Source organism: Meriones unguiculatus, chromosome 11 (assembly GCF_030254825.1).
Source record: "Meriones unguiculatus strain TT.TT164.6M chromosome 11, Bangor_MerUng_6.1, whole genome shotgun sequence".
Lineage (NCBI taxonomy): Eukaryota > Metazoa > Chordata > Mammalia > Rodentia > Muridae > Meriones > Meriones unguiculatus.
In genome coordinates, this window is record NC_083359.1 from 10,178,931 (window position 1) to 10,230,404 (window position 51,474).

The 51,474-nt window shown below is 47.7% G+C and overlaps 1 protein-coding gene and 1 long non-coding RNA gene across 2 annotated transcripts in view; both read left to right on the forward strand.

Moving 5' to 3' along the window:
- The window catches only part of LOC132646284 (uncharacterized), a 7,424-nt gene extending 5,338 nt beyond the window's left edge, over positions 1 to 2,086 (forward strand). Inside the window, exons 2-3 of the long non-coding RNA XR_009584406.1 lie at positions 741 to 849; positions 1,957 to 2,086. This is a non-coding gene — a long non-coding RNA (uncharacterized LOC132646284). The remainder of the gene's footprint in view (positions 1 to 740; positions 850 to 1,956) is intronic.
- A 12,948-nt stretch (positions 2,087 to 15,034) lies between these two features.
- Positions 15,035 to 39,302, forward strand: Usp22 (ubiquitin specific peptidase 22). The gene is made up of 13 exons (XM_021626339.2): positions 15,035 to 15,374; positions 21,047 to 21,179; positions 22,093 to 22,206; positions 25,886 to 25,987; positions 26,795 to 26,964; positions 29,798 to 29,945; positions 30,588 to 30,693; positions 31,764 to 31,922; positions 32,773 to 32,899; positions 33,937 to 34,028; positions 35,395 to 35,457; positions 35,924 to 36,073; positions 36,771 to 39,302. The coding sequence occupies exons 1-13, from the start codon at positions 15,204 to 15,206 to the stop codon at positions 36,811 to 36,813; spliced, it is 1,578 nt and encodes a 525-aa protein (XP_021482014.1). The 5' UTR covers positions 15,035 to 15,203; the 3' UTR covers positions 36,814 to 39,302.
- Positions 39,303 to 51,474: the final 12,172 nt, after the last annotated feature.

Consider the following 51,474-nt stretch of genomic DNA (forward strand, 5'->3'; position numbering starts at 1 on the left):
TGTTTAACTCTGACTCTCAGGGGGTTGGAGAGATGACTCAGAGGTTAAGAACACTGGCTGCTCTTCCAAAGGTCCTGAGTTCAATTCCATCTAGAGTGGGATCGGGTGCCCTCTTCTGTTCTGGTGTGCAGGCACAAATGCAGGCAGAATAAATAAATAAATAAATCTATATAAAAAAATCTGACCCTCAGACTCTCAAAGCCCAAACCCCAATTTTCCTTTCTAACAAACACTTCCTTTCATACCCTTTTCACCCACTCCGAGATGCCGTCTCGCGGCACATTAGGCTGTAACCACGCCCACAACTACTCTTTTGGCTTCTTACGGAAATGACCCCTGGATTCCCTACACCCGAGGCACTGTGACCTCGTAGCCGTGGGAGGGATGTCGTATGCACCCCACTAACTTCCTAGACTTGCACGCTAGCCTGTCTCCCTACACTTAGCCCCAGAAGGCGTTCTTGATGCACACGCGCTAAGTGCCCACTCACCCCGAGCCTCTCCACGTCATCCGAGCCTCCCTGGGCCTTCTGCTCCCTCCTCCCCTATTTAAAGTCTCCATCTTCCCCTTCACACGTGGAACTGAAGGGATGATTCTCCTCAGGGGCTATCCTTCCGCTTCACGCGATGGCTAACAGGGACTTTAATTCCGTCTGGTGACACGCCCCCTTTTCTGTGTCTGCCGAGTCCCAAATACAAGAAGTATAGTCATCAAGCCAGGATCCCTACACTTTCTTTCAGGGATTCAGAAGACGCACTGTGGCTTTTGGCCCAACCTGACATCTCTGTATCATCCTCCCCAGCTGCCGCAGATGTAAGAAACCCCGTGTCTGATCTTCAGCACAGACAGGTTAGTGGGTTCTTACCCCTAATCTGGTTAAAGCCAAGCCACGCTCCTTCGAGGTGCCTGATTTGGAATCTATCAAACCACTGACATGGGAAGTGGCTGGGGAGGGATCCCCCAAGTCCGTTAGAAAGGCCACGGCTGTAACAGGCTGATGGGGCTACGCCTGGAACGCCCTTGCCCCGGAGGTCCGCGGAAGCCTGGCCCTGCGGATGCGCAGCCTGGGTGCACACACCTTGTAAGCCTACCCTCTTCGGATTTTAAACAATAGCTTCAAGCACCACGCCTGGGACCACCCGGGCCCATCCCCCACTTCGCTAGGCATGGCCTTCAATGTCCACAGGAGACCTTGAGAGTGAGAAAAGCAAAGAGATAAACAGCGAACGAGGGATGCTCCTGCAGCACCTGTCACCCCGTCATCTCTGGAGGTCCTAGAGCGCCATCTAGTGACCGCCCGGTGCGGCCTCGGGGAGCGGAGCCACCCGCATCCGAGGACAGTTTTCTGTGCCTTAGTCGTCCAGGAATGCCCAAAGCCCCATGATAGCTTAATAGATAAAAAGGGAGTTTTAGAGCCTTAGAGAGAACAACCAACCAACTGTAGAGGATAATCACAGAACCTTGCGTACTTTAACAGAGAAACACTAGGCCAGTGGGTGAAGGTGCTTGCCGCCGAACCTGATAACCTGAGCTTGATCCCTGGGACCCACTTGTTGGCAGGGGAGAACCAATTCCCACGTCCTCTTGTGGTGATGGCATGCATACCTACATGCGCTCAAACACACAATAATAATAATAGTAAAAGCCTTTCTTAAAGGTGCTCCCATGAAGCCAAGTCTAACCTGCAAAGTGAGGAAACACTGCAAGTGAGAACCTCCTCTCCCCCCTTGCCAGGGAAGGCCAACCTCCATCCCAGGACCCCACGTTCAGCTCAAACGTAGTTCAGCAATACAGCCCTTGCCTTGCATGTATGAGGCTCTAGATTTGATCCACAGAAATGGAAGACAGAGAGGAGGAGGAGGAGGAGAAAGATGAGCCATAAGTTAATTGGTGTCTAAACTGGATGATGCCCTCTTACTTAATAATTGATCGTATCTTTTTTTTCTACTTTCACAGTGCTAAGGATGGAGTTGGAGTTAACTGCTGAGCCATCTCTCCAGCCCCAAGTATACACTTCATCATGAAAAGATGTTCTCTGCATCGATTGGAAAGGACAACTGTTGCGAACGTTGCTCAAGGGAGTGAGGTATGAAACTTTTTGTTTTGTTTTTTAAAAGGGTTTTTTTTTTTACAATTATTATTGTTGTTGTGTATTTGGGCACTTGTGAGTGTGCATGTCAACACACACACACACACACACACACACGTGCGCGCGCACGTGGAAGTCAGAGGACTTAGGTATTGGTTTATCTCCTGCCACCAAGTGTATGTCCATACCTAAAAACTCACTGGTTTGTTTCAGATTTTCAAATGTAGCAGAATGTGTGTTCAAGCTTACTTAGTTATCGTTATGTGTATGTGTGTGCATGTGTACACACGCAAGCTGTGGCATGCCAGTAGAGGTCAGTGGGCAACTTTGTGGAGTCAGTACTCTCTTTTTCACCTTTAAAATGGTTTCAGGACCCACCTCAAGTGGGCAGGTGGCTTTACCCACTGGCAGATTTGTTTTTGGTGTTTTGAGGAATCTTCCTATTGCTTTCTAGAGTGGCTGCACCAATCTGCCATCCTAACAGCGAGCAAGGGTTTCTCGTTCTCCAAAACCTTGACAGCATCTGTTGTCCAGTTGCTTTGCTGGTCTTAGCCATCATTCTCACACAGGGAGATGAAATCTCAAAATTGTTTTCATTTGCATTTCCCTGACAGCTAACATGATGAACACTTTTTGACTTTTTTTCTTGGTCATTTTTATTTCTTCTGTTGAGAGTTCTATGTTTAGATCCTTAGTCCATTTTTAAATTGGATTTTTATTTTCTTGACCCTTTTTAGTTGTTTTGTTTCTTCGTTTTTTAGTTCTTTGCACAGTCTGGATATTAATCATCTGTCAGGTCAGATGTATAGCTGGCAAAGTCTCTCTCTCTCTCTCTCTCTCTCTCTCTCTCTCTCTCTCATTCTGTGGACTTCTTCACCCATTTCTCCATCCATACAGAAACTTTTTAGTTTTATAAAGTCCTGTTTGCCAGTTGTTGGCCTTAACTCCTGGGCAAGCATAGTCCTATTTATTCATAAGCCCTTTTATACACCTAAATTTTGTAGGGTTCTGCTCATGTGTTTTTTTTTTTTTCCTAGCAATTTTAGCATCTCAGGTTTCAATTTGATGCATTTGGTTTTTTTGTTTTGTTTTGTTTTGTTTTTTTATAAAAACGGCTCCAATTTCATTCTTCTGCATGTGAACATCTGGTTTTCTAGCACTGTTTGTTGAATAAAGATGTTGTCATTTCTCCAGTATGTGGGTTTTTTTGTTTGTTGTTTTTGTTTTTTTTGTCTCTGTCAAATGTCAGATGGCTGTAGTTCCAAGTACTAGCGTCTGCTTCTTCTACTTTGTTTTGTGGGTCTATACAGTCTGGTTTTATGCCAGGAGCATATCCTGTTTATTACTATAGCTCTACAATATATATTGAAGTCTCGAATGGGAATTCCTTCATTCTCATTCTTTTTGCTCAGTATTGCTTTGGTTATCTGCAGTCTTTTCTGGTTCCATATGAATTTTAGGATTTCTGCTCTCCCCGGCCCCCCCCCCCCCCCGGCCAAGTTCTGTGAAGAATGCTGTGGGTACTTTGATTTGGATTGCACTGAATGTATAAAATCCTTTTGGTAGGATGGTCATTTTCACAATATTAATTCTACAAATCCATGAACCTGGGCTGCTTTTTTATTTTCTGGTATCTTTCTCAGTCTCTTGCTTCAGATATTTGAAGTTTTCTCTGTAAGACCTTTCGCCTCCTGGATTAGGTTTATTCCCAGATATTTTATCGTCTTTGATGTTACTGTAAATAGATATGTGTCCACGATCTCTTTCTCAGTGTGTTTGTTGTGGGTGTATAAAAAAAGCTGCTGATTTTTGTAAGTTGACTTTATTCCCTGCCACTTTAATTGTTGATTATTTCCAAAAGTTTTCTGGTGGGGTGTTTGGGCTCTCTTATACATATAGGGATACTTTGGCATCTTCTTCTCCTATTGTATCCATTTAATTTCCCTCTCATGTGGTATTGCTTCAGGTATACAAATACTCTATTGAAAAGGAGTAGGGATAGTGGACAGCCCTGTCTCATTCCTAATTTTAATACGATTAAGTTTTTCTCCATTAAAACTAATGTTGGGTATGAACTTGTTTTTTTGTTTGTTTTTTATTTTTGTTTTGTTTTGGTTTTTCCAAGATAAGTTTTCTCTGTGTGACAGCCTTGACTGTCCTGGACTCACTTTGTGGACCAGGCTGGGCACAAACTCACGGAGATCTGCCTGCCTCTGCCTCCCTGAGTGCTGGGATTAAAGGCGTGCACCGCCATGCCCGGCTTGAACTTATTATATGCAGCCTTTATTATGCTGAGGTATGCTCCCTTCAGCCCTACTCTCTCTCTTGCATTTTAACATGAAAGCATGTTGGATTTTTATGCAAGGCTCTTTTTTTGCATCTATTGAGATGATCATGTAATTTTTGTTTGCCTATATCAATTTTATTTGTTATTTGCTGTTGATCTCATCTTGGTTTAACTTTGGTAATTTGGATGAATCACGAAATTCATCTATTTCTTTTAGATTTTCCAGGTAAACGAGTATAGGTTTTTAAAGCATTTCGTTATACTATTCTGTATTTCTTTGGTGTCTGTTTTAATGTTCATATTGTAATGTCCCTGTTCATTTCTGATTCTGTTAGTTTGGGTCATCTCTTTCTTTCTTTCTTCCTCTTGGTTAGTTGGGCAAGGGTCTGTTTTATCTTCTCATAGAACCAGCTCTTAGATCTGTTGATTCTTTGTATTGGTTTTTTGTTTTGTTTCTATTTCATTCATTTCTGCTTTGACTTTTATTCTTTCTTGCTGTCTAGTGATTTGAGTTTGATTTGTTCTGGTTTTTCAAATTTTTCAAGTTGCATTATTAAGTCATTTATTTGTGCTCTTTCTGTTTGTTTTCTAGGCACTTAGGGCTATAAAGTTCCCTCTTGGGGCTGCCTTTAATGTGTCACGAAGGTTTGTTGTGTCGTGTCTTTATTTTAATTTAGTTCCAGAAATATTTTGATTTCTTCTTTGAACCTTCCATCATTCAGTAATGAAGTGTTTAATCTCCTTGAGTTTTTACACTTACTAGAGTTTTGTTTGATGTCTCTTTTGTTTTGTTGCGTAATGGTTGGATAGGATATATGGGCCTGTTCAAATTTCTCTGTATTTGTTGAAGTTTGCTTTGTGTGTATTTTAGAGAGGCTTCTATCTGTTACTTTGGTGTTAAGGTGTAATATTCTGTAGACATCAGTTAGGTCCATTTTATGTAGGGTACCACTTAATTCTGAGGTTTCTGTTTATTTTTTGTTCGTTTGAGCTATTGGAAAAACTGGGTATTGAAATCGCCTATTATTTGGTTTGTGTTAATCCGTGTCTTTAATTCTACTAGTATGCTTTTTAATAAAGTGGGGTGTGCCAGAATTTCATGCATGTATGTTTAGTAATGTAACATTTCTTGATTAATTTATCCCTTAATTAGTTTGAAATGCCCTTGTCTCTTTTTAGTTTTACTTTAAAGTCTACTTTGTCGGGTAATAGGATGACAACACCTGCTTGCTTCCTGATCCCATTTGCCAGGGATAATTTTTTATCCTTTCTCTTTTAGGTAGTGCCTATCTTTAAAACTAATATGGGTTTTCTGTAGACAACAGATAGATGGATTTTGTTTCTTAATCAATTCAGCAAGGCTATGTCTTTTGATTGGAGAGTTGGGGCCATTAATATTTAAAGCTATTGTTGAAAAGTGTGTGTCAATTGCAGCCTTTTTTTCTGGCTTGTGTTTTTAGTAATTTTTTTTATTTCATTAATTATAGCTTCATTTGTTTTCTTTCTTGTTGTTCTAAAGAAAAAAAAATTCTAACCATTCAATGCTGGGGTGAAAGGCTACTAGCGCAGAGAATGCACCCAGCTGACCTTCCTACTCAGCTCATGGTCCAGATGGAAAAAGCAAAAAGCACAAGGGCTGAAGCTTGCTAGCTCAGCTGACAGCCCAGGAGGAAAAAGCCAAAAGATCCTTCTTTTCACTGTCTTAAACTGTCTTCAATTCCCTTCTCTCAATGTACCAATTGGTTTTTTGAGACAGGATTTCTCTGTATAGCCTTGGCTTTTCTGGAACTCGCTCTGTAGACCAGGCTGGTCTCAAACTTATAGACATTTTCCTGCTCATGCTTCCCAGGTGCTTCCATGATAGGCGGGTACCACCTCTGCCTGGCTCTACTTTTATGTTTTCCCCCTCAGTTTTCTAATTGGAATACGAAATTTTTCTTTCTTCGTTTCAGCTTGTCCTCTTCAGCTTCTGCCTCCTTACTGAATTCAATATTTCCTGAATTGTCCTCATCATTTCATTCAGCCATGTATTTGCATTTTCTTGAATGGCACTTGAGTACTTATGGTATCTTTTTAGAATTTAATGGAGTGTTTGTCCGTGTTTTCATTAAATCCCTTCAATTCCTTGATAAAGTTGATGGTTTTTCTTTTAAATTCTGTATCCTGGGGTTCATCTGGGTAGTTGGTGTCAGACACCACTTCCGTAGGACTAGTGAATTTGAGAGATGCTGTCCTGGTCATTCAGATTGCTTCTGTTTTTGTGACTTGACTTTCTTGGGCCATTTATATGATGTGACAGTCTGGCTGTCCTTAGACTGGGCCAGCGCAGGAGGCAGGCAACCTGGGATAAGCTCTGTAGAGCTAGTGGATGAACTGTTGAACTGGACCAAGCAAAGATGTGAAAGGGGGAGGTGCAGCCCATAATAATCCCAGCTCAAATACACGGAACCGGGGTCCGAGCATTACCGCTACAACAGCGTTTAGAGAAGCTGCGTGTTTCCTGTCGATCTCCCTTTCCCAGGATCGTGTGGGGAGGAGTGAGGCCGTGTTCCTGGCTACAGCAGCAGGCTCAGTGTTCTGCAGTGTGGAGCGTGGTTAAGTGTGCTGTGCGGGGTGGGATGGTTAAGGAGAGGCTGCAGACATTATCTGGTGGTTGGTTTGGGCCCCAGCAAGCCCTGCGCTCTGCTTCAACTTGCATTCCTGCAGAGTGTCTGTGAGGGGAAGCTCCTCCAAGATGCATTCCCCTGTGCTCATAGGTGCAGCTTGGTTCAGGGGGCAAAGCTTCTCAGAGGCTCCCACTCGCTTCCCTGCTGGGAAGGGGTGGGGCGCGGACTTCCCAGGTCGGGAGGTTGCAGGAGGAGGAAGCAAGCCAAGCTCAGATTTTATTCTTATTATTAGCCCTAAAACTCCAATTTAAAGAACGTAATGTCATTTAATATATGACCGTTTGCTTTTAGGCTGGCAATGTTTGGAAGCACTCCACACACAGAAAATATCTGAACCAGTCTTTTTATGAAGAGCAAACACTAATACTTAACTCCTTTTGCTATATGTATCGTCATCTATGCTATAAAGTAGGAAACGTTTATTTTATTCAATCTATCTTATTTACTACGTTTTATTCCTTCAGGAATAAACCCCCGTTATAAATTTTAAAAAGTGTTGGGCTGTGTAATGTTTATTATTATTTGCTCTAACATTACCACAGTGGTATTATTTAACCCGCTATCACAAATAATAAGACACAGACAATTGTTAGATTTATAATTGCCTTATTTACTTTGGGCCGGGCAAATATTTTCTTTACGCTGTCTCAATATCCTTATCATCCATCTCCCAGACTCCATCCAATGCCATCCTCAAGCCTCCTCATCTGGACTACCTTTCATCCATAATCCCATGGTACTTGCTCTTACTCTTCATCTGGGCCTTTTCACACCATTATTGGAGTCCTTTCTTTGGGCCCATGGGGTTTCTTCTCCATGCTAACCCATCATGGTGTCCTCCTTCCTCCTCTCTTCCAGGTTGTCTGTTTCCCATGATTCCCTGCCCTCAAATGCCCTGGAACCTTAGCCACACCTACCCCATTCTGCCCTGCCCAGGTATAGGCCTTTAAATCAACCAATCAGGTATGTCTTAGGCAGGTTCACAAAACTAGGATGGGTGATCTTGAGGGCCAGCATTAGCACAACTCCCAACAGACCCCCTATCTTTAAACTATATTTTTAGCCAATAATAAAGAAGAGACCTGGAATCTGTAACCTATTCTCCTGGGCAGTCAGGATTTTTCTATTGTCTTTGTTTACCCTGCACCAATATACTATTTGAGTTAGCTCAGGGGCAGATACCCAAGAAGATTCCTGGAGTAATGGCCTCATTTGGCTATGTGTTTATCTGTGCTTAATGATCTCCAGGGCATAAAGAAGACTTCCAACTAGTGGCCAGATAAAGTTAATTTTAGGATTTTTCTAAAATTACTCAGACTTAATTTTTCCCAGGAAAAGACCTAAGTTGAATCGTAATGCAGAAAGTCCCCAAGAATGCAATGCACAGAGACGAAAACCTAAAAGTTACAGATAGAAGGACAGCGATTGTAGCAATCCACTCAGCGTTGCTGGAACTGTGTCAAGCAGCTGTGCTGGCTTCAGGACTCTCACGGTTTCAAGTGGATATGGTTGTGCCACTTTCCCTCAGAGATCTCACTTGGCTCAATAAGTTCATTCACAGGTCTTGTCTCTTGCAGGAAAAAGTTTATCATGTTATTATCATGTATAGCACAAATAGGAAGCACAGCTATCTTGACTGTTTATTTATTTATTTTTTTAGCTTTATTTGCGCAGCTTCTAATCTGCTTTTGTTGTTGTTTGTTTGTTTTTTGAGACAAGATTTCTCTGTGTAGCCCTGGTTGTCCTAGACTCACTTTGTAGACCAAGCTGGCCTCAAACTCACAGAGATCTGCCTGCCTCTGCCTCCTGAGTGCTGGGATTAAAGAAAAGGTGTGTGACACCACTGCCCAGCCTAATCTATCTTATCCAGAAGCGCTCTATACTAAAAAAACAACAACAACAACAAAAAAAAAACAACTGTGTGTGTGTGTGTGTGTGTGTGTGTGTGTGTGTATGTATGTATGTGGTGCAGGCACTTACCGCCAGGCCACAGGAGAACACATATGTCCCGCTTTAACACTCTGTCTTGTCCCTTTGAGACAGGGTCTCTCACTGAGCCTAGAGGTAGGCAAATAGCCAGCAAGCTCTGGTGACCCCCTTGTCTCTGCCTGCTATAGCACTGGGGTCACAGGCATGTACCCCATACCCATACCCAGGTAATGGAGATGAACTCATGCCCTCATATAAGAACTCTTGTCTGCAGAGCCACCTCCCCAGCTCTCATCGTTCTTTTTAACGGCGTCACAGTATTCCCTGGGATGGCTTTTTCGTATGTAATTCAGCCATTCTCTCTCATTAATGGGCATTAAGTTGGATCCATTCCTCCCCCCCTCCCCCGTTAGGAAAGCTGCTGCAGTAAATGATGCCATTCAGGCCCCTACTGGAGTCTTCTCAGGCATCTCTCTCTCTCCATTCTACGATCTGTGAGCAGACAGTTCCAGTCCTGGAGCTCTGGAGAGGTTTTTGGTTTGTTTTCAGCTTGAGACAGGGTCTTGCTGTGTAGCTAGGACTGGCCTGGAGCTGTTGAGTTTGTCCAGCTTTAGCTTCCCCAGCGCTGGGAGTAGAAACCAATTATGGGGCTTTTTCAATTAAAAAGTGTTTTGTTATTGTTGTTGCTGCTGCTGTTGTGTGTTCATATGTTGTGTGTTCGTATGCATTCATAATATATGTGTGTGGAAAGAGAAGTGGTCCGGGCCCTGGTACCCATACGGAGGTCAGAGGTCAACTCTGTAAAGTCAGCTCTCTCCTGTGAGTTCTGGGGATCAAACACAGCGCCAGGCTTGCAAAGTGTCATTGTCAAGGTATCTATTACTTCAATGAAACACCATGACAGAAAGCAAGTTGGGGAGGAAAGGGTTTATTTGACTTACACTTCCACATCGCTGTTCATCATTGGAGGACGTCAGGACAGGAACTCAGACAGGGCAGGAACCTGGAGGCAGAAGCTGATGTAGAGGCCATGGAGTGGGGCCGCTTGCTAGCTTGCTTCTCATGGCTTGCTCAGCCTGTTTTACTATAGATCCCAGGACCACCGGCCTGGAGGGGCACCCACACTGGGCTGGGCCCTCCCCTTACCAATCAGTAAGAATGTGACTTACAGCCAGGTGTGGTGGCCCATGCCTTTAATCCCAGCACTTGGGAGTCAAGAGACAGTCAGGTCTATGAGTTTGAGGCCAGCCTGGTCGACAGAGGAAGTTCCAGGACATCCAGGGCTACACAGAGAAACCCTGTCTCAAGAACCAAACCAAACCCAACAAACAAAACAACCCCAAAACAAAACAAAATTACTTACAGCAGGATCTGTTTTGTTGTGTTGTGTTGTGTTGTGTTTCTGAGACAGGGTTTCCCTTTGTAGCCTTTGCTTTCCTGGACTCTGTAGATAAGGCTGGCCTCGAACTCATAGAGATCCACCTGCCTCTATCTCCCCTCCCTGGGATTATAGGTGTGCACCATCGCACCCAGCTTTTACAGGGGGATCTTACGGATGCATTTTCTCAACTGAGGTTCACTCCTTTCAGAGAACTCTAGTTTCTGTCAAGTTGACATAAGACTAGCCAGCACTGCTGAGCTCCCAGAAGTCATTATTTAAATCATTACTATAAATGCAAGAAGAGCTCACAGAAACTCTTCTGCAATTACATGACTGTAGTGGTTAAAAAGCAGCTACTGGTGCATTCTTCAGTGTTCAAAACTAGGGTTTGAATGGTATGTAAGCATGCTTGAATAAAACCATTTTTATAAACAAAAGAATCTGTACACCCCTCGGACACAATAGCTTTTCTTCCTAGGTGCTCTGTCAGGAGAATATAATAGCCTCGCTTTCAGTTCCAATGAGTTAGTTTAAGCATGTAGCAAAAGTTAGAGCACAAATAGGAAGCAACAGGTGGATCACAGCAGCAGACAGTAGAACATTATCAAAGCAGGTGCTTGTAGCATCTGGCCAAAACAGCTGGAGTGGCCAGACTGAGGAAGCAAAGCCGCCATCGTCAAACCAGAGTTTCTGCTATTCAGCGGAAATCCGCTGGGAGAAGAGTAGGCATGCTGCTGTTCCTAGTTGAGGGTAGATCAGGTTTTGGTTTATTCATTCCCTCTGCAGACATTTTTATCCCTTGGGAAAAATAGTGCTGTCTATTTGAGGTAGCTCCTCTTTTAGCTGTTCTCAAGGTTTTGTTTTGTTTGCTTGTTTTTGTTTTGAGATAAGGTCTCACTGTGTAACCCTGGCTAGCCTGGAACTCTCTATGTAGACCAGGCTGGCCTCAAACTCACAGAGCTCCACCTGCCTCTGCCACCTGAGCACTGCAATTAAAGTATACGTTTCCTCAACCCGAGGACACAGTGTTTTCAATAGTCTTAGCTGTTTTCTCTTTTTCCCTCTTTCTGTTTACACGGCCAGGGAGCCAGGTGACCAGCACCGGGTTTAGAGGAACCTTGACATAAATGTGCTTAAGTCTGAGTCCACCTGCAGCAAGCTTAAACGATTTATGACAATTTACCAATATAATGCTGTTATGGAGTTTGAAAATACAGAGACAGCATAAACTTAATTTAAATTATGATTAGCCAAATTTTTACTAGCCATGGGAGCAAGCCAGTAAGCAGCACCCCTCCTTGGCCTCTGTATCAGCTCCTGCCTCTTGGTTCTTGCCCTGTTTGAGTTCCTGCCCTTGCTTTTTTTTTTTTTGAGAAAGGGTTTCTATGAGTGTAGCCCTGGTTGCTTGGAACTCGACCTGTAGAGCAGGCTGGCCTCAAACAGAAATCCGCCTACTTCTGCTTCTGCTTCCCAAGTGCTGGGATCAAAGGCGTGTGCCACTATGCCCAGCCTCCCTCACTGCTTTTTATGATGAACTGTTATACAGGACAATGAGTCAAATAAACCCTTTCCTCCCCAGTTGCTGTTGGCTGTGAAGTTTCAACCCAGCGATAGTAACCCTAATTAAGACGCCAAGTTATAAATCAGCAGGTGATTTTGGTTACTCAGATATTGTTCTTGTAGACCCTGAAGAGCAGGAGATAAAACACATCAACTTTTCATTGGGAGTGAAAAAACTAGGGTCTGGAATGTGGCTCGGGTGTTGAGGATATTTACATGGCATGCATGGAGCTCCCTGGCTTTGAGTCCTGGACCATCAGACACTGGGCATGGGTCGTGTTTACCAGTAATACCAGGGTGGATATGAAGGTTGGCTCATCCTCAGCTGACACAGTGAGTCTGAGGTCAACCTAGGCAACATGAGACCCTGCCTAAGATGCACCCTCCCCATAAACACATACACACACACACACACACACACACACACACACACACACACACACGTGCGCGCAAGCAGCGGAATGCAGGCACACAATAAACATATTGCGTTCATAGCTCCAGGCCCCAGAACCCAACTCCTATCCTGCTTCTTCAGATGCTTCACGTTTGTCTGTTAATCAGTAAAGAATGTAAAGAGGAAAGTCGCCATTATTCATCATCTAAGCTAAGGCACACACACACTGTAAACGTGTTGCCGGACTTGACTTAAAGCTTGCGGACTCCTTCATTCCCTTACCATTCTGAAACTCCAGGCCAAAGTTCAAAAGAGGACAGCACGGCAAAAACCTGAGTCTAGGGACTTGAAACCAGATGACCAGGAAAGGCCCAGTCACCCATGTTTACTTCTTTGCTCAATCCCTTTGTCAAAATATGATCGGTCCCCTTCACTTTGTGTTCCTATCCTTTAAAAATGTTGAACAATCTCCCTTCTGGGACGTGGTTCAGATCCCAAACTGGCTGCTTTCCTGCTCTTATGCTGGAAATAAAACTTGCATTTTAAGCTTCTGTCTCTGAAGTGAGTTTTCTCGGCTTCCACCCAGAAACCAACAGTGGAAAGCATTTTAGGCAGAGGCTCTGAGTGTCTGCTAATTTGTCCTCAACACAGATTTTTGTTTTGTTTTGTTTCGTCTTTTGTTCAAGACAGGGTCTCTCTATATGGCCCTGGCTGTCCTGGAACTCACTCTGTAGACCATGCTGGCCTCAAACTGCCTGCCTCTGCTTCCCTGAGTTCTGGGATCAAAGGGGTGCTCCACTCCCGCCCAGATCAGCACAGATTCTTTATTCTAGTTTTCCATCCATTAAACCACACAGCTTTAAGAACTTTGGGATCAGCCAAGCATGGTGGTGCATGCCTTTAATCCCAGCACTCAGGAAGGCAGAGGCAGACAGATTGCTATGAGTTTGAGGCCAGCCTGGTCTACAAATCAAGTTCAGGACAGCCAAGACTACAGAGAAATCCTGTCTTGGAGGGGAGGGGAGGAGAGAGCTTGCAGATCATGACAATCCAGGCAGTGGTTGCTGTTTGTCTCACCTGTGTTTGAAGGCAGTAAAATAGCCAGCAGCGGATTAAGAACACACAAACAGCACCACCCCTAAGCCAAAGGCTTCCCTGGACTCTGCCTGCCTAAGACAGTGACTGAACTTTTCTTCAAAGTTGGGTGACTCACAGTGTTCCTTTAGTACTCCAAACCCTCAGACGCTCAAGTCCTAACTATAAAATAGTGTCATATTTGCCTCTAACCTATATGGCCTGCATGCACCTTACTGATCGCCCCTTTTTCTTTTTAATATGAGTCTCACTATTTGTTCAGGCGGATCACAAACTCCTGGGCTCAAGTGATCTTCCTGTCTCAACCAAAATAGCTCCCGAATAGCCATGTACCAGATACACCAACACTCTCTGCTCTTCTGTATGCTGTAACTCATCTTTGGGTGATACCCACCTCATCAAAGATCGTAAAATGCCAAATAGGACAGCATTCTAAGCCATACCTCAGTTGAGTAAGACCATCATTGCTTCAAGGCCAGGCTGCTGCTCACCAGACAAGCTTCAACTGCAATTGCTCCTGGGAACTTCTGACATCAAAATGCTGTCTATTTCTGTCCCTCAGAAAGCCTGTTGGCAGTTTCTCCCTGCTGTCTTGCCTGCTAGCTGCTCTTCCTGCAGTGCTTTCGATGAACACTCTACTGCCTTTTTCTGTCTTGGTGAAATCATTTCACTGTACAGGTGCCTCTCACCGGAATTTGACACCTAGCTTTTACACTGTTTAGGGGATAATGACAGAGGAGGAGGACTGTCCACTTACTCAGTAGATACAGTTTGTAGGGAGGGGAGACCAATATTTTCTCTACTGTGTTGGTGGACTGCACATGTGATGAATGCATATAGAGCCGTACTGTCCCTACTCAATAGCTGGTGTGTGTAACGTGGCTAGTACAAATTGAGTATGCTGTACTGAACGTGTAAAATGCGGTATTTCAAAGCCAATACAAAAATTATAGACTATTCACTAAACATTTTACAATATCACACGTCGACATGATATGCTCTTTGTTGGATTCCTTGTTAAAATTAATTTTACCTGCTTTCTTGTCGCAAGACAAATGTAAAAACTGTAGCCACTACAAATCTTCGTACGCCGGCTGGCGTTCCAGTTCAACAGGATAGCGCTAGACTAGACCCCAGGGAAGGAAACCCGGACTGTGCTCTTGCCACGCCCAGTTCCCAGCTGTGGCACTGCGGTACCCTGCACAGCCGCCAAGATGGCAGTCCCTGCAGAAACGCCCCCACAGGGAACTCCACTGACCAACAGAACCTGGAAAGCGCAGACGCGGGCCCCGCCCCACCCCGCCCGACGCCCCGCCTCTTTGCGGCAGAGCTCAAGCCGGTGCAAACCGGTTCAGTGGCCTGAAGGACCAATCCACAGCACGCAAGCCCTCGCAAGCGGAGGCTTGAAACGTCCCGAAGCTAGCTTTAAGCGCAGACCGAGCCTCTAACGGGCAGACAGCCAATGGAGTGACGGGAGGGCGGGGTTCTGTTGGCCCCACCCCCTTGCGCAGGGTCCGGCGACGGAGGGAAGAGCGGAGGGGCGGGGCCTGGGGCGGCGGCGCCTGCGCACTGCGACCGCGGGTCTGGGTGACGTCATCCTTTCTCGCGGCCAGCCCCGCCCCCGCGCCCCGCCCCGCCCCGCGCCCCCTCCTGGAAGCCGGGGAGAGCTGCGTGAGCGGTCGGTGCAGCCGTCGCCTGCCGGGGCTCTCCGCGCGGTCTTTGTCCGCCGCTTTGTTCTCGCCGCGCTGGCGTCGTCCTCGCCCCCGTCGCCGCCCGCCCCGCGCGCCCGGGCCTTGCCCGCCATGGTCGCCCGGCCCGAGCCCGAGGTGGAGGCCATGGACGCCGAGCTGGCCGTGGCGCCGCCGGGATGCTCGCACCTGGGGAGCTTCAAGGTGGACAACTGGAAGCAGAACCTGCGGGCCATCTACCAGTGCTTCGTGTGGAGCGGGACGGCCGAGGCCCGCAAGCGCAAGGTGCGCCCGGGGCCCGCGCCGCTCCCCGCGCCGGGACGCGGCGGGTGGGCGTGGGAGGGAGAGGAGAAGCGGGGTCGCGTCCGGAGGGAGCGGCGGGGAGCCCGGCGGGGCCGGGAGGGCGCGGGGCGAGGCCTCGCGGGGCAGCGAAGGCGCGAGGGAGGGGGCGGGCGGCCTCGCGCGGCGGGGGAGGGGAGGAGGACTCGCTGTGCGGGAGGGGGCGGGGGAGGCCCGACGAGGAAGACTCCGCCTTGGCCATCAGCCTGGATGTGAAGGTCGCAGCGCGGGGTCGGGGTCTGCGAGGTGCTTCTGTGGACAGCGGCCCGGGGCCGGGGTCGAGACCCGCCGCGGACAGAGGAGGGGGCTCCCGGGACCTCTGCGCACCCGAGTTTGGGAAGCGGGGCTTTAGGTCGTAGGAGGTGATTGACAGCTGCGGCCATTGAAGGAGTCGTGGCTGTTTTGTTGTTTTTCCGGTCCTGTAAATTCGCAGCCTATTCTTTAATCTCAGACTTCCTTTTGATTTTAAAGGTGAAAACTGGAATGGGGACTGTGCTTGCTTGTATCTTGAGTAGCGGTTCTTCACGGGAAGACTGACAAATCCACTGGATTGTATGTCATGTTGAGTATTAAATTCTCCCTCTTTAGTTTCTAGAGATACATGTGTATGTATATATACATGTATGTATCTTTTAGGGTAACTAAAGACTTCTGTAACACATGGTCTGTTAGGCTCAGAGCAAGAGTTTTTTAAATAGAAACATATGCTTAAAAAATACTAGACTGAAAATGCTAGAATTTCGTATTTTGAGACAGGAGCCTTTCTATGTAGTCCAGACTGATCTTAAACACCCAGTCCTCCTGTCTCAGCCTTGTGAGGACTGGGATTAGAGGTGAGCCCAACCCTGGCCCCAAAAATGCCAGATTGACACCAGTGTTCCATTCTGTTGCTTCTTGAATTGAGATGTGTTATAAAGTCATTTTTACACGGGATTAAATGGGGAATCCTCCCCTTTCTCTTTCCGTCTCTAGCTTTCTTCACCTCCCCAGACTCATTTTGTATAGTGTCACACAAGGAAATGAAAAATTTCCTTTTTAATTAGGACTACCCAGCTCAATATTTAAATCTCCACTGTGCAGTCCTTTATTAAATGATCTTCACACTCACTAGTCGGGTTGTGACTACTGGGAAGTGGAGTGGAAGGCATGTGCTTGTGCCCTGAGGGTGTGTGCAGAACTCTGCTCCTCGGAAGTTCCATCACGACAGAGTTTTACAGAGCTCTGGCTGTCCTGGACTCACTTTGTAGACCAGGCTGTCCTCGAACTCACAGAGGTCCGCCTGCCTTTGCCTCCGGAGTACCAGGATTAAAGGTGTGCACCACCACAGCCAGCTCAGATTGTTTTCATTTCACAAGTCAGTTACTCTTTAAAAAAAAAAAAAAACTTTGGCCATGCATGGTGGTACAAAACAAACAAACAAAAAAAAACGAATGGTCAGTAAATATCTGAAAAAGTATTCATCTTCAGCTGTCAGAGCAGTGCTGGTTAAACTGCACTGAACTCCCATCTCACCCCAGGCAAAATGGTTGCCCTCAAGAAAAATGACAGCAACTATGACATGGGGATAAGGGAAGCCCTTACACACTGCTGGTGGAAGTGCAGACCGCTGCAGCCTCTTGTAAACCAGTTGAAATTTCTCAGAGAACTAGAGTTAGACTACCTTGTCACCAAGCCACACCAGTCCTAAGTACAGACGCGCACAGCGCAGTGATGCGGAAGGGGGACTTCTGAAGGGGGAAGACATCCAAGAAGTTGGGGAAGGAGAGTGATAGTTTTGGAAGTGAGTTTGAACTAGGTATGCTGATAAATGCATATTAAGATGCAATAATGAAACCAGTATATGACAACTAAGAAAAGTAGAGGAAGAACATCGTAGGTGTCTGTCAAGAGCTGTTTGCGGCCTGTGGCTGTGACGTAGGAGAGCCAGCACCTTAGTGTAGATGTTGTGGGGAGGCCTCCCTGTGTGGCCTGTTGCAGGCTAACTTCTAGTTCCACCAGCACACAGAGATAGTTCTGGGTACTGGCTGGTGGCGGGCTGACCCTGGGCCTAGGTGGGCTGCTGCTGGCTCAGGAACCCCATTCCTCCTGAGACCACAACAACCACTGTTTGTGGGTGGAAGGCAGCTCAGCTGTCGCTGGCTCTGCCAGCCACGGGACCCCATCAGCACCCTGCTGATGCCTAAATGGGCTCTAAAGCCTGAGCCTTGAGGATGGCTGGGAATTCATCTTCAAAAGCAGTTGGTACAGTGAAAGCTAGGGTCATAGCTGACATGAACTCTGTGCCACTGTCCTAGGGCTGCTGTAACAAATGACAGCACTGTAAAGCTCCCAGCCCCCGAGGGTAGCGCTGGAGAGATGTGGGAAGGGCTTCTTTGCCAGGACTCTAGAAAGAATCTGTCCTGGCCTCCCTCTTCCAGGATTACAACCTCCAGTCTCCGCCTTGTCGTTCACATGGGTTTAGCTTCTTGTGCCAACGTTTAGTGCCAAACAGTCTGGTGTCATCACCTTTTCTAAGTAGGATAGCCTTTCAGGCTCTGGGGTTAGCACCTGCCTTTGCTTAAACATAATGAGTTTCAATTTTGAATGTGTTTGATGTTGTTGTTTTCAGTACTACAAATTAAACCCTTATCTAAATTACACCCTTCACTTGTGGGGTAAATGATCTAGGAGGATATACTACAAATAAGGTCTGCAGCTCGAGAGCACCACTTTAGGATCTTGACCCACCATTCCATCCAGTGACCACTGGCCAAACATGCCGTTAAATAAAGGCTAAACTTTGGATTTAGTAGCTGGATCAACATGTGGCCTTGAGCTACCACAAGGAACAGTGCCAACAAGTAACCTAAAAGATGTAAGGAGAGGAGGACTGTTAATAATTTTTCGGGTGCTGTGAAGGCAGGTTTCCCTGTGTAGTTCAACTGGACAGTCCTCCTACCTCAGCTCTCAGAGTGCTGGGACTATAGATGTGTGCCATTGTGCTTTGCTGAAGTCAGGGTTTATGATTGTGTCAAAGACCACTTCCTGTTTTCCATATGCATTGCAAATTCGGTGTGTTGATAGCTGATGATGTTGGGAAGAGAAGCTGTCCTTGTTTTTTTTAATCCGTTAGCCCAGAACCATGTGTTTTCAGTGCAAGTAGCAAACCTGCAGCCCTGCTGCAGCCTCATTGTGCAGGTCTGTATAGGAGTCACCGGCGGCGGGAGGCAGACCTTCCATGGGGACTTCCTTGCTCTCAGGCCAGCTCAGACTCTGCTTGCTTGATGTGTTGGAATCATACCCCTTATAAGACACACGTCTATTCTGGTTTTAAGCTGTTTACTTTTCTCTGATTCCCCCTGCTCCATGCTCTTCCAGTCAGGCCTGGTGATCCTTTAAGTTACGGCAGCATTTCACATATTGGTTTACCTATGTGGGTCTTCTTTGTGTTGTTTATTCTGTATTCTGCTTTCTAAACTATCTGTTAGAGTATGTGTACATCTTGATGATTTAATAGACAGAAAGACCACTGTGGGGCCAGTGCGATGGCGCAGGGTGTGGAGGTACTTGCCGCTGAACCTGGTGGCCTGAGTGTGATCCCAGGACCACGTGGTTAGAAAGCCGGCTTCCACGGGTGTTTCTCTGACCTCAGCGCACCCTGTGACATTGTGCACACAGTAAGCATAGCATGTTTTAAAAGCAGGGCACCGCTACAGAGGACACCCCCTCTCCCCCTGCCAGTCCTTACCCTCATCCTCATGGGTATCTGCTGAGGCTTTGTGGCATTTGGTTTCCTTGCCTGCCTCTGTGCTTGATGTGAGGGGAGCATGTGTGAACTTACTGTGTGGCTCCTTCCTCGGTGTATGTTGAGATTCATTCACAGATTATGGACTTTTCCTGCCTAACACTTGCTGACCAGTAGTACCAGCATTTGTTTATACGCATGAGTATTTTTACTTTTGTCTTGAGGTGTTACAAATAACACTGCTGGGAACATTCTGTTGTGTCTAGTAATAAATCTAGGAGTTATACAGCTTATATATTCAGCTTAATATATAAGCTTTATAAAAAATTACAATAAATAACATGTCATAAAACATTTGTCATGTATTTCCTTAGTTTCATTGGTCCATTTTTGCCATTCTTTATTTTATGTTTTTGGGTGTTTGCCTGGTGTGTGTCTGTGTACCATTGGGGGCCTCTACAGAGGGCAGGGCAGGCTGTCAGGTTCTCTGGAAGGGGAGTTACAAAAAGTTGTGAGCTGCTATGATTGCTGGGAATTGAACTTGGGTCTTCTGCAAGAGCAGCCAGTGCTTTTAACTGTTGTAGGCCCATTCTTGCCATTCTCTTCCCCAAATTGTTGAAGAATCAGTTGATGACATCTTGGGTGATTATTGCTGATGACTTCCGTAAGAATGAGGACTTAGGTCTGTGAACACTGTCTAGGAATAAGGAGGGATTAAGGCCATCCCATACACAGTCCATACTTAAATTCTAGTATTGCGTTAGATACTGAACTCCCTGCGCTAACCTATAATAAGAAATGGGTGGGACCATTTAGCACGTAGGCCTGCTGGACGCTCTAGGTTCAAACTTAATCACAGAGTTAGCAGCAGAAACTGGAAACCAGCAGTCCACGTACAGCGACACAGCTGTGCCAGCTCTCGGTGTCAAAGGAGCATTGGAACAGGCTGTGTCCACCTCCAGCAGATTTCGGCACACTGTATCCCTCCCCAGCCACAGTCTACATGGGTTGACTTGTTCTGTGTGTTTTGTAGCCTGTGGTCAAATGCCCACATGGGCGTGTCTTTGTTACAGAGTAGTGGCGCTGTTTGTTCATTGACTTGGTAGATATTTGGGCTATTTTTGCATTTTTTTGGGTACTATTGTTATTTTGCCCAGTGATTTTAGTGTCCATGGGTGATTCTGTTTAAGTCACTTGTTATATGTAGTTTTCCTATGAAGACTTTTAGAAAGCTAGTATGTGTGATCGTATGGTTTTAATTTTAGTACAGACTTATAAAAATACAACTTTGTTTTTTATCAAGTTTAAGTAATGTGTTGTTGCTGTTAATCTGTGTGTTGAATAGTACCCTGTTTGCCCAGTGAACATCCCGCAGCCCTTCTCTTCATACCTGACCCACAGTGCTACAAGCTGGCACATTCTTGGGTATGTAGACCTGCCCACCCCTGTGTTCATATTTGCTATGATTGCATCGCTGGGTTCCTGTGGCCTGTTTCTTGGCAATGAACTTGTTCTCTTTTGTTCCTGTGTACTGCTTTGATTCATGTATCTTTTCTTGGGTTTTATTTTGGGTTTGCTTGTTTTGTTTTAAATTCATTGTGCAATTTTTTTAGAGCCTCAAAATGATATCTGGGTTAAAGATGGCTGGGTCTGAGTTGCTGTTTGGAGTGCAGGTGGCACTGGCCTGGGGTGTTCTCTTTGTTGATATGATTTTGAGCTAAATAAACTGAGTGCTTCAGAGAGAAGGAAAAAATGGAGTGATGTGTTAAAGTGGTAAGACCTTGCCCTTCCTCCAGCAGCATCCCGATTGTGATCCTTTGACCTGTACTCCATGTTTCCCCTTGGGAACTACTGTTGTGTCCACATTGCTCATTACTTGTAATCTGAATTTCAGGCAAAGTCCTGTGTCTGCCATGTCTGCGGCATCCATCTGAACCGGCTGCACTCGTGCCTCTACTGTGTCTTCTTTGGCTGTTTCACAAAGAAACACATCCATGACCATGCAAAGTCAAAGCGGCACAACCTGGGTAAGGCATCCTCCTGCAAGAGGGCAGGAACAGACATTGGCTCAGTTAGCACGCCATCTTCCCAAAAACCTCCCTGCGGAGGAATGGTCCTTTTGAAGCTGAACTCAAGCAGGTGGCACCATTTGCTTGAAACTGTTTAAGTTAGTGTTATATTTGAGCAAGGGGTTTTCCTGGTTTTCAGTAATGCAGGTTCATGAAAGGCCAGCTGAACATTGTATGACATCAGGTATATGAAGTGTGTGTGTGTATGAGAGAGAGAGAGAGAGAGAGAGAGAGAGAGAGAGAAAGAGAAAAAGACAGACAGACTGAGAGACTGTTGTTTGAGGCCAGAGTCTCACGTTGTGAAATTGCCACATGTCCTAATTTTAAAAAGCATTTGGAACAAGTACTTTTATAAATTTGGTTTCTGTGCTGTGAAGTCAAGGTTTTCTGTGTAGAATGTATTTCACCTTCCCTTGGAGAAAGAGCAACACGTAGTCAAGACAGGAGGAAAGAGCAAATAGTTGTTGCCTCTTTTACAAGACTGCCAGCCTTTCAGGGTGTAACAAAGCCTCATTCCCTGGTCAGGTTGCTGGGAACTCTTGTGAACCTAAAATACTCCATGAACTTTTGCCCTAGTTTTGAGTTGTGTGCTTGGGCAGGCGAAGCAGAGCGTCCTGATCCTTAAATTAGTATTTTGAAAGGCACAGATGTGTGCCTCCCATTCTCGCTCAGCCCTCAGGGAAGCTTCTGGAGAGAGTAGACATACTTCACAGACTCTGGATAAACCCGCAGTTGTAACTCCTGCATCTCAAGGAGGAAGATGCTCTGAGGAGCTGGTGTCTAGAATACTTGGCTCCATGTTCAGCTGCCTGAAGCACTACCTTGCCATGCTAGATTGAATTTTGTTCTTTCCCCTCCTTTCTGTCTGCAGCCATTGACCTGATGTATGGAGGTATTTACTGTTTCTTGTGTCAGGACTACATCTACGACAAAGACATAGAAATCATTGCCAAAGAGGAGCAGCGCAAAGCTTGGAAGCTGCAAGGTGCGTTCACCATGCTTAGAGCAAAGGTCAGGCGACCAGAAAGTGGTCAGGGAAGCTGGCTTGGGCCAGGGAGGAGAGAAACAAGTCCTGATTTTCCTGTGGTGATCATACAGCTATCATAAACTATTGTGGGAAGCTTGGAGATTTAGCTGAAGTGAAGTTGGTCTTTAGGCAGTACCCCAGGCCGAGTCCGCCCTCCCCACAGGTCTGCTACACATTGCAGTCCCTCCCTTTTCTTCTCCATTCTACCTGGTGGAGTGGGCTATGTACTGCCTGTTGCTGGGCTGGTGCCTGGCTCAGTGGTGGAGCTGTTGCCTAGCATATTCATGGCCTTGGGCTTGGACCCCAGCTCACAGAGAAGGAAGAAACAGGCCTGTGCCTGAGTGATAGAAGCTGCTCTTGGCAGTGGAGTTAAATGCATCACGGTGATAATACCATTAGAAGTTCTGTTCTCTTTTTATGATTTTTATAGACAGCAAAAACAGCCTGTTTCATCATTCACAAAATATGTGTGTGTTCCGGGTGAAGCAAAGTCCAGACACCTGCAGAGTGCCTCCTTATACACTGTCAGTCTTGTAACTTTTATTTCCTAATTTTACATTTTATTTACCATTATTCTAAATGTTATTTTAAAAACATTAAAATAACATTGAGAGCTTGATAAAAGTATATAGTGACAACTTAAGTGCAAACTCTTAAGTCTCTTCTTGGTTAATTTTTTTTTTCAGTTTGTTACATATATGAAGCCACCCACTTCCTGAATAGTTGTTTGCAGAGGTTGTGGTCTTCTATTGGGATCCTCTCAGCCCAATGAAATGACTTTTAATATTAGAGACATTTAAAATTTTATCTCTGTAATGTCCTTCACGTCCCAACATAAAAACGAAATCTTAAATCATAGTGTTACACAAAGATCTTTAGCAAATACCTCTATGATTTTATGTCTACTGTAGCCTTCCTTAATGAAATCTCACCTTTAACAACTTTGTGCACAGTGCTCCTGGAAAAGAAACCACAGTGAGAATAGTCTAATGAAAGGAGTTTTAGATTTTGTTGGTAGGCACTCCTTCCTGATGTCGGCCTCAGGTATTGTCACCCTTCACCTAATATTTAGAGACACACTCTCTTCCTGAGCCTGGAACACAGCATTTCAACAAGGCCATCTTATCAGTAGCCCCAAGGATTGGGCTGACTCTGGCTCCCAGCACTGGGGTCACGGCCATATGCTGTTGCATCTGGCTTTTCCATGAGTGCTGAGATCTTATGTGGTTGTCATGCTTATGTAGCAAGAACTTCAGCCAGTAAGCCATCTGTCCAGCCCAGCGAAATGACTTTTAATGTATATGATTTTTAACTTTATAATGTCCTTTAACACAGGTCTGTCACAGTGAGCCTGCATTTCCTTCAGGTGTGATAGAACTTGAGATAATGAGATACACAGCTCAAAGGAGAGCCTGCCAGTACTGCACTGTTCAGTAGGCGTCTGGTTTAATGGATGAGCCCCTCCAACAGCTCACTCTTCATTTCCAGGGGCATCAGTCTGGTCAGGTACCCCCGTGCTCCTGTGGCTGTGGTTCTGTTAGGCTCTGCCTGAGCCATGAAGAAGACAGACTCATTCTGAGGGCACATTTGAGAAGCTGGCTTAGCCAGCCCTTATCGCGTCACTGACTCCACCCACCTCCTCCAGACTGAGTGACTGTCTGCAGAGATCCCTGACCGGTGTAATACCACAAATAACATACCAGTTCCTTGTAGGAGAAGCACCATTTTTCTGATAGTGGACAGAGTATGGAGCAGCTAAACTTGCCCAGTGGCTTAGACTCCTGCACTTCTGGCATGTGCTTTGTGGTTCTGGTGGCACCATAGGCTTCTATTTCTGTCTCTATCCTTATGTGTGCCTTCTGTCACACACTTGGCTATAGGCATATCAGTGCTATGCAGCTTTGTTCTTTATTCTGGGTTTTCCTGATTTTTTTCCCCCTTTCTTTTCGGTTCCCAGAGCAACTGTTGTCTGCATTTACATTGCTGGCTCTGGTATGTCCAGCTTGGTCAGTGAGCATGTCTCTCCTGCGTTAGCACCATCGCTCTGTGCAGGGGGAGTAGACCACAACCCTGACTTGGTGGTTCTTTATTGGAAACTCTCCCAGTGCCTTAGTTTACTTTCTATTGCTGTGAATAAAACACTGACCAAAAACATCTTACACTTCCGAGTCACAGTCAATCACTGAGGAAAAAGTCAGTAGGAACTGAAGCAGAAGCCATAGAGCAAAGCTGCCTTGTTCCTCATGGCTCATTCAGCTTTCTTTTTTATACACCCCAGGGCCACCTGCCCCCGGTGGGGGGAGGTCACTCTCCTCAGGCCAATTTGACAGAAGCAATTTTTCGGTTGAGGTCCCCTCATTCCATATGATCCTAACTGTACCAAATTGACAAAATGTTAACCAGCACACTAGTTTCCAGAGGGAGTAGAAACAGGTGCTATTAGCAGTCAGAGTTTGTGTTTAATGGGCTGTTTCTGGAGGAAAATCTGACCTGTATTTTGTTTTTTGGCCCCTCAAAACAACATGACTGCTGTGTGGGGATATATTGTTTCTTTGTGCAGGATACTGGAATCATTCGTTGAGCATACATTTGCCAGGATAAAACAGAATTCTTAGACTCCTTTAGATTCCATCTTGCCAAGTGATACACTCTTAAAAGTGTATTGAAGTTCTGGAAAGATGGCTCAGCAGTTAAGAGCACTGTCTGCTCTTCCACAAGTCCTGAGTTCAATTCCCAGCACCCACATGGTGGCTCACAACCATCTCTAATGTGATCTGATCCCCTCTTCTGGCCTGCAGGTGTACATGCAAATAGAGTTCCAGCTCCCGTTTGGTTGGTTCCCAAGTTGAGAACTTCTCTCCAACGCCTAACATACATTAAATAAATAAATAAATTTTTAAAGAAGTGTATTGAATTAGACGGAACTTTTAGGTAGTGTGGAGCAAGTCCCCTTGAGCGGGCTGTGTGTGAGTGGAGTGTGCTCTTCATTACCTTTTGGGTGTCATGGCTTCCAGTCTTCTGCAGTGTGTTCAGCAGGTAGAGCAGAAGTGCATTTTCAGCTGGGGTGTGGTAGTCCATGATTTCACAGTCATGCACTTGGGACATGGGCAGGCTGAGCCCAGAGTTTGAGGCAGCCCAATCTACATAGCAAGTTCTAGGTTAGCCAGGGCTACAGTGAGGCCATAACTCAGACAACAGAGAAAGCAGAAAGTGTGTTTTCTTTTTCTTACGAAACTTCGTGGATCAAGCATGGGCCTCACATGTGCTAGGCAAGTGCTTTACCACCAAGATGCACCCCAGGTTTGTTTTCTCTGTCAGTCTCATATACTGGAGGGTCTTTCATGAGGTATTGGCCGCTCCCATTGGAGCTGATGTTACCATCTCTACCCCAGGATCCAAGGCATTTGAGAAACGTTAGTGTCTGGTAGTTTAATAGGTTGTTACTTTCCTTGGCTCGATAAATGTGGCATGTTCATACTGCTCACTAAGGGAAGCTCCTGTTAGTGATCTGGCACCTCTCTCAGCACAGTAGAGTGGTAGAGGAGGGTGCCTCTGAACAAAGCCTGATGTGTGTGTCATCAGCGCTTTTATTTACAAAAGAACTTCGCTTACCTGGGACTGTTCTCCATCTCCTTAGGTGTTGGAGAGAAGTTCTCAACTTGGGAACCAACCAAACGGGAGCTGGAACTGCTGAAGCACAACCCAAAGAGGCGGAAGATCACCTCCAACTGCACCATAGGTGGGTGAGGGCCAGTGCGAGTGCTCTGTCTGCAGTCCTGTCTAACCTTCATTTCCAGAGGGTCAAATAGATGGGGAACTTGGCATTTCTTAGTAGCAGGATTCTGTCTGGTCCTTGCTGAGGTTCTTCCTGGATTTGTTAAGCATCTAGCTCTTAAGCACCTAGTCTTCAGGAGCTGCTATATCTGTGGGGTGTAGAGGGGTAAGAGGAGATGGCCTCTTGCAGTCCCTTGGCATCTGCATGTTTGAAGGGTTCAAGTGTGTCCTGGCCAACGCTGCTCTTTATGGAGAAATGATGGAGAGATGATGTACCAGAGAGTTAGATTGTTCAACGTATCTCCCTCTCTCATCCCCCTTAGATAGGATCTCTGTGTAGCCCTGTGTGTCCTAGAACTTTATAGACCAGGCTGGCTTTTAACTCTGAGATCTGCCTCCCAAGTATGCATGCATAGGTGTGCATACACCATCCCCAATGATGATCATTTCTTCTAAAAAGGAGGAAGCATATTTTAGAGCTTGTTTGGAAAACACTTTGCTTTGTTAGAGAGGCTCCATTCTGACCTGTTTTCACATGATGCATCTGGTTAGTACTGTGGAAACATAAGGGACGAGTGGAGGGGCAGTGTGATGAGCACCCTGCCCTCCATTAAAAAGTTAGAGAATGACACTTTCCTGCTCTTCTCGGGCTGCTTGAATGAGTGAAGAAAGGGACTAGTCGTGGAGATGGAAACAGCTTCGGCTGGGATCGGGAATCCTGGGTCTGCGCTCAGTGCACAGGTGACCCTGCTTTCGCTGGCTCCCCATCCAGGTCTGCGTGGACTGATCAATCTGGGAAACACGTGCTTCATGAACTGCATCGTGCAGGCGCTGACCCACACACCGCTCCTGCGAGATTTCTTCCTGTCAGACAGGCACCGCTGCGAGATGCAGAGCCCCAGCTCCTGCCTGGTCTGTGAGATGTCCTCTCTCTTCCAGGAGGTGAGTGCAGCTGCTTCTGGAGGGGGATGGCGTACAACTGCCCTCACCCCCACCTTCCTAAAAAAGGTGTAGTAGAGTTGATGAAAACCTTACCTAATTCTTTCTCACTGTGTGACTGCACCGTGGAAGACAGGGGTTGCTAGGGGTAGGTTGTTTGGTTTTAGAGGCACTCTGTGTAAGGAGAGGGTACCTCAAAGTGGCAGGTATGGCAGAGTCAACTTTTGGATGCCATTCATCTCCAAGAATCCTGTTGTCTGCCACCTACATTCAGGAAAGCTGCAGATGTGCGCTTTCCCAAATGTGTTTTGTCAGTTCTGCCATGCAGACTGGCAGCGCAGAGAGATGGAACTAAGGCTGTCCCTGAGCTAATCTATTATGTCTGTCCGAAGCAAAGAACTATCCCCTGCTCAGGGCTGGGACCTACTCAGGCTTGGTCCCAGCACCTATTATCTTAGTGGCCTCAGACCAGTTATCTTAGTATTAGAACTGAAATAACTTCTCTTCCCATCCCAGAAATGGGGTGGCCCCTGCCTTGCACACAGCAGACAGCCCGCATTTCTTCCAGTGGTCCTTTACCAGTGTGCCTTCAGGTACCTTTGCTGTTGTCTGGGCTGCTTGGTGCCACAGCTCGTGGGTTGAGCAGTGGACAGTGTTATGCAGTGGCTTTGCTACTGAGATGATTCAGCTGGGCCCTTCCAGAACGAGTTTGCCAATTTTTGGCCTAGTCCAGCTTATTGCTAACCCCTGCAGTTCTGGTACCTGGAGCTATGGTGGTGAACAGACAAATAAACTGACAGGTTATAAGGGAAAAGAAAATATGCTGAGAAATGAGTCCTGGGGTTCACTGGTTTAAGTGCTAATTACTGTGTGGCTAAGGCATCTCTCTTGGACTGTCTTTTAAACTCAGGCTTAGTACATTCAGTAAAACTTCCTAGTATATAGTTCTGTTGTTGACAAATGTGTAATACCTTCGCCCTAATGCCTTTCTGAAGCTAGGCCCCCTGTTGCTGTTGACATGGGTTCTGTCCCCTGAATTCTTAATTTTGTGCGTATGATATGGATGTATGTATAGCAGGTGTCCCAAGTACTGTGCATGTGCAGTGGCCCACCGCCCTGGCCAGGTCTCTGCGTCTCTTTGGCATGTTACGTCAAGGTCCATGTGGGCTATGTTGCCAGAGAATGGTCTTCTGTAGTGGCCATGGTGCAGCTGGTGACCACCAACTGGCTCAGACCCTTTTGGGTGGTTCCAGTTTTTTACTGTTAGAAAATCTAAGTGTAATAATATATACGGGGTTTTGTGTGAAGCATTTCCCCAGCACCTCTGTCTAAGTTGTTAACTTGTTGCTGTCCTCGGTTTTATTTTCCGCATTGAACAGTTACTGCAGTAAGTACTTCATGGCTTTGGTGCTGTGTGAATCTGCTGCTCAGTTCTAGTCTAGCTGGCCATTGACAATGGACGTTGTGACATCACAGATCCCTCCCCTGCCCTGTGACAGTTCAGCACACACTTCATACATTGCCTTCAAGCTGTGTGTTGAGTCTTGTGATTAGCCTCGGGTCCCAGCCACAGAATGCCTCTTGAGCAAATATTCTAAGATCCTAGAACCCCAGAAGGCCCAGGAGCAGGCTGAGGCTGTTTGGTTGCGTGGCTCACCCATGTAGAGAAATGGGTGGAAGATTGGTGTTAGCTTTTTGTTGGTTTTCTATAGCTAATACATGAAAAAAGTTTGTCTACAACTCTGAATTAGTTTAATGCCCAGCTTGATGGGTCATGACAGAAACTGTGGAAGTCACAAAAAAACCTGAAAGCCCAACAATCTAAACCTCATGTCCAAGTAGGCGCAGCTCTGGGGGTTGGCTTTTTGTTTTGTTTTGTTTTGTTTTATAAAGGCTTAGGATTAAAACAGAATTTCCCAGTTTCTGAATGGCTTAAATATACTCAATGACATTTGTACTGTGGATTTCCATGAAGTGGCTTTACAGTAAAAGAAGCCCTGGTCTAACAATGATGAGTTTGGGAGGTGCATTCTGGGAGAAGTAGTATTTGGCCCTTGGTGTTGCTGTGTCATTGATCACTTAACTTAGAAGAGATGTTCCTTTTAAGAATGAACTTGTAATTCGCAGTTCACAGACGGGCTTGGGATGAAACTCAGCAGTAGACCAATTGCTTAGTCTACCTAAAGGCCTGAGTTTGATTCCCTGCATTGCAAAAGGCCCTGGAGTTAGCTTTGTTTCTCTCAGGTTGGTAAAAGGGCTTAGAACTCAGGAGACTCCTTCACTCCATAGCTGTTTGCATTGGCAACATTTTGGTACTGGCAGATGTTTAAAAAGCAGCAGCATGGTTTGGGTGAGGAATCGGGAACATCACATTCCCTGGGCTCTTCGCTGGCAGGAAGCATGGTGTGGAGGCGAGCCTCTAGGTCTAGTGTCTCAGCAGTGGACGTCGGCCTGGCTCCCTGAGTGTGCTGCTAGCCGTGAGGCCAGCTGCAGCTTGTCCTCCCTGTGTTCCCAGGAGGGCACTCGGTGGCACCGTTGTACCTGGCCCCAGTGGCCATGCAGTCAGACACCATTTCAAGAAGGATAGCAGAGGTTTTGTGAGGCAAACATTGTATAGAACAAGTCACTTGAATTTGCTGTTATGTGGGCTTATCAGTGGAAATAAAGTGGAGGAAAATGAGACTCAAATTTATTGAGTCCAAATAAAAATACAGTTTGCAAAAAGGAAAACAACGAGTCTGATCAAACTAGTCCTGCCCAGTCCGTGCAGCTGTGAAGCTTTATATGATGAAGACTGGCAGGTACCCTAGTTGTCCCTTTCCTTCTCTCTAAACAGTTTTACTCGGGGCACCGCTCCCCACATATTCCGTACAAGCTGCTGCACCTGGTGTGGACGCACGCCCGGCACCTGGCCGGTTACGAGCAGCAGGATGCACATGAATTCCTCATTGCAGCCCTGGACGTCCTTCACCGGCACTGCAAAGGTGGGCCTGCCGCCATCTCCCTGCGGGGCTCGGGCAGGCGGGAGTTGCCTTAAAAATGGAGCAGAGCAAGGCTGGTGCTTGCCCAGGCAGATGTAGAAGTATATTTGATTGTCTCTTATAGAGAGTTTAGTCAGGCTGTTTCCAGGAAGGAAAATTGCACGGTTGCTTCCAAGGAGTTCTCCACAGTTTGTTTTGTTAGTATCGATTGATTTTTGGATATTTTTTGGAAGCAGGGTCTCACTGTGTAGCTCATGCTGGCCTAGAGCACTGGTCCTCCTGTCGAGCTTCCCGAGGGCTGGGGTTACAGGTGGGAACCTCTGTTCAAGTTAAAGGTCCCGGAGCCAGCATGCTGGCACACACCTGGAAGCCCAGCACCGGGGTAGCAGAGGCAGGCAGATCTTCTGCCGGTTCAAGGCCAGCCAGATATACCTTACTCTGTCTCAGGAAAGAAAGAAAAGGAAGAATGCTATATTTCAACCCACCCCGGCACAGACAGATCTCCTGTTATAAATACCTTCACTCTTCATAGAGTGTTGGAACTCCTGGTGTCCTCCTGCCTCTGCTGGGGGGATGTGGACTCGCCAACTGCTTTGTACTGTCTTGGTGACATTACTAATGGTAATCACACATCTCTGTCATCAGGTGATGACAACGGGAAGAAAGCCAACAACCCTAACCACTGCAATTGCATCATCGACCAAATCTTTACGGGTGGGCTCCAGTCTGACGTCACATGCCAGGTCTGCCAGTAAGTGCTCCCACTAGCTAGACAGTCACCATGAGTGTTTGCCAAGGCATAGCCTGTTGCATTTCTCAGCCGGCAAGGCTGAGTGTTGTGTGGTCTCTGAGCCTAAACTCAGCACCAGCTTAGGGAAGGCTCCCTGAGTTCTGTGGTGTTCATACTGGAGACCCTGCACTAGTATAGGTGAGGACAGTTTATTAAACAGCTGTGCTCTGCTCATTTGAGAGAGAAAAACACACACACACACACACACACAAGAAATCAGCAGAGTGCCTGAGTCTGAAGTCTGGGGGCTCTTCCTTTTGGAGGCCTGTGGAGTTTATGGTGGTGGCGCTCAGCAGGGTGTCCTCAGCAGCTTCCTACTTATTTTTCTGCTTTCTTTATAGTCTTAAAGAGAAAGAACCAAAGCAAATAGCCCTTGAGAAGGCAGATTATTGGCTTTCATGCTCCATAGTATGAATTGGCTCCTCTTCTCTTTGCTGACATAAAGCCACAGTTATTTCCAGGTGTAGCCATTGCTTGGAGCTTCATCTTCAGAAGCAGAAAGAATCCTTTGGCACAGGCTAAGGAAGTCTAATCTCACCCCTAATGTGAGGGTGCTGGCTCACCCAAGGCATATTGCTGTTCTTATTCCACTCCTGGGTTTTAAAACCGAACCCTGAACCAAGGTACAGGAATCTAGGAATGCTTCTAGGAGCAGAGCTCCTTTGAGGCCTTGTCTTTGAGCAGTGTAGAATTCCTCCCTCCCAGGCCTTTTGCTATTGGAGGTGGTCTCGAATTTCAGTCCTTATCTAGCCAGTTTCCTATTTTGAGTTTCTCCTTTTTATTGTTGTAATTTAAGCCTCCTGGCAGGATTCAGTGTTGTTAAGTGCAGCGGTCTTGTTTGTGGGGCGGCCAAGTTTGGCCTGTGCGTATTTGTGCATAAGGGTCTCCTGTCTTTGCCCATTTGGGACACCTAGTTTCTGTGCAGTGTTGCAGCAGTTCCTATGCTGTGAGCTGGATCCCAGAACAGAGTTCTAGACCACAATAGACACTGGTCCTCATATGCTCTCCTGTGTTTTTATCTTTTCCTGCAGCGGGGTCTCCACCACCATAGACCCCTTCTGGGACATCAGCTTGGACCTGCCTGGTTCTTCCACACCATTCTGGCCCTTGAGTCCAGGGAGCGAGGGCAGCGTGGTTAATGGGGAGAGCCACACATCAGGCACCACCACGCTCACAGACTGCCTCCGCAGGTGAGACACATCCTGCAGTACTGGGTCAAACTGCCACCTCTTCCTCCATTTTACTACATGATTCAATCTTGAAAAATTAACAGAGAGAAAAGGGGGGGAGGTGACAAAAAAAAAAAAAAGAAGAAGAAGAAACAAAATTAACACATCTTTGAAGATCATCCTGCTGCTGTAAGGTGACATGGTCGTCCCGGAACCGTCACCCAGCCCTTCATCATGGCACCTGCAGCACAGAGGGGCGGATGTGGATGTCACAGAGGTTGCCGAAGCTGGTGCAGGCAAGAACATCACAGCCCCTCCCAGCCAGGTCTTCATCCGCAACAGCAGCCGTGCCTGGTCCTCCCCTGAGCAGCTCAGTTCTAGATTGCTCAGGGAGGTTTGTGAGTGGACTCTCACAGCACAGCACCTGTGGGGAGGGCTCTTTCCGCTTCTTGATCTCTGGTAGCCCAGAGTATCGTGTATGGGGCAGACATTGCCGTTCTGTTGCTAACTGGTGGCTTGTGGGTGGTGACAGCGTTTGTTTATTGAGTCATTTGTGCTTTGTGTGGCTGTATGCTCCATTGTTCTGAGACAGGTTGAGTTGCTAAGGTGTAAAGAAAGTTACCACCATTTCCTCAGTCCTTTCGTTATTATTGGTATAAATGTGTGTATACACATACACAAAGATAAAGAAACTTAAGAGAGTCGGGAAAGATGAAGACAAAGTTCCTAAAGTTCCTTTTTGTGTTGTTGTGAAATAGGACCCCTGTAACTGCTGATGTGCACTGTGGGTGGTAAAACAATCTGTTCCCCTTTTCTCCCATGTCTTTTCCTCTTCCCTTTACCCTCTTTTTTTTTTTTTAATGCCTTGTAGATTTACCAGACCAGAGCACTTAGGAAGCAGTGCCAAGATCAAGTGTAGCGGTTGCCATAGCTACCAGGAGTCCACAAAACAGCTCACCATGAAGAAGCTGCCCATTGTGGCTTGCTTCCATCTCAAAGTGAGTTTCCCAGAAAACCAGCCCAGGATTAGCCTGTATCTCAGTCTCAAGCCCAGCAGCTCAGGTTGGAGCCCTCAGTGCATCATTCCCGAGAAGCAGGAAGTAGAGATGCTGTAGGAGGTGGGGTTCCATTTGACTACTCCGTTTGTGCCAGCATAGGCCAGAGGGGACGTCAGCAGATGTCCTGCTGTGACACTCCACCTTACTGCATGGACACAGGGTTTCTCACTCAGCCTGGAGTTAGGCTTGAGGCTGGCGAGCCTAGTGGTCTTCCTGTCTGTGCCTCCCACAGCGCCAGGGTTGCAGGTGCACGTCCACTTGCTGTGTTCTATGTGGGTGCTGGGGTTTGACCCCAGGTGCTCAAGCTTACGCAGCACTCTTCACTGCTAAGCCATCTTCCCAGCTCTTTTGACTTTCAGTTTCACTAACAACTGACCCAGGCTCAGGCTAGGGAATGTGAGTGAGTCTAGAGCTCTTGCCTGACGTGCACAAGGCTCTGCATTCCAGAACACAAAGACCACCGTAGCCTCGTGATCTAGTCCAGAGTCAGCGTGCTCTTTGTGGGGAAGCCAGGTGGTAGATAGTGGGAATTTGAGTCCTTTGTTGTTGTTGCACCTGTGGTGTCTCCCCTGCATGTATGTCTGTGCACTGTGTACATAACATACCGATACCCACAGAAGCCAGAAGAGGGGGGTCAGTCCTCTAGGACTGGAGTGATATGGGCTGCCATATGGGTGTTGGGATTCAAACCAAGGTCCTGTTAGAGCAGCCAGTGATAGTGTTTGAGTCTTTAAAGGCTCCATACAGTCTCTGTTTCCTATTTCTTATTTTAATACTTTAAAAAATGTAAAAGATCAGTTTGATCTTGGTAGTATATAAGGCTGAGGCAGGAGGGTGCCTGTGCCAGCCTGGGCAGGGCTCTGTTTCAGGAAAATCAGTGTGTAAAGTAGAAGGGCCCTTGCTGGGAACCTTCAGGCTGGGTGGCCCAACTGTTGCTCAGTCTGCTCATTTGTTTCCCTCTCCCTTCCTCTCTGCAGCGATTTGAACACTCAGCCAAACTGCGGCGGAAGATCACCACATATGTGTCTTTTCCCCTGGAACTGGACATGACGCCCTTTATGGCCTCCAGGTAGAAAGGGTTGGTGCCCCGGTGTCTGGGTGGGGAGGCACATTGTCTGGTGGGTGATCACCCAGTGCCAGACTCTAGACAAGGCAGTTGCGGTCTCAGCACTCCCCTCATCTTACCTCCGGTTGCACGTTTGTACTGTGGCTCCTTCATCAGTCATTTTTCAACTTTCAAACATGGCAACTCATTAAGATAAAGTTACAGGCAGACCACATGGGGCATTTTTGGTGGGTCGAGACAGATTTTGAAATAGAGATAAACAGGGTTGAATTGCAGCAGTGGGTTCTCTTCCTTGAGATCTAATCGTCTATGTTATAGACCACATAAAATTTGATCCTCTAAAAACTACAGTACTTGCTAATGTTTTTGTTTTCTGTGGCTAGCAGCTATAATGTGGTGGTTTAAAACAATATAAATGTATTTTCTCACAGTAATAGAAACCAGAAATATGAAATATGAGAGAAGGATCCTGACAGTTTTTCTTCTTTGTCTCATCCAGCTCCTGGAGGTTCTGGGTCCTTTTCTGTTACTGCCCCGGCCCAAGGCCCTTCCTGAATCTCTGTCTTGTTTGTTGTCCTGTTGCCTACGTACTGGTGGTTAGGGGGTAAAGCCTGTATAGAAGGCCTCCTTTCAACATCCTTCATCCCATCCCAGGTTTTCTAAATGGGTCAAGATGCAGACAGTGCATTTCAGAAGCCACACTTCAGCCCACTGTACTGCCTTAAGCAGGCTTATTATTAGCCATTGATGCTCTTCCTTGTAGCTGTGTTCCTGGGTTCACAAGTCACTGACTGAAATGATGTCCCAGACCATCAGAGTTATCTCTTTGAAAAATGGAGTATTTACATGTCCAAGGACAGGGTGACGTTGCTGATAACCAGGGTCTCACAGGTCTTGCTGTCTTCTGCTTGCTTTGGCTGTAGGTAAACACACGGAACTAGTTTAAAACTTGGCATTTCCTGTACAGCCCCTCCTCCATTCTGCCCAACCTGCTGCTAATGAGATACTCCATGGTGTCTCTTAGGCTCTTTTAAGGATGTAGTGTGGAGCTAGCTTACACACCGCCTTCGGAAGGAATGTTTTCATTTGGTGTGTTGCAAGCAAAACTCTTCACAAAGTCATTATCAGAAGCCCCTGGGGCAGCAAGTGGCTTCAGGGTCTGGGGAAAGGAGGGAAGGGTTGTGTACAGCCATCAGCACTAGGAGGCCAGGGAGCTCCACCCAAGCTGGATTTCTCACCACCGCATGGGGACGGTGTGCCTAGGAAAACCAGCATGTATAAAGTACTCCTCTTAGCGTCGGTTAATGCTATCATTAGAGCCAGTGTGTCTGGTGAGCTAGTAATTAAATTTTATTACTGTTCCTTACAGCAAAGAGAGCAGGATGAATGGGCAGTACCAGCAGCCCCTGGACAGTCTCAACAATGACAACAAGTACGTGGCATTGTGGGGTCGGAGGGACCATTATGGTCATGTAGGTCTCTGCCCATGGCGTGTCGGGAAGGGCACATGCTCAGCTCCCATTTCTCAGGCCACTGACCTGACCTTTGGCTACTTCCAGTCTCCCCTCTCAACAGTCTCCCTCCTGGTGACAACCCCACTGTAGAGGCCTCTGATTTGAGGGTGTGCTTAGGAGCTCAGCCTAACGAACCTGCTCTTTCTGGTGCCATTCCTCTTGCTAGTTGGTAGCACAGGCACATGGGACAACTTAGTTACTTCCACCTCAAGGTGTCACTGCTGCCAGCACTTTCATTCAGTGCCGTTCTAGGAATGACCTTTGCTGGGCCAGAGCTGAGTGATGTGACCTGCCCCTCCAGCTCTGCAGCCAGCAAGTTCTTTAGGGTGGAGGTATTAGGCCAGTTCAGCAGGCCTTGACTCGGATGCTCTCTCCTTCCATCAGGTACTCCTTGTTTGCTGTTGTTAATCATCAAGGGACCTTGGAGAGTGGCCACTACACCAGCTTCATCCGGCAGCACAAAGACCAGTGGTTCAAGTGTGATGATGCCATCATCACCAAGGCCAGCATCAAGGACGTGCTGGACAGCGAAGGGTGTGTCTGGGGGTGGGCTGGAAGAACCCTGTGCTGGTGCTTGTCCATCCCTCCTGACGGGCCAGAGCTACTGGCTAGGCTGCATCTGCCGCACTGGGCATCTTCACCTTCACTTAGTTTGGCTCTGTTGCCGCAGAGTGGCTCCTTGGAGACGTTGCCTTCGGTCATGGTTACGGTGGGGGTGCTGCTGAGCAGGGCTGCTGTCTGTGCCTCTAGACTGAAGAACACCGCGGCCAGCATTGTCCCCGCCAACGTGCAGTGGTTCTGCTGCGGCTTCCCTCTGCTTGTGTTACTTGTGGTCCATTATCATTTGCCCCGAGCCTCCTTAGGGTCCCTTAGGATTCCTAGCCTCAGGGACAAGGTAGACCCTCTGCCACAGATGCAGATGGTGCATGTGAGGCTCCGGAGAGGAGTCGTGGAGAAAGAGTGCTCTACTGGGCAGGAGTGGGGTTGAGGAGACATGGACCCCGAGTGAGGGTAGCACCACTGAGTAGGAGAGGTAGTGACTAGAGGAGGTCACCAAGGCCACGGTGACTCACTCCCTGGGAAGCAGGATGGTCAGGTTGGGTGATGGAAGGCAGCCAGCGGGCTGGATGGGCTATAGTAACTGTTGGGAAAGTCAGGCTTGGGAACCAGCCTTGACTGGCCTCGGCTGTCTTGGAAGTTAGGACTAAGCCTGCCTACTTTGCCTCCTCAGATACCTGCTCTTCTACCACAAACAGTTCCTGGAATACGAGTAGCCGGCTGCCCTGCTGGCCAGAAAAGAGAGCAAGCTTCCTGACCTGACCCCTGATCTCCCCACATCAGAACACCACGGTATTCCTCCTGTGCAGGCGAGCCTCACACACGGCCCCCTGCACCAGGAGATGCGTCAGGGTGGGATGAGCTGTCAGAGCTGAGTGGGGTGTGCCCTTGGTGGAAAGGAGCTGAGGGGCTACCTCACCAGCACCTGCCTTCTCAACCTTGTAGTAGGCTGGGGATGGATGTTCTTAGAGCGGACCAGCCTTTGCTGGTGCTTTACTCTGCCATCCCCCCTGGGTTTGTTAAAAAGCACCTGCCTTGTTGAAAATGAGCCCTTCAAAGCTGTAGAATAGGCCAAGATGATGCAGGAGGGCCGAGTGCGTGCACCAGCCCTCCGGCATGACAGGCAGTCTAGTCTGTCCTTACATTGTAAAATAGTCCCTGGGCCCAGGTTGAGGCCACCCACAGGCTACAAACACATCTGTCCTACAGATAACTTAGCATTAACTGCATGTGGAAACATCAGCCCTTTGTTTTCTAGAAATAGGCATTGTCTTACCTCTGTCCCTCACTCTTTTCCACAGTGGTGACTTTGCATAAATGTGACAGTAGTAAAGTAAGTGATTATAGTTTGTATGGAGATCTGGATGATCCTCTTCCCTTCTGCTTTTTGGTCAGTGCTTTTTCCTTGCCTGTGCCCTGCCTTTCTTCCACACAGTTAATTGGTGGCCAGGAAGTGGAGAACAGGGTTCCTGTTATCTTGATCTTTGCAGTAGATGGAATCTTCCTACGTTTCCTCTTGGGCCTTTTGCCTGTCCAGGGTGGGTTAGTGGCTTTGTGAAGTTTGAGGCCGAGTGGTCCAGGCGGAGGCTGCGTTGACTAGGAAAGACTCTATGGCCGGTTCTGCAGACAGGGTCAGTCTTGAAGTTTCTTGTAAGATATTTTGCATGTATATCTGGACGAGGCTTAGGTTGTTGCTTCTAAAAAACTAAAATCTGGGTCTTGGCGTTTGCTCTTTATACCACTGCCTTTTCAGTGGTGCTGGCCCACGCGCCTATTGACACCTCACCCCAGGAGTTTCAGGACAGGCAAGTACTTCCTAAGAGCCAGACTCTGAGCTATAGGTCTATAGCAGGTAACACGTGCATCGTGTTGGCATAGCAAGTACGGCTGTAATTTTAATTACATATAATTATCATGTGTATAGATTTTTTAAAAAACTATTTGAAAATAAGACACTTTCACTGGCAGGCTACGAAAAGCAGGGCAGGGTCCAGCCCAGCTCCTTAGCTAGCCGTGGCACCGCTCAGCTGGTGTAAAATTCCCCAGAAGTCAGGGGCAGCAACAGCCTCATTGTGTGCCATGACATTTGCCCTGCTCTTCTCCGTTGTATTTCTGTTTCTGCATTTAAAGGAAAGAAGAGACTTGAAGCATGTTTTAGAAAAAGCCTTTTTTGAGAAGTATGGTTGAGCCCAGATTCTCAGACATAGACCCATGTTTGTGGGATTCTGCTATGGAGACACCCTTGAGGAAGCACATTCTATTTGTGAAAAACCCCATAGGAAAAAATTCACTGCAGTTGGCCTACAGGAACCAGAGCCCAAATTTTCCTGAAGGTCTGCTTCCTTGACACTGGTGGATGGGACATCCAAAGCAGGGGAAGTGAGCAGGTATGCTGGCCAGGCCTGCTTCCTCTGTCCCCACAGCACAGCCCATCTCTACCTGTATTCTGGGCGCTGAGGAGGAAGAGGACAGCACCTGTCTTCTGTCAGCGTGACTTTAGCCTTTTATAGCTGAATGCATTCCCCTCCTGCTCCGTGGGTTTAACAGTCTGAGCACTTTGTTCTGTACCTAGAGCAAGGAGGCCAGCCAACTCCATGACTGCCACCCGTCTATCTGGCCTCTGGCCTCGGGTCCTCAGCATGGTATCTCAGCTAGACAGGCACAAATGGGTGACCAAGGAACAGCGTGTTTGAGCATGGGCTTGGGAAGTTCTTTGAATTCCCCTTTGCCATGTAAGGACCACCCAGTGTACATGCTCAGATGGTCAAGAAGTGCGTCTCACCACAGGGCTTCGTTGCCCGCCGATAGCCTAGAGCCGTGAGCAGACTTCCCACACGCTGCTGGCACCAGCTTCACAGAAAGGCGAGAGATTCAGGAGTTAGGACAGGATCTTCGATTCCTCTCTTCACCCCAGGAATGCCCCTCAAACTGGACACGGGCCTGAGTACCATGTGAACCTGAGTGCTGTTTTGTTTGGCCTGGTGTGTATGCTTTTCCTTGTGTAAAATCATTGTTTTGTTTTTGACAAGTGGCTTGTTTCATTTCTTATAGCTTTGAAATTAAAAAAAAAAAAAAATTGTGAGGGGAAAAAATGCAATGATTGTGTTGTGGTTCGAAGTTTTATTACTAAGACATTTATGTCACTTTTCCCTGTCATTTTGACTCTCCTTTCCTATATCATAATAAAGCTGCATTTTATTCTGAATCTGACTGTTCACCCATTACTAACAGGCAGCAAATGGTGGTAGCCACAGGCAAGGTGGTGGGGTGGGCCAGCTCTGGGTTACCTGTGGGTAGGGATGTCGTGCATGCCACCTGCTTGGCGGTGGAGCAGCTGTTTAACCCTCCTTCCTGCAGAGCGCACAGGCCACGCTAACCCCTGCACTTCTGAGGCAGAGGCAGGCACCCTAGCTCAATAAACAAAAAGGTTCTTTTCCCCGGGCAGGAGAGTGGGTATGGTGGGAACATGACTCAGTAGCAAGGTCCTCGCAGCAAGTCAATGGCTGTTTGTAGTGGGTACTACAATGCCTCTTGCCCCTCCTAGCCTCAGCTAGTCAGAGTGCCTCACACGGTTGATCAGACCCTTGTCTCTGAAGTTCTGACCTTCCGCTTTTGGATGCCCTTATACCAGAACAGTCCAGAGAAACATGTCCCATAGAACCCAGAGTTTGTCGCTGTGGGACAGTCATCAGAGTAAATAGAACTTCTGCCAGATACCCCAGGCGGTACGCTGTAGAAAATAAAAATTATTAATGCCTACTATTAACAGCCTATAATTTTTGCAGTGGTTATTATTAACCCGCTACCATATCAATAAAAGACAGATACCGGACAGATTTTTAACGTCTTATTTCACCAGGGGCTAGGCAGATTTTTAACCCCCTAAACTACCTCATTATCTCCCAGTCCCACATCCCATGCCATTTGTTCTAATCATCCCTATCTGGGCTACTTCTTATCCAGAATAATACACATACTTGTACATGCTTTCCATCTGGCCTGCTTCTCGGCAGCCACTCCAATCCTCAAGAGTAAACAACTGGCCACCAGGTTCTTCCTAGTACCTTTCTCTCCCTTCCCGTGATCCTTCTGTCCTCCTGGCCTGTGAACTTTTACTCCGCCTACCTCACTTCTGCCCTGCCTAGGTGTGGAGGCAGCTTTATTTAGCTAATTGGGGATAATTTTGGAGGCAAGGTTACTCACCATCATTTTGGTATACTTGAGGGAGTGCTGGTAGAACAATAAGAATCTTGAGGGCAAGTAAATTAACATCTGAACACCAGATCACGCCAGAACTTCCTCACCCTTGGGGTCCAGTAACACTCAGAAGTGTTGTGAATATAGCTCAGAGGTAGAGCAGATGCATTAACACTGCTAATGTTGTAACAAATGGAATGAACAGAATAAGATTATGTCCTATTAATTGACCTGGAACAGCATGTCATTCTTGAGTGACAGGTCCCCCAGGAAGAGGACCAGAGAATCAGGAAATAAAGAAGATAAAATTTGGTATTAGGAGGTCTTGCACAAGCAATGTCTTCTGTCAAGCAAGTTTGTTAAGTGTAGCATCTTATGCATAGTTTGTAGGTGAAATGGGAAAGTCAGTAGGAACCTAATCAGTGTTGCACTAAGGGAACACAGCTGCAAACTGAGTGCTCAATGGTCTTCAGACTCATAAGCATAGTCCTTCAAGGAGGGACAAGTCCAGTTCTTGGGATCTAGAAAACTACAGTTCCTCCAGTGCCCTAGCTTCAGGGCCCCCTGGCCTTGCTAGGCATGTACCTGGTTTTAGACAATTAACTATGTTCCCAGTCCCACACTGGCCTGACCCTCAACAATAAATGACTGTGGGGTTGTTAGAAATTAGAGCATTTTGCATTTGTCATGGCTATGAGCTTGTGGGGCCAAGAGTAAACAGTTACATCATGACCAACCCATTTTCAGTGAAAAGTATTGTAAGCCTGACAGGATCTAGAATTACCTAAGAGGCAGACCCCGGTGCAGAGGTTTCTAGATTGGGTTGAGGTAGAACAGCTCACCCCACATGTCAGTAGCACCATTCTGTGAATAAGAAAGAGCTGAGTGCCAGCTCACTGCTTACTTCAAATGCCAGGAGACCAGTTGCCTCCAAATCCTGCTGCCTCGTCGGACTGCACCCATTCTTCGAGTGGCTTTCTTGGCTATTTTGTCACAACAAGAAAAGTAAAGAATACAGAAGATTCCTACAAAGAAGTGGGGTCATTGTTATAAACCTGGCCATGTGGCTTATAAACTATGAACATAGTATTCAGGAAGAATCTGCAACTTTGGGCTAGAAAAGACCTGGCATGCTTTAGGCAGAGCATGATGGACCATTCTGATGGGAGTTTGGATGACGAGAATGCAGATAAACATGGGCAATAGAAGCACAGATCGTCAGGTTTCACAGGGGAACAAGGACCTTTGAGAATTGAGGACGTTTGCGTTTTATTCCGGCAAAGAATCTCTTGTGTTCTGCCCGTGGCCTGAGAACCTGAGTGGCGCTAGATTTGGAGGTGATGGAGTATTTCAAGATGAGCATTCTATATAGATATACAGAATTATCTCAGTGCCCTCATCCATATCATGGGGGCTGGGGGAAATGGAGCAAAAATAACACTATACACACACACACAGTTTAGTAAGGAAGAGTAGAAGAGTGTGAGCTACTGCAGGGGCCACAGGGCTGGGACTTCCTACCTGGAAGTCCTAGACCTGGGTGGAGGATGCCCCAGAAAGGAGGCTTGGCCTAAGATAGGGGGCTTCCTTTATTCAATAAAGACAGTCCCTGGAAGGCTCAGCTGTGACCTTGAAAAGGCAGTTCCTCTGAAACAAGGGAATGTGCCTTCCATCCCCGAATTCTGAGTCCTTGAGTTAGACCAGGCATAAAAGGTCATGAAACAGGAAGGAGTAGGGACCAATTTAAACCATGCTGAGCTTGAAGCACCAGCCCAGAGCACTCTGCAGGAAAGACTCTGCTCCTTCCTGCGCTCACATGTTCCCCTGCCAGCCAGGGAACACGCTGCTTTTCCCCCCCACTTGAAGTGTTAACCCACTGCTCCACTGTGTGAGTTCATGTCCATTGGAAACCATGTTCATGCAGTAGGTCTGTGAAGGCCGATGTTAATTAAAACCCCATGTGACGCCCTCCCCAGTGTCTCTCACAAAAGCAGTTGATGACAGAAGTAAGCAAGCATTTATCAGGAGACCAGATACCAACAAGGACTCCAGTGTCCCTGGCAGTCTTGCGCTAGCTAGCAACTGTCCTCTTTGACCCCTAGCCCCTCATCTGTAAAATGAAGAGGCAGGTGCCGGGATGGCTAGATAGTCTCCTCAGTTCTGACAAAGCCTGCTTCCCATGGAGGTGAGTAAGCCATGGGGAGATATGATGGCTGGACCCAGCCGAGTGTGGGCCCATTCCTGTTGCTCTAATTCCACATCTGTGGGAAACTTTAGAAGGAATGCGGGTTTAGTTGCTCAAGGTTCCAGAGGCTAGGAAGTCCAAGAGCATGGCCCCAGCGTCAGGTGAGGGGCCTTTGTGCTGTGCTATAAAAGGCACAGAGCTACAGAAGGAGACGTGTGCCAGGAGCACTCCCATGTAGCAGAGCCACCTGTGTGCTACCCATTAACAAGTCACAGGTGGGTAGATCCATTCCCGAAAACAGCCCTGCTGACCTGGGCTCCCCCAGGGCCGTAGCCTTCCACTCTGCTGCACTGTGCACCAAGTGTCTAGGCTCTGACCTTCCAGAGCCTACATTGAAGTCAGGAAGGAAGGAATGCGAGTTAAAGCTCATACGATCCCATAGGGATCCTGGACTCATTTGATCAACGACTAAAATCTGAACAGTTCCAGACCCTGAGAGTGAGAAAAGCCCAGCTGAGCGTTCTCAGGCAGATGCAGATTCTTCTGGGTGCTGTGTGGAAGCACTGACTGAGGCTCAGGAGTGGGTAGAGAGTCGCCGGCTGCTGTGCTCAGAGGCAGCTAGCCAACTCTGACCTCACTGGTGGCCTGAAGTACATGCGTACACGACGCTGTTAGGGCAGAACCTTCCAGGCAAGAGACACCAGTTGGAGGATAAGGGGCTTCCAGGGGAGTTCACTGTCAGCTACTGTTACGGGCACTCCATGAATGGGATGCAAGCTGGCAGCTTACAAGAGGGGTGCCTGTCAGTTTCCCCTCTGATGATGTCACAGGCTGGATGTCACCAGGAACCCATGGGGTGACTCACCTGTCTCCAGAGTTTGTTCTGCTTTCCATGCCAGTGTGCTCCTGTGTTTCATCCTATCCTGGTAGACTTATCGCTGGGTGTTTAAATGGAGTTTTCAACCTCTTTCATCTTGGGAGCATTGCAGCCTCCACAGCGTACCCCAGTGACTAAAGCCACAGGCCAGGGAGCCCCAGCTGGTCCTCGCTGTGGGTATCTGCAGTCTACTCTCCTAGCCTCCGTTTCTTCACCTACAAAACAGGAGAGCTTCAGATCGGTTTCTGGTTATACCTGGGTCAGCTGAGTGGGAACTGCAAAGTGCATGCACCCATCCTGCCAATGGTAGCACCGACGGGGCCGCCACAGAGGAAAGAGGCCCCAAAGGCCCCGGGCAGCATGGAACAGTGTGTCACCAGAGACGCACACACCTCTTCTGGTCTCTCCCTCTTGCAAAGCCAGCAGAATTCAGTCACCAAGCTCTCCTCTGGCATCACCTCCCAAAGGCCTCTCTGCACAGCAGTTGGATACATTTCCATCCCCATGATACCTCTCTGGTCACTAAAGCCTTGTGGGGAGGGTCAGCCATATCCAGACACACCTCGCCACAAAGGGAGCTCATGTCCACCACAGGTTCTCCTCCATATGTGACGCTTCACATGCTGGGTGCAGGGACCCGAGAGGTCCTCAGCCACAGCCCTCAGGTCAGGGAGAGCAGCCACTGTGGCAGGAAACGCACAAAGCTCACCAGACTGCAGGACCTACTGTGTAAAAGATAAAACAACAGACTGGCAGCAAAGCTTGTTAGCTTCAGGGAATAGGCCTAGAAGCGCTGGGATTGGAGGGAGGGGGAAGGTATCCTCCACTGTAGCTGAGTGGCAGGGGCTATTCCAAGGATGGAAAGGCTACCTCCATTGTGGGAGAGATGTCAAGGTGTTGGTGAAGATTTCTCCATCCTGGGTCTCGGAATACCTGGCCTGCCTCAGCCTGAGAGAGTAGCAAGGCAGTAGAAGGTCCCCATCCCATTCCTATGTCAACAGTCACCCCTGACACCCACAGAGCCAGAAAGAGGAGAAGACCCTCCATGTGGCAGAGTCCCAGGAGAAAAGCATAAAGCTGAGGTAGAACGGAATATACTGAACTCAGTTGCCATCAAGAGGCCAGTGCCACTAGGGGAATTTGAAGCCAGCAGGGCCCTGAGGGTAAACAAGGTGACCGAACCCAAACCCACATCAATCCAGAATTAGGCTGACTTCCACCTCTCGCTAGAGGACTGGCAGAAATGAAGGAATAAATAATTCTCCAGTCTTCTGTCCTGCTCACGTCTAACATGTAGTCAAAAATGGCACAAAGACTACAGGAAAAGCCACAAGAGACATGAGTGATGCTGGGTGGTGGTGGCTCACGGCTTTAACCCCAGCACTCAGGAGGCCAAGGATCTCTGAGTTCCAGGCCAGCCTGGTCTATAGAGCGAGTTCCAGGACAGTCAGAGCTGCACAGAAAAACTCTTCTTTAAAAAAAAATGAGAGAGAGAGAGAGAGAGATGGACAGAAGCAGTCTGGTGAACAGCATTGCAAATAGGTGGAGATTGCAGCAGAGAAGATGTTAGCAGGTCAGGAAGAAACGTTACAGGCAGCAGCTGTGGTGAGAGATGAAGTGTCTGCCACCCTGAAGAGACCCAGCATGTGAAGAGACAGAGCAACAAAGACACCAGGGCCACAGAACCCGAAGAAAGAGGGTAGGTATGTAGGTAGGTAGAGGGAGAGAGGGGGAGAGAGCAGGAGAGAGAGGGGGAAGAGGGACAGAGAGGGGGAGAGAGCAGGAGAGAGAGGGGGAAGAGGGACAGAGAGGGGGGAGAGGGACAGAGATGGGGAGAGGGGGGGAGGGGGAGAAAGGGGGAGAGAGGAGGAGAGGGGGGAGAGGGACAGAGGGGGAAAGAGGGGGAGAGGGGGGAGGGGGAAGAGGGAGGGAGAGGGGGAGAGGGAGAGAGAGAGGGAGGGAGGGAGAGAGAGGGAGTGAGAGGGAGCGAGTGGGAGGGAGAGGGAGAGAGGGAGGGAGGGAGAGGGAGGGAGAAAGGAAGAGGGAGGGAGGGGGAGGGAGGGAGAAAGGAAGAGGGAGGGAGGGGGAGGGAGGGAGGGAGGGGGAGAGGGATGGATGGATGCATACATAGATGCATACATAGATAGATGGATGGATGATAAACAGAGGACTCTCAACTTCACCCAAAGCAGGATAAATAAAACAAATTAACCAAAACAAGGTGTAAGACCTGGAGTCTCACTGCTCAGGATCTCAGGATCGTGCCCTTCCCAGGAACTCTCACAGACCACAGCTCGATGCAAAAGCAAGAGGTTTTATTGCTATCGAGATAGGGTCGCCCTCCAAAGACAGGAGACAACCCCGAACACGCAAAGCACAGGGTTTTTATACCTGAAAATCAGGTCACTTTTGCTCTGTAGTTTACAGCTGGTTGTTTCTCAGAACAGCTCACCCTGCCCTTCAAGAGCTCTCTGCACCCGGCTTCAATTCAAAGAATCACAGTTGTTCTTCTCATTCCCATGTGGCCCCTCATTCCCAGGTGGCCCCTCATTTCCCCCTCCTTTTCTTTTTGCCTCAATTTTAACCCTAAAATTGTGCATCAACCTCAGGGAGAGGTTGATACTGTCTCTGGAGCATCAGGACCTGAACGGCACTTACACGTTCCCTGATGAAGGCTAGTACTGGTCGGAGAGTTCATTGTCCCTGATGAGTTTCAGTTTTAGCGGGTTGCTGGAGGCTTGGACTGTCCAGGTGTCTGCAGGTCGATGAAGAGCTGGCTTGCTGTGTGACGCATGGATCCAAGATGCGACGCCCTCTACTTTGACGGCAGTTGGTATAGTGGTAATAAGGACCCTTCCACCAAGGTTCCAGATTCTGGCTGCAGTGTCGCCGCACATACCAGATCTCCAACCTGGAACTGACGGGGCACCTCCAAGGACCCAGGCGCATATGCACTGCCAAACCTTGCTCCAAATTTCTTTCTGAATAAGCTGCAGTCCTTTCAGCCTGGACAACAAGTCAGAGTTACCACTAGTTATGTCAAGGGGGTCCCCAAGAAGAGTCAGGGGAGCAGGAACCCCATATAGTAGTTCAAAGGGAGTCTGGCCCAGTAAGGAGGGAGTATTTCTGACTCTAAAAAGGGCCAAGGGAAGGAGCACCACCCAGTCAGCACCAGTCTCCATGGTCGATTTGGTGAGAGTCTCTTTTAGAGTTCTGTTCATTCTTTCTACCCGTCCTGAACTTTGGGGTCTATAAGCACAGTATAATTTCCAATCAAGCCCCAGAAATCTGGCCACCTCCTGATTTACCTGAGCAATGAAGGCTGGCCCATTGTCTGACCCAATTACCTTTGGAATACCGAACCAAGGAAAAATGTCTTCCAGAATCTTTTCGGCTACGACCAGATCGGTTTCTTTCTTTGTGGGAAAAGCTTCCACCCATCCTTCTGACAGGGTTCACACTCCCGAGTCACTCTCTCAGTCAGGGCGGTGAGGTTTCCACTTATGCATCTGAGTTATTAATTTCTCAGCATCTTTCTGTGGTAGAATGATCTTACCTTTGGAGTCAATCCATGCCCCCACACCGGTGTCAAATATCCCGTTTTTACCGTATTAGCTTTAAGTCACTTTCTGAGTAGTTTAGTCATTCTTCTCTGGACAGCTCAGTGGTCAGTACCTCTGGGACAGAGTTTCCTCTGGCGGCTGCTTTAACCTCCTGATCAGCCATGTTATTCCCCTTTGCTGCCCTGAAAGTTCCCTTCTGATGTCCCGGGCAATGAATAATGCTTACCTTGGCGGGCAGCAACAAGGCATTGAGCAAAGCCAGAATCTCAAGTCCTTTTGCCATCCCTGTTCCTCTACTAGAACCTGCAAACAGTCATGCCCCGGGGGCTGGATTTCTGGATCCAGCAATAAGGCGGCAGGTTTAGCCCTGTCGCTGGGGCAAAGGTGACTCTATCGTCATTCAAGAGCAAAGCCTGGTAATGCGTCATGCGGGCATTCGTGAGCCAGCGATCAGGTGGCTGCCTTATGACACTCTCAAGGGCATGAGGAGCATAGGTGATCAGGTCCTGTCCCAGAGTCAGTTTGTACTAGTGCCGCCACTGCCGCTACTATCCGCAGGCAGGTTGGCCATCCTGCTGCTACTGAATCAAGCTTTTTTGATAGATAGGCTACCGGTCTCTTCCAGTGTCCAATTTTCTGTGTTAGCACCCCTTTGGCCATTCCCACACAGAGATGGAAGAGTTTGGTCACATCAGACAGTCCCAATGCTGGGGCCGACATTAAGGCTTGTTCATCCTTTCCCCAGATGAAAGAGTCGTTGCCCTTTGTAAGGGCATACAGAGAGGCTGCCATCTTGGCAAAACCCCGGTGTACCTAAAAATTCCCTCAGTTGTTTAGTAGTCTGCAGAGGGGGAATATGAAATACAGTCTCTTTCCTAGCCTCCGACAGCCATCTCTTTCCCTCTCAATATATATCCCAGATAACTGACCTGTTACCTGCGGAGCTGGGCCTTTTTCGCCGATGCTCTGTAGCGGAGCTCACCCAGCTCTTGCAACAGCCGGTGGCTTCATCCATGTAAGCTGGCCCGAGACCCCCAAGTCCGGGTCTTCCCATTCGAAAGCAAAAATGTCTTGGCTGGTATGGCTAAGTTGAAGGCAAAAGAATGCATCTTTAAGGTCCAGGACTGTATACCAAACCCTGTCAGGGGAAAGGGAACTCAACAGGTTATACGGGTTGGGCACAGTAGGATGTAAGTCCGTGACCTGTTTGTAAACTTCCCTCAAGTCCTGTACAGGTCAGTAATCATTGCTCCCAGGCTTCTGAACTGGCAGCAAAGGAGTATTCCAGGTAGATTGGCACCTTCTGAGAACCCCTAGGTCAAGGAGCCACTGTATGTGAGGGCGGATCCCGTCATGGGCTTCCTTAGACATCGGATATTGTCGCACTGAGATCGGGGTAGCCTAAGGCTTCAGCTCTGTCTGAGCTGGGGGCTGTCTCTCTGCTTTTCCTAGGCCAGCCGTTTCAGCCCGTGCCCTGGATGTCTCTCTAGCCACCAGTCAATGTCTTTTTCCGGACTTACCCCCTTTTCAAACAGGCAGTATTCATCTTCCAGTTGAATCATCAGCACCTGAATGGGATTGTCTGTCACCTGTGGGCCATCTGGTCTAAAATGACATGGGCCCCTATCTTAGTTAGGATATCTCGCCCTAACAGTGGGTATGGGCATGTGGGGACAACTAAGAATGATACCCGGCCCACTCCAAGGTCCACCGTTCTTTGGGTAGTCCATGAATATTGTTTTCATCCAGTGGCTCCTTGGACCCACGATTTTTTCTCTTTTTTAGCTCCTAAGTCTTGTAACAGAACAGAATGCTGGGCACCAGTGTCCACCAAGAAGTGGACCGGCTTTTTCTTCCTTTTGGACAATCCCTGATGCAGTGTCCTTTCTCCTTGCAATAGGCACACTGATCCTTAGACAAAGGGCTCCTCCAATTGCCAGGAACTCTCTCCCTAGCATTATGACTCTCCTGCACTACGTGGCCAGGATCTTAGCCAACTTTCTGTCTTGCCTCTTATCCCTTTTTCTTTCTCTCGCTTCCTGCTCTTTCTGCTTTCTTTCCTTTCTCTTCTTCTGTCTCCCGGCTGTAGAAAACCTTTTCTGCTACCTGCACTAAATCCTACAACAACTTGTCCTGTAAACCCTCTGTTTTCTGGAGTTTTCTGCGAATATCTCTGGCTGACTGGTCTATAAAGGTTATAGTCACCATTGCCCTATGCTTATCTGAGGTAGGGTCATAGGGCGTAAACCGACAGTAAGCCTCCATCAGCCGTTCAAGAAAGGCTGCGGAGGAGTCATCCGGCCCCTGAACCATCTCTCTTACCTTCGTCAAATTGGTGAGCTTTCGAGCGGCCCCATGGAGACCCGCCATTAGAGTCTGGCAGTAGACTTTCAAGCGCTCCCTACCTCCAGGTGTGTTGTAATCCCAGTTGGGGCAGGTGAGGGGAAAGCCATCATCAATCTCCTTAGGGAGGACGGAAGGCCTCCCATCTGTTCCCGGCACATTCTTTCTCGCCTCAAGGAGAACCCGCCCCCATTCCTCCGTAGTCAGGAGGGCCTGCAAGAGTTGCTGGCAATCATCCCAAGTGGGCTGGTGTGAGAATAGGACAGATTCAAACAAATCAGTTAGAGCCTGGGGGTTTTCAGAAAAGGGGGGTTATGGCCCTTCCAGTTATTGATTTCCATCATCATCTGGCAGCACCCTGCTGCAGACCTGCTGGGAGATTAGTGAGGGGAAGGTCAAAAAGAAGTCACAGTCTGTCCCACAATGAAGTCGTCCATCAAGAAAGTCAAAGAAGCAACAACAATAGAGACAAAGAGAGCAATTCAGATAAGGACGCCCTTACGGGTGGAACCACAGAATTCTGATTGAGAGGCCGCCTCACGGCAGCCATCTCCAATGAGAAGCAGATGGGAGAAGGACCAGCACAGACCTAGCCTCCCCAGATGGAGAGGCTGCCTCCCGGCAGCCAACTCCTACAGATGGGAGGATCATCACGGACCTGGCTTCCCCAGATGGAGAGGCTGCCTCCCGGCAGCCCAATTCTACAGATGGGAGGAGGACCATCACGGACCTAGCCTCCCCAGATGGAGAGGCTGCCTCCCAGCAGCCGACTCCTACAGATGGGAGGAGGACCATCACGGACCTAGCCTCCCCAGATGGAATCTGGAGCGTCCTCCAGTTCCCAGATACAGAGTGGTATACCAGAAATAAGACTAGTTCCGAGCTCGACCTCCGAGCCCAGTCTGATGAGGGTTGGGAAGGGGCATGCTGTTTCCTGGGCAACGCACCAAAAATGTAAGACCTGGAGTCTCACTGCTCAGGAGCTCAGGATCACGCCCTTCCCAGGAACTCTCACAGACCACAACTCGATGTAAAAGCAAGAGGTTTTATTGCTATCGTGATAGGGTCGCTCCTCCAAAGACAGGAGACAACCCCGAACATGCAAAGCACAGGGTTTTTATAACTAAAAATCAGGTCACTTTTGCTCTATAGTTTACAGCTGGTTGTAGATAGTTTACAGCTGGTTGTCTCTCAGAACAGTTCACCCCACCCTTCAAGAGCTCTCTGCACCTGGCTTCCATTCAAAGAATCACAGTTGTTTTTTTTTCTCATTCCCAGGTGGTCCCTCAAAGGAACCCATAAGCATCACATTCAGACCACTGAAAAAAAAAATGAGACAAAGTTATGTATTACAGAAGAATTGTTGCTGAGCAGCCTCGGGAGGAGCTTGTGGCGCACACGCCTGGCTGGCCACACATGGGCCTTTACGGAAACACTGAGAAAGGTATCATGGAAAAGGTTGAGGGAGGCTGGCCCAGAGGTCCAGGTGAGAAATTCAGGCAACAAAGAGACCGTGAAGGAAGAATAAAATCTTATCATCTTCGGGGAAATGGTTGCAATAAGAGTGTTGAGGAAAATAAGATTAGGAAAGACAAATATCAGGTTTTCTCATGTTTACAGGATCTAGATATTTTCTAAGGACATGAGATTAGAAGAGTAGTGATTTGTGGAGGGGAGACCAGTGGCAGGAGATGGGAGGTGAGAGGGTTACAGGGTGGGAGACACTAACAAAGCACATTGTATACAAGTTTGTAAAAGCCGCAGCAAAACCAGTTTTATTCAATTAATACATACTAATAAAAACGTTTTAAGGGGACCATGGAAGAGGAGTTAGGCTATAGTTTACAGGCTGACCCAAAACAACAGATAAAGTTGGCAAAAAGAGCCCCTTCTTTACAAACAGAAAGTAAAATACAAAATTTGCACAAAAGATCCACTGACACGCTGACCAAACACTCTCAAGACTGTCTTTGAGGCTGAGCTGAACTTCTGCTCCCCGACCCCCCGTTTCAGAAACATCTTGTATTTATAGCCCCATTGGGTTCGGATGAGCAGAATTTTAAAACCACAGATTGTAAAGATTAGAAATAGGTTTGTCTCCCAGACGCTGAGCACTGGAGTCTTGTCTCTGCGCATGGGCTGTGATGTTCTTTAGCCAACACCCAGCACCTGTCTGTAGCAGGAGCATGGTCTTTCTAGCAAGCCTGTCGTA

What these genes read in the sequence shown, in the direction of transcription:
- Usp22 (XM_021626339.2), top strand. Translation starts at nt 15,204, where the DNA reads ATGGTCGCCCGGCCCGAGCCCGAGGTGGAGGCCATGGACGCCGAGCTG. An exon ending in CAAAGCTTGGAAGCTGCAAG is followed by an intron (nt 22,207 to 25,885) that starts GTGCGTTCACCA and finishes CCATCTCCTTAG; the next exon opens with GTGTTGGAGAGAAGTTCTCA. An exon ending in CTCACAGACTGCCTCCGCAG is followed by an intron (nt 31,923 to 32,772) that starts GTGAGACACATC and finishes AATGCCTTGTAG; the next exon opens with ATTTACCAGACCAGAGCACT.